The 72,089-nt window shown below is 31.1% G+C and overlaps 1 protein-coding gene across 1 annotated transcript; it reads left to right on the forward strand.

Moving 5' to 3' along the window:
- Positions 1 to 4,941: 4,941 nt before the first annotated feature.
- LOC127715338 (uncharacterized) lies at positions 4,942 to 47,362 on the forward strand. Its single transcript, XM_052221370.1, has 16 exons — positions 4,942 to 5,298; positions 16,917 to 17,250; positions 21,313 to 21,374; positions 33,707 to 33,775; positions 34,883 to 34,962; positions 35,436 to 35,556; positions 36,335 to 36,426; positions 37,699 to 37,825; positions 38,434 to 38,553; positions 39,798 to 40,005; positions 40,555 to 40,619; positions 41,268 to 41,381; positions 43,523 to 43,699; positions 44,770 to 44,879; positions 45,680 to 45,821; positions 47,029 to 47,362. Exons 1-16 carry the CDS (start codon positions 5,250 to 5,252, stop codon positions 47,259 to 47,261), a joined length of 2,103 nt encoding a protein of 700 aa, XP_052077330.1. The 5' UTR covers positions 4,942 to 5,249; the 3' UTR covers positions 47,262 to 47,362.
- Positions 47,363 to 72,089: the final 24,727 nt, after the last annotated feature.

Genomic DNA, 72,089 nt, shown 5'->3' on the forward strand with positions numbered 1-72,089 from the left:
ACTATAAGATTCACACGTTGGAATATCCGATAAATAGTAAAAGAAGAATCTAGCCGAATTTTTTTTGCAACTGTCTTCAATATATACATACTAAATGGACCGCCTTCGAGACTTAATTTGTTATAATTGATCTTCCAAAAATTCAAACGCGAAATATGTGTCTGAAACGTTAATTTCTAAATTGAATGACTAAATATGGTTCTTTCGATGTGCAAAAGCTTCATTTATACTGCATACATCTTGCATAAGTATGCTGGATTTTGAGTGGTTGATTGCCAGAGTATTTTCCGTGTATTTTCTTTTTGCTTCGCAGTCGATATACACGCCATCTTGAAATAATTACTTATCACATAAAGATTCTGATTGGTTGCATTATGATTCGGGTGAGATACAGCAACAGCTATTGGCTTAAATGAGATAAAGAATTACAGACTTTTCTCGTCTCAGGATAAGACATCAAATGTAGGAAAATTAACTATGTGTATTTCAATTCCGATCAATTGTTATTAATTCATGTTCGTTTTTCATGCAAATATTGCACACTGAAATTCAATATTGAAATATCATTTTTTAACACCTGTTTATTTGCTTTGTTAAACTGTATATATATACGATTTGTTTAGCTAAACAATGTTCCTTTACAAAAATGCAGGAATCTGATGTACAGTAGTTGTCGTCTGTTTATGTAGTTCATACGTGTTTCTCGTTTCTCGTTTTTATATAGATTAGACCGTTGGTTTTCCCGTTTGAATGGTTTTACACTAGTACTTTTTGGGGCCCTTTATAGCTTGCTGTTCGGTGTGAGCCAATGCTCCGTGTTGAAGGCCGTGCCTTGACCTATAATGGTTTACTTTTACAAATTGTTACTTGGATGGAGAGTTGTCTCATTGGCACTCATACCACATCTTCCTATATCTATTATCTGTATTTTATAACTTTTGCTTATCTGGGCACACCTCCGAAGAGGCACACCTCGAGAGTCGTGTTTACCGTCTCTTTTACTCTTCACGGAGACGCTTGATCATTTGTGCGTTTAATCAAATGCGACTGTTTGGCTAACGTCTTGATAGCCTAAGAACACTGCTGGAATTTGGTTCGAAATCGAATAGTTTTAAATTGACTATTGATATTCGGTATACTTAAACAGATATAGCATGTTAAGAAATGTGTTTGCGCAAAAATACCAGTCTTCAGAAGGAATTTCCTTCGCATCGAAGCTTATATAGGAAATTTAACCTTCCTCTTGACTGGTATTATGTGGTAACTGTTGGGTCGTGCACTCCACATTGTACAATTTACATCGCAATTGTAGAATAGATTGAGAAAAACAAAAATCGTAAGATGTTTACTTTTTTCAATAATATTTGGTTTTGAAATGAAGACACAGGTTTCTAGGAAACTACTAGTCTAAGAGAAACATTAGAATTCAACATTGAATTACTAAAATTGCAAAATGAATCTTTCCTGTTGTTTTTAACTTGAACTTCTTAACAATAGCCATAGGATCGTTGTTTTAGGAATTATAGACAGTTCATATAAAGGAAATACAAGAATACCACCAAAAAGGACAATCGGATATATTACATGAAAAAGCAGTCGCAGGAAACATACATTTGACGAATAGCTATAAAGGTATCACATTTTGTCATACACAAGGTTTCAACAGATATTTTTGCGGCAATGTAAAATTTCCTTTTAAATGCAGCTGTTACGTGGGGTTTACTTTATTCATTATACTTGAGACTCACTGCTGGCAATAATTCAAAAATGAAGACTATTTTTTGTAAGGCACTTGAAACGTTTTGTTCTATTAGGGGAATATCGTCCATTCAATATGGCCACAATCAGCCATTTTAGTTTATAAACACATTAGCCGTATTTTGTTGTTTTTTTTCTCTGTAGAAGTAAATACTCGGCCATCGTCGATTTTCACACTGGGATAATGTTTCGAAGCATAAAAATCCTTCAGTGACGCAAATAAATAGTGATGTTTACTGTCCTTTAATTTGTTCAATCAGGAACTATCAATCAATTAAAACCAAGATTCACAATTGAGTGTAAAAACGCAACAAGAATTACAAATATTCCCAATTTAATACCTGCTGTTTAAATTCATTTCATTAAACCAATAACGCATACAAGAACTCGGTTCCATTGACCATGTTAACACCACTTTTAATTCTTTTCAATCTGAATACAGACAAGACGCCATTTATTTTATGCAATCTCAATTTTCAGCTTCAGGAAACTGTTATATATTAAACAGTCGTACTTTATTGCGGATTGAAAAACAAATAGAATATTTATTTCGTTTATTGGGAAATAAAGATATTTTATTTTCGAAATAAAATAACTGTTGAACTCATCTCGGGTGAAACTTAATAGAAATCATCAGAAATCATTAGAATTCATTAATTGGACATGAAATTGAAAAGCCAGTCTTATCGGAATTCATCGGATTTTACTCTGCATTAGATATTATATGCATTGATTCTTAATTGAACAAAATCACATCTTTTGTCTATTTAATTATAAATGTCAAAGCTAATAAGAAAAATGAATTTAGTGAAACAAAACATCAGATAAAAGGTTCTGCGGCATACTTCCGGACTTTAGAAGTGCACCGAAGGAATACCGTGGTGTTCGGTACATATTTTATTCCATCCTTAAAATGACAGATTTTAATGAACATTTTCATATGATATATTAAGTACATTTCTTGACGCAATTGTTGGAATTGAAAAAAAAAAACATATCGTGTTATAACTATAAAATAATCAACTAGCAAGTATTAAAGAGTATTTTAAAAGTGTTATGTAATTTACAAGATGTAAGACGAGAGAAAAAGATTTCCACACGTTATATTTATTCTTAAGCAAACTTCTTGTTGCTAATGATCGCAATAGTTACAATGTTAAAGGCAGTCGACGTGAACTGAAGAAAGTTTGCGGATATTAAGATTGTAAGTATATATATAATATTTATTCCGTTTGAATAAATTGATATGTATTACGGTAATCATTTTTAAAATGTCGATGGGGGGTAATGATGGTAAGAAATAAGTGATTGTACTATTCGTTCCATTTTGAAGATATGTACAACACCTTGAAGATTTATTTAAGAAATGAATGCTTCTTTTTGTAATTTTATTGGGGTAAAAGTGTTGACCGAAGCACATTTTGTATGAAGCGCGGAAAAATACAAGTGTTATCATGCTTTGATAATGACACTTTTTATTTGGCGATAAAAATTACAAACAGTTACTGCAGAAAATTCAATGGTTTCTTGTATAGATGTGGTAAAACTTGTAATGGAAGGGTTGTTTGAAATGTGGATAAATTTTAATATTACAAATATAAAAAGTACAGAGGCTGCTTCCCGGACCAAAATAATCCACATGACTCTGCAAAAAGAGTTAAAAATGACATGTTTGAAGATAAACGTGAAAATCTGTTGAATTCTGAGGTTATCGTCGGAATCCTTAGGTAATCCTAGTCTGGTTTTGTTAGTTTTTTTTTTATAATCTAAAAATTTTAAGCGTTAAACTTTCGGATTTTTTCAAACTTTTAGGATTTTCAATATTAGGTGTCGAGAATTATTGACGAAAAATACATTTTTAGAGTGTATCAATCTAAATTTGGTGACTTTTTGAATTTCATCGATGGGTTGTTATTGATAGTTGAGCATAGTATTTTTACATTGCTTTTTACTGTATCGATACGTCAGCTGAGTTTATTGTTGCTGTTGTTAACTCACGATGTTACAGTCTACAGTCTGCTTTATAGACAAATCTACTTCCTATACTTTATGTCCTTTTTGGTTTGATCAGCTCTTCAACGCTTATAAACCTTTTGGTTTTTCCAATATTTTAACTTCAAGCATCACTTGAGAAACATTTATTGTCGAAATGCGCATCTGTTACAGTACGGTTGGTACCTTTAATGTTATTTCTAAAACAATTATTGTGACTACGAACCAACCAGTTTTTTTCATTTCTTCTAAATATTCCGTGTTAATCTGAGGAGCAGCAAATACCATTTTAATGTATTTGGATTGATAAAGACTTGGATTATCCCCTCAACCTCCCACATTCGAGGTTAATACGCTACCCTGATTATACCATTAATATGGCTTCTTTAAGTTTGAGGAAGTAGGATTCTACGACATCATTTTTTTTAAAGTTATATTTTACACCAAGCTTTTAAAGCAATCCTATTTATAATGTAAGCAAGTTACAAAACTGCTTTGTTAATTTTTCTTTAAAGCTATAATTACACATACTGGTAAGGATGCGATAATAGTTCCGTATATCTCGGGAATAGACATCCACCAATTATGGCTTTTAAAAGAAATTCAAAGAAATTCAAGAATGTATCAAAACTTTTAACAAAATCATTACTGACGAAAATCTCAGCATGGGCCGTCTTATGAGTTTGTCATGCTATTATCTAGTTAAATACTTAATGTATCTATATTCAATAGTTAAGTAGGCTTACAATGATTTTTGCACCAGCATTCTATTTCAGGATTGCATCAATAACATTTGTATGCCTCAATAAGAACATCATTTTACAAATCATTTCTATATTAAACAGATTAAATCAATGTCGATGACTTTTCAAGTATTTTTCAGATGAATTAAAAACTTTTACATTAAACTTTTAAAATTGATTGTGTTTTTTTTTCTACCCGCTATTGTGATTATCTATTAAGGCAGAATTTACCAATATTCGTTCCTTAATTGAGGCCGTCATGCGTTGGTTCTTAACGTTCAATATGTTTACTTTTAGACAAAAGTATGTTTGCGAAAGAGCCTCTAACATTATCATCTATGAAACAGAGAATAGCAGATTGACTGGGAAATATCATCAAAAATAATAATCATTGTCTTTTTGTTACAGGTATATTTGAACAGAAGGTTCTTAGAAACCAATCGATACTTAAGAGCACAGATTTACTAAATCACTACACGTTGTTTTAATTGGAATGTTTAACCCAGGCATCAATAGGGACGTCATGTGCGTTATGACGTTGTAATAACTAGTATTTTGTCCTGAGTTGTCCGTGTACTATGTTGATTAACTGCGCACGGAACATTCTATTAAGAAATCTCTGAAGAAATTATTTAAGGAAAGATTTTTTCTAATACGATGAAGATCTTATAGCGGTAAAATGCAATAGTATAAAAATTCAGAAATGTTGACTTTGTTTATTGTGAACTGCCTTGTAAAAATTACAGCACTGAGAAGATGACGACCGTTACTCTGTGGAAAATTCTGCTTTTCTGTTATATCATAGGTAAGTCAAAATGTTTTTTAATTCTTATCAATTAAATAAATGAAAAAATGTTTTACATAATTTGAAGTTATTTTCATTTCTACATTTGCACGTCCCTTTAGAAGAAGGCTTATAGGTGACCTATAGTTGTTAATTTCTGTGTCATTTGTTCTCTTGTGGAGTGTTTCATTGGCGATCATACCACATCTTCTTATTTTTATATTATATGTAAACGTGTGCGTGTTTATGTAATGTTTTAAATTCCTTTCGTATTTTAGAAAAAAAATCTCACCATAGATACATTTGTACCAGGCTTAAAATTTTGTCTACAAAAGAAATCTCTTTGAACCTGTTTGGATTATCATTTAGAATTCAAAACAATTCAAACAAAAGATTGAAAATCGAGTCTTACAAGCTAGTAAGCATACATTTTTGTTGAACATAGTTTTCTCTTTTCTTTCATCTACCCATAAGTCATAGTTCAAAATTTGTTAGATAGATAAAACAAACTATATGTTTATATCGATGATATAATATTCCAAAAGAAGAAAGATTTTGTACTTTAATGTAATGATGATTGCGTTGGTAATGAGGTTCATTATTTATTTATATGTCATAATGACGATGTAACAGGATAAAGACACACAAAGTACTATATTGTAAACCCTAGAGAAGACAAGACGAAAGGTCTCCTGTTTTTGTGTAATGTAAAAGTCTTGAATAATTTTGCAATTTTCACACTAAACGTTTATGAAATTTCTGTAATTATAAATATATTATCGACTTGCATTATTCAACCGGTGTTTGTAAATCCAACTATTAATTTACGTAATAATCTCTCCTCGTATATATATGATAAGGTCAAAGGTTACAGTACTTTACATAACATATTGACTGATTGTGTTGATTGCATCTTGTCTATCTTGTTCACCATTGCAATATATAATTGCTTGTATTTTTTGTCTTCCTCTTGTTACAGTGACTGTCATGAGTGTTTGAATAAGGCCAAAAATGAAATTTAAATTGTTTGATGTTGCCTTCCTACCCACCTAAAAAACTGCCTACCAGAAAAATTTTATGACACACATCGTTTCAATTTTTTTTTTAAAGATTTTTTCCTGCTCTAACGTCTTTTTTTAGTCTGAAACATGTAACTTATGTTATTTGCCAAAACAAATCCTTGCATATATATCTACCCAAACCTACAATGCATGGGTAGGCAACATCAAACAAGGATTTTTTTAAGAGTGGCCTAAAATTCTAAAGTTTTTGTTGGTTTTGGTGGGTTTTTTTTTTTTTTCTTTTTCTTCTCACTTTCAGAAGTTTACAAAAAGATTGAATGAGCAAATTATGAGATAAAACTAGTCGGATATTTATTTTCCTGAACATTTTAAGTAAATCAGGGAAATGAATGCACACAAATTCGAAATCCCCATTCGCTCCAGATTGACATCCAAGGGGAGTTTGTCTACATACCCTTCATTTCGTCCACCAACAAAAATGCTTCGTAGTAGCTTTGGAACCTATCTTGTTTATAATTAAATCGTTAAAAATGTAAAAATATTAGTTCCAAAATATCTTCGGAAGGCCACATAGATTGGACAGTAAGTTGAAATAGAAAAACAAAGGATAAGGGGTTTCCATGATCAATATACAAATTCAGTGTACATGCACAGCAAAAAACACACAAAAAACAAAGGAACAGCACTTTCATTGCTGTTCTTTATCTCAAAGTCACAGCGAGGCCTTCAACACGGAGCAAAAAAAAAAAACAAAAAAAACTTTCACCTCACTGCAAGTTTAAGACGGCCCTAGCACCAATTTGAGCGGAATTCTTTACAAAATGATTCGGATGGACTTTGTAAGATGTATCACTGCCCAATGAAAAGCGTGTCTGATTTTAATGATTTCCACAAACAAATATTTAATCATGGCTGTGTTCATCCGTTCCGTTTTTTTTTTTTTGTTTATTTTTTATGTACGCCCTTGAGTTACCCTTGACGGTCCTTCCGTCCGTCCGTCCCATTTTTTCGTTTCTGCACTCTAATTTAAGTTTGCCTCCTGCAAATTTTATGAAACTCATACACAGTGCTAGGAATCAAAACTTACAAACAGAGCTCGAATTTGGGCAGTGAGTCACTTACCGTTCTAGAGTTTTGTCCCTTCATAACTTGGAAAATTGCATTTTGTTTTTAGTTTCCGCACTCTAACTAAAGTTATCCTCATCCAAATTTTGTGAAACTCATACACAATGCTAAGAACCAAAACTCGCAGACAGAGTTTCAATTTGAGCGGTGACTCATTTACGGTTTTAGAGTTATGCTCCTTTATAACTTGGAAAATTGCAATTATTTTCGTTTCCGCGCTCTTACTAAAGTTTTCCTCATCCAAATTTTACAAAACTCATACATAATGCTAAAAACCAAAACTGACAGATAGAGTTCGAATTTGGGCAGTGAGTCACTTACCATTTTAAAGTTATGCCCTTTATAACTTTGAAAATTGCATTTTTTTTTTCGTTTCTGCACTCTAACTTAAGTTTTCCTCATCAAAATTGTATGAAACTCATTCAAAATATTAAGAATAAAATTGAGAATGGAAATGGGGAATGTGTCAAAGAGACAACAACCCGACCATAGAACAGACAACAGCAGAAGGTCACCAACACTTCGAATTCGAGTTGTAAGTCATTTACCTCTCTAAAGTTTTGCCCCTTTTTAATTTGGAAAATTGCCAAGCTTGATTGGGTGCATTCGTGTCCTCAGACACATTCATCTTTTATTAATCTTAATTTGATGCATGTTAATGAACCCTTTTTGTTTTCGTTGGAACATTTTTGTATTATTGTAGAAATTGTTTAACTCAGGAAGCTTCCGTTTTGTTTATAAATCTAATATGGTATTTAGGATTTTTCACTTCATTTGTTTTATTTATTAATTTTTTATTCATCTAATTTTTATCACAGAATGACGGAAACATGGAGGACTATCGTTAATTATTAAAATTTAGTACGTTTTCACTCGAAATCATTGTTCAATACTTTAAATACGCGCTATTCTTAAATGCCCTGACAGTCATTTCAAAGAATACACATGAAGTTACAATAATCTTTTAACAAGAAAATTAACTTGATTTATGATATTGTTTCTACGTTTATGAGTATTTTATCTTGTCATAAAACTCCCGAGGCATCTTCTGGAATTTCCATGAAACACATTGCTAAATTTTACAATTTGGAATGTTGTTAGACTCAAGACTCGGGTTTTGGGTTGGAAACACAATTCCTCAAATTAATTTTTCACATAAAAGTTTAACTCGGAACTGGCAACTCGTATTCTAGATGTGAGGCGACATTGTTACAAATGAAATCAAATGAGGAGAGTTCAAATATTTCGTATTTCTAAAATCGTATTTTGTTGTCGTGCAAATAATGACAGCATTCGAAGACAGACCACACACGTTACGTATGTAATTTAATGATAACTTCCACAAATGTATATTTATAGATATCTTTGCAAAATATGAAAATCTAAAAATAGTTCATAGAATTTAGAATGGAAACGGGGAATGTGTCAAAGAAACAACAGCGCGACCAAAGAGCAGAAAACAACCCAAGGCCACCAATGGGTCTTCAACGCAGCGAGAAAATCCCGCACCGGAGGCGGGCTTCAGCTGGCCCCTTAACAATAATGTATACTGGTTCAGCGAAATAAATTTCTTTCTTGATTCTGTCGTCACATGTGAACTTTACAGCTTATCTCTGCAGACAAGTTGAAGAATACAATATAAATGCTGTTCGTTTGATGTTTGCTTATTTTTGGTATATGTTTGGGATCGTCATATCCCGCACGTTGCAGGTGCGTTCGACTCCAATCTTAATCGACTAGGATTGCCAATTTCCCCGCTGAAGGTCGGTGGCTCCTGCCAAGTCCTGACAGGGGAAGTTATACCAGATGTCCATTGCGAGAAAGTAACACGATCTCTGACTCTTTGAGGGAGTTGTAGGTGATTTGTTGTGAGTCAATATGTCACATTTGTCTTCTGTCACCAGTAGCAGTCCATTAGCAATTTCCCCGTCCTCTACCCAATTCGACACATTTACACCTGACTAACTTATTGGTTAATTTGTTCAAAGTCTTGAATATGCATGCAAATATTTGTAACTTGAAATTGAAGTTAGCAAACAACAATGAACCATTTTCACACTTATGACTTATACCGTATACTTTCATAGACTTTTGTTGCATTTTCTGTAGTTAAATAGCCATGAAAAAAAAATGTTTCTAATTATATGCTCTTCATAACTATGCTAGCAACAAATATTGTAGTCGTCATTCAAGTTTTTATTTTTGTAGGGATGGATAAGTTTGCATATGCCAAACTATATATTCCCAATGTCTCCTCCCCTTACCTTCCATTAAACTTTAAAAAAATCCCAGGACCTTATATGAAAACGACTCCCGTTTTTTGTAGATAACTTAAACAAATTGTTTAGATAGCCTGTACTTCTGGTTAACCATATTAGACAACTACATCAAATTTCTGTCATAAAGATTGTACTTGACATTTGTACTCATTTTTATCCAGCAGCAATGACATTATCGTCTCTATATCAGGATCTAGGTTATACAAGTAGAATTAATTCTGTTCTTTGTACGATATTTTCCAGTGTAAGTTTTTATTCTGTGATTCTGCAGCTAAAGGAATTACACCAAAAGGCTTGCGTTTCAGTTAATCTGTCCTTCTAATTGAATATTATCATAATAAATGAAATCTAAAATCTAATTTACAAGTTAACAGCGACATGTTTTTAATACTTATACATTGTGTGCAAAATATGTGTGAAATCTACATATCTAAATTCTCATAACTTAAAATGCAGGCAATTTTCTGATAGAATAGTAATTTCAGAACCACCCTAGAAGTTGAAATTGCCTCATGTTACGAAACCAAGCTTCATATTCATATTAAATTAAGTCCTTATAAGATAAGATGTGATTCGGATGATAATTCTCAATGTCTTCCAAAATTTTACAAAGTTTGAAAAAGTTCTCTTATACGGAAGTATTTGTTTCATTTAAGAAACGATGTTTTCAAAAGAGAATTGGCATTTGTATGTAAACCAACTGTACTACTTTTAACACTTACTTAATTTTCTTTTATTCATATAATAACTTGATATATTGTCTTCGCATCAAGGATGAACAGAATTTAGCAGCATTTTTCATTTTTCATCTTCCCCTCCATAGATAATGTTCATTCAAATACTGTTACCCATCTTATTTTCGCTTGCGATTTACTTTCCCGACTTTTGCAAGTAAAAAATTACGCGAACATGTAAAACTTGGATCTTTTCTTATATAAATACGCCAAGATAACAAGAAAATCACGTAAATAAATCGACACGGAGTCGTCTAAAAGGGACTAAACGCGAAATAAAGTATCCGCGAAAATAAGTTGGTTTACAGTATCAATTCAAATTTTGGTAAATGTACTATTTTAAACTTGATATAACTTATAGCTGTTTTCTAATAACTCTCTTGCTATGAACAAACTATCAATCACTGCTCATCATGGTTTCGGTTTGTGTCTTGATGTGTGCCGATTATCAAATTTTCTGCATATTGTTGCTAAAAACTATCAGTTGCGAGTCACAATAAAAAAAATTGTCGAGTGAGCGGAGCGAACGAGTTAAAAAAGGCTGCATATTTTACAATATCAATGTGGTGAAAATCTGACAATCGATTTATAGGATTGTATTTGTGTGTTTTTTCATAATAGAAACTAAGTTTTTCCTTGTAACACCAGCAAGCTGGAAGATTACTTCAGGCGAAACTTATCAACGTCAGTTCAAACGTTATAACGTGAACTCGTGATAAATCCTAGTAAAAGTTATTAAGGCCGGGTCTTGCGGTCATAAACTTATCGAGAACCAGTATCGTACTCATACTCAGAAATCAACCAATCAACATACTGGATTTGTTGTTTCGAGCACACATTTTGTACTCCAAGTTCTGAGTAAAGTTTTATGACCGGAAGGCCGGGTAAACATATTCGACGTCTCAAGACCGTGATATGCAATTTTAAGGTGTACAGAACACATAAGAGAGGCACCTATTTAACAATCAGCCGAACATTTTAATCATATAGTATTAAAATAAAGAAACTGAGCTTCTCAATGATCAAAATTTATGTTTGTCAAACTGCTATATTTCCAATGAAATTATTCCTGTAAATTCTGTGGTTCAAATTTCTTGAAATTTTTATATTTTGTCTATAGGTCAATGTAAATATTTTGTCAAAATTATATGAAAATTAAACGAACCAAATCTGTTCTATTCAAGGTATCGGGTACCCCATAAGACAAGCTGGGCAGCTAGAGTGATATAGGCGAAAAAAGACTGATAAGTTATCAAATTTATTTGAACCTCATTTTGCAAACATATTTTCAAACATTGAACCAACTTTAATATCTCTGATATATATTTATAATATATTTTATTGACCATATAATTTATTTACGTGTTTCTATATTTTATCATTTCAATATTGCATTGTCCCCAAGAGTAGCTTAGGTCTAAACATATAGATTTGTGTGTCCAACTGTACATGCAACTACATAGAAATCGTCCATTTGTTTGTACGAAAAATTCAAATATGTTGTCATGCCCGGTCTGATCGGAGACGCTATACCCACATGTGAAGCAGGATCGGTTCACCCTTTCGGAGCACATGAGATCAACAACGGCTTTTGGTGGAGTTAGTGTTGTTCAGTCTTAGTTTTTTATGTAGTATTTGGTAGAATATTGTTTATCTTTTCGTCTTTTTTCGATTTTGACATGATTTTGTTGGCCTCTCTTCGACTTATGGGATTTGACCCCCCCCCCCCCCCCCCGCCCACTCATTGGTATCTTTCGCCTATCTTTTTTTAATTATCTATTTTTTCTTAGATCGCTTTGAAATCGGTATCATAAATGTTACCGCCAATAGTACAAATAAAAATCAGTTATTGGATGTTTGATTTCTGAAATTGTCCTTATTATAGTTGGGTTGGTACTCTTCAAATGTTTACAAGTACAATTGTTTGAATTTTAACCTTTGTATTTTATTCTGATAAACAAGTCGTATAAACTCTATTTGTTCATGATCATCTACCATTAATCATAAAACAATTACCATGATTACATTTAAGATAATATAATTACAATCTTTATTGCTCTAAGCTGTTTCTAACAGTTCCCTGAAGACAATTTAAATTGTTGTAACCTTCAACCTCTAATGGTTTCTTCTACGAAATATTAAGATGTTAAAGTAACCTAATTTGACGGATAGTGCTCGGATGTATAAAGCTATTTACAAATTAAGCAGCAAATGTGCTATTTTTAACCTCAGTGGAATTTATTTAAACTGATTTTTATTTGTACTATTGGCGGAAAATTGAAGTCAATTGCATTTATCTATTGACACGCGATTCATGGTTAATTTGTATTTAAACAATAATTCGTTTTGTTATTATCTGCTGCAATTTCATTTTAGACCAGACTTCGTATCCCCAGAGAGAAATCAGATATGACCTATGATTTCTGCTTTAGGAAGAAAAATATTCTTTTGCCATCTTGGGCCATTTATCATCTTGTAATATTTGTACACTCTTTAACCCAAGTTTAATTTATTTTAGGATATATATGATTCAAAGTGATCTTATTAGAAACTTTGGCAAATTTGTGCCAACAAATCTCGTAAGAATCTATCTACTCGTACTCATTCATTAAAATACAAAATATAATGTGAATGAACTTAGAAATGAAGAAAAAGGAATCGTATGAAATGATTTCTATGCGCATGGTAGTAGTTTCTGGAAAATACTTAGTTGAGTACGTTTGAGATCAAAAGTTTGGTAAGCCAAACATATGATATTTGTGTTAAAAGCATTTAAACCATAAGGTCCAAAAACATAATTTATGAACTTGAAATTAACAAACAACAAAAACGAAATCGTTTGCGGAAATACGAAATTCCTATTTTATTACAAAACTGTTAACTGAAATACCAAATTCATCAGGAAATAAGTGCGTCGCATGCAAAAACTACTTTGATGATGTCTATGTACATGCATGTTGTTCCTGCATTTGTACAACATAGCTGCGTGAATTGAGGTGGAATATGATTATTGAGAATTTTTCGCTACAACTGTATTGCGAACTAAGTGAATATGATGATGAGGATATTTATCAAATTTTACTTGGACGAATTCCATTAAATGTCATTGCCGAACATTCGGAGTTTGAGAAGTTTTGCCACGTCCATGTTGTTCAATGCATAGCAACATATGTACGTTATGTCAGGTTAGGCAATACATGATATGTCATCATTCAAGATTGCATAAGGACTTTATGCCGAGTGACTAAAGTGTATATTTGTCTATATATGTAAAAAAAAAAAATTTTGTTCCTATTTCGTTTATTCATTTTGTTGTGTGATATTTAATTAATTTTGTGTATTCATTATATCTCAATCATGAGGAAATAAAGACATGAATGAATATAAATGAATGGTAGCAGCCATAGACGTTTTTCACTCTTTTTTTAAATTTTTTATTGCCTTCTTTTTATCATTTATACATATTTGGTATTGGAAAACATGTACGGAGCCTGTAATTCATTCTTTGTCGTTGGTTAGTATTTGTCATATTTGGTGTTTGTTTATTGTTAAGTCATAAGTCATGCCGTTGTTTTTTCTTTTGAATTGTTTCACATTTTGTTATGTCGGTGCATTATATAGCTTGTTATGCGGTATGGGGTTTGCTCATTTTTAAGACGCTACGGTAAACTATAGTTGCTAACATCTATCCATTTGTTCTCTGTTGGATAGTTGTCTGATTGGCAATCAACCCACACCTTATTTTATATACGTAGTATTGGCATGGAATAGCGTATTGCACTTATTATAAAACATATGATGTCCTCCTCGACAGAAAATCGGGGACATACACGTTTATCTGTCCATTTCTTTGCCTTTCGATCCACATATAGGGTATTTGTGTTTTAGGCCGACTTTATTATTGATTTGAAGAACTTTTTTTTGTTAAACAATTGTATATATATGTAAAATATTCATTCAAATTTAATTTTTGGTTTAATTTTACACCAAAACAGTTATTGAACTTTGTGTCAGTCTTGAGAAATTTCCCATATAGTGTCTATGGTGTGTCTGTCCTACTTCTATTAGAGCTAAAAAGAAAAAAATCTTGAAAGTAGAATTTTTTAATCTCGATTTCTAACTCAACAAATAATTAGAAATAATTCAAACCGAAGTCATCTATTTGTCTTTCGTGCACACAAATATATAAAAAAGAGAGGCGAAAAATACCAAAGGGATAATCGAATTCATAGGTTGAAAATGGACTGACACTACCATGGCTAAACTCTTTTTCAAGAAATAACCATGACATAAAAGAAACTTCAAACAACATACAAAGACTATTATAAATAATAAAAAAAATAGACAAAACACGTTTACGATTATCAAGAGGGCACTTTCACTTCATTTACTTGAGGTAACCAACTACAACCGGATCTATATTCCTATATAGACTGTCCTCAATATCAAGAAAACGTTTTACAAGATAAGTTTTACAGCACTGCTTAATATGAAAGAAATCTAATAAGTTCTCTTTGCTTTGATTGACTGAAATTTAATGTCATTTTTTGGTTGCAAAGCCTTTAGAATAAAACCTCTTTCTTTGAGCCTATAAATTATATTGATAGTATAATATCTTCTAAGAAAAAGAAACCATAAGTTAGCAATAAATCACATTTGGTCTAATTCACTTTGTATAAGCGTCAACATCAATTATAAACAATGCTGCTCGCCCATTAAGCAAGTTTCAGTCCAATTGCTCGTTCTAAGACAGAAACCGTCTACAAATTGTATTAGAAACGTCAACGACGGTGGAGCACAATTAAATTAGCCTGATCTTATTAGAACTAATCAAATAAGACTAAACCAACTCATTTCATCTTCGATACTTTACAAATTATAGAATATGTTAAAATACAAATTGTTCCGGACGTCATTTTGTCTAGCTTTGTATCCTTTAGAGAACGATTATATAAGAAAAACATAAGTTAAACCAAAAAGAAGAGAAATATTTATATTTCAATATATTTTGGTCTGACAAAAATCTTACGATTATAACTCTACACGCATACTGTACGATAGATAATCAGAATTAGTCACGCAATAGTTAGATGAAAACTCCTTCTAACTTATTAGACTTGTTGTAACCAAATTTTGTAGAAACCACCGAAGGAGTTTTATATTGGTATTTTTTGTGCAGATTCACAGCTAGGAAGATAGAAATATAATCACGCAGGACATTTATCAAAGTTGAAGTAATTCTACGGTTCTCTATTCTCAAAACTCGCAGTTTTCAATAGGTGAACATGAATCGGGTTTCAAAATCAATTTCGTCTTTCTTTTATTATGTCTGGAAAAGAAAAATAGTATTTGTTAATTACTTTTGTAGGCAGTCCATACGACTGAGCTCTGAATAATGTGGAAAAAAAAGAATAGAGGAGTACCGAAGCGTCAATGTTAAAAAACATGAGATAATATAATATTGAAAAATATTTAGTAATGCACGATATTCACAACGCAAAAAAATGATACAAACTGGAAGAGATAATGTTACAAGGTCATACGGACAATTATGTAATGTTAACTGGAGAAGACATTACAAAGCTGTAAAACTTGTGTTTCATACGCTCGTAAAGTTTATCAACAATTAAATATGTTTAAACTGAAATAACAGCACATACCACGGATATTGAACGTTAAACCTTATCCAATACGAACTCCTACTCCATCAGAGTCATAACAGTTGATCTGAAAAAGAAATAAAACAGTTCCATGTAAACAATTTGAAAATATGATGTGTTGCCAACATCCATACCAGATTTATTAAATTTGTATATGTCTTTCCCGATTATCTACAAATGGAAACTTAACATCAACATTTTTTTTAGAATTAATGAAGATAAATCCATGACTATTTCCAGGTTTATGTTCGATGAAAAAAAATAACTGAAATTTCTACAAATCTGAAAAAAAGTCACAATTGTATCAGATAAATAATGACTCTTTTTCAAAAGATGAACATTAATCGACGGGTTTGATAAACTTAAAAAAAAAGATCATTAATACTTCTCGGGTAATTAGCACTTCTAAGTATTGTTGTGCAATATAGTTTCATTTGGTACAAACTCCACCGATGACACATGAGTGTGCTTCTTGTTCATCTGCCACATCGTAGTTACGTTACTTGAATATTCCTTTCAAATATATAAAAGGGATATTCAAAGTCACAAGTCGAAAACAAACTGGTAATCCCCCGGCAAAACGAAAAACGACCAAAAGACAAACGAGAATATACAAAACACAACATAGAAACTGAGCATAAGTCATAAAGACCAAGCAACACGAACCCCACCTAAAACCGGGGGAGAGGGATCTCAGGTGCTCCGGAAGGATGAGCAGATCTTGCACAAAAAGAAAATTGGTATATTTCAAATTGTCCTTCAAATAGTTTACAGGAGATTCCCCATAATTCATTAATATATATATATATACATTTTCAGGATGTGTCAAATTAGACGTTTGTCTTTTTCCGGAGTTTCTACAAAGTGGAAGAATAGACAGTGAGCTGCAACCTTGGATAACTAGATCCTGGTGGATTAACATAAGAGATAATCCTAGGATGAAGGAACAACATGAGATATATGTTAATGGATCTGATATGCGAGTTGTTTATAAAAAGGACGAAATTAATTGCGTACGTAAAAATCGAAGATTTACACCGTTCTCTAAATCAGACCAAAAAGAAGAGTGTTCCATGACTAAAAAACACCATGAAAGAAAATGTTTGTCGCCAGAAAATAATAAATTCAGAATAGCACAGTTTGATGACGGAGGGTAATTTCTTTTATAAATTTGTCATTCGCAATTATGGTATTTAGTTTTAATGAGTTTAATTTCATTAGGTTATACGTTGTAATTTCACTTTAACAATTAAGAATGCAGATAATAAGTTAAATGGAACGAAATATGTTTTCAATAGACTTGTAACGAAAGCCGGCAGCCAAAACAAACCAAGAAAAAACAAGAAGGGTAAAACAAAACAAAATTGACAGACGATTAAAACTTTACGGCCAACAATATACTTTCCAAACACTAAATTTATCAAAAAATTGATGAATGTATCAATGAAGAGTAAATGAACAATCACGTTTCACACATTCAACTGTTCAACAACGATTTTTCCCCATTTGAAAAACTGCTCATGGAATGAAAACGACGTAACTGCACTTATTTGGCCTTTTAACTCTTTCGATTCGATGGTCTCTGACGAGTCGTTTGTATACGAAACGCGCATCTGGCGAACAGCATGTTAAGCCTGGTATATATGATCAGTTTATTTAAAGCCGCCGAAGGAGTATACGGATATATGAAGCAATGAAAATTATCTAAACAAAAGTATAAAATAAAATAAATTTTCTGGATACATTTGTCATATAATCCTTAATCCATGCACAATTTTAAGTCAAATATATATAATAAGAAAGGGTCATTGGGATCGTTTAAAACATATCGAGAACTAGAACCAACGAGTCTTACGATAAATAACTATTAATACATAAATGATATCTATAATGACATTAACAGTACTAATTTTACTGTACTAGATACCCATTTCGACAATTACTGTTTCTTCAGTGATGCTCGAGGCCAAATATTTGAATGTTAAAAAAATGAAAAAAAAAACCAAAAGTGAAGCCAAACATAGACAAAGAATTCAGAGCTTTGCCTGAGGGAGATACATTACTTAATTAAAAATGTTTTCCAATATAAATGAGAAGATGTGGTATCAGTGCCAATGAGACAACTCTCCATCCAAGTCACAATGTAAAACAGTTAACAATTATATAGGTCAAAGTACGGCCTTCAACGCGGGATAATAAAGAATTCGCCACCAGCGGAGTTCAAACTCACAACCTCAGAGATGATAGGCTGATCACTATAGATGATTTGTGTGCCGTGCCACCATGACGGGAGGAGGAGAGGATAACAAGGTTTTGGAAACGACCAATGCTATATATCTGTGGTTAATGTGACACAGATAATCCGTTATGGTCAACAACCCAATCAATATGGCAACCTTAAATGTTTCGAAGATATATCTTCCACAATTCCTCGGTTCAACAGATTTCTTGCAAGCAGCAATTCTGCATAGATAAAATCCCGATAGAGAAGACAAGCTTTGGAATATTGTATCAACTGAGATATATATTCAATATTCTATCCAATTATTATCATTTCTAAATCGTGATGTACAATTGTAATTCTGTTATAAACATTATGTAAACTTTTAATTCTGTTATTGAGCTTGTAATACTGATAGATAGAATATTTTTTCGTTAATCATAATAAGTAAATTACAATTGAATTTGATATAAAACTAATTTTACTTTAAAATCAATCTTCTTTTCAGAAAAGTAAATATAATACTCTTATGTGTCAGTGATTCATTTATCAACTTTACTTTATATTACTGAAATACCTATTACTTTAATACCATTTAGATACAAGGCATTCTAAAGTTGCGTTTTCTTCTTTTGTGTACGTCGTAATAGAAGTTCTTTTTGAACGCACAGCCTTTCACCGGAATAACAGAACAAATCTCTTGACACATTCCGAACTCAATCAGATTTCCACGGCAACATTTTACTACTCATGTAAATGCATTTTTGTGATTTGTACTGGTAATATTTTGGTATCCTGTGGATAAAAGCGAATCAGAATTTCAAGAACTTGGAGAACATATTAAAGAATAATTGTGAAATGAATACCCCAGGAAATTAATTTTATTGATGTAATTTAGCACACACTAATTGAACTGGGATCAGCCATTCATCCATAACATACTCTTAATTATTCCTGTAACAGTATATTTAATTACATAGGATTGAAAATGATGGATCAAGAGTTTTCTTAAACAATTCAGGAAATGAAATAAGCCTAAATTGTAATTTTCATTTTGCTAAGATATTGAGTATCTGCTCACATAAGCTAAATGTTTTCTAAATGAACAAAATATTTTAAGGCCTAACTTACAACCTAATGACATTTTTCAAACAGATTTCGAATTCTAATTAACTGCCAAAATTTTCTTCAACTCAATCTTTTGGGAAATCACGTTTTCCTCAAAAAGTTACTATCCGATATACGGATCAATCAAATAAAACTATTTTAAAAGTACAGTAACTGTTCAACATAAAATTTCAGATCACTTTAGATGTAAAAATTCTAATAAAGACATTGCAACGCAAAATCTAAATCTCTTGTACATTTTAATCGCTTTATTGCATATACTTTGTGAGATAGAAAGACAAAGCAACAGATACGTTTATTTCATAAGAATACAGTGATGTTCCACAGATTTTCGTCTATTACGGCCAATTGTATTTTTGTGAAACGTACAACGGCATCATATATATCACAAATATCAAGGACACAACTCCTCTATTAAAAAGAAAAAATTGGAAATCATATTTTGATTGATACAAAGAATTAAACACAAATATACAGGATAACCTCATTATGAGCATTATTAAGGTTTATGACCCCTTCTGTGGCCTGTGAATTATGAACTTTTCAAATTGCAATAGCATCAAAACAGAAAATATAATAAATAATAAAGATGGGTCATTTTGTATATATACCGAGGGGAAACTTCGGGCAAAGCATAATTATTGATAGTTTCATTGCATTTAATAGAAAAGGGGAATTTGGTGAAAATAAAATCAAGAATTTCGTAGAAAATCCACAGACTTTAATACAGAGATTTTTGTTATAAAATTTGAATCATAGCTTACTCACTTGTTTTTCTATGATCAGCTAGCGTTTATTGTTTACAGAAAGTCCTAAACAACCTTTAAATTCCACAACACCTCGTGCTGAGTCACTAAAGTCAAGCGCACCCTAGAAAGTGTACTTGAATTGGTTCAAATTTTTATTTATTTTAACCAATAACTAAATTTATAAACTTGTTTTAAGGAAATCATTGCTAGCACCGCATGCAATAATCCTCTATCTATCAAGTACCGAATTGCCAAATATGAGAGTACAAGTGGAAAGGCTGTGGATTTTCTATAAAATTTCCATATGTTTAGCATTGAAGCAACACAAGGGTACATAATCCTTAAGTGCTCCTGATATTTATACAATTTTACTTATACCAATAATAAACTGTACTATCGTGATATTACTAGGCTGACAAACTTTTGCAATTACTTGACATTTGGCTGTCATTTTGAACTATGGTTATTTTCATCTTCAATACATTCTGCAATACATTGTGTACATGATAAGCAAAATAAGGATCTACATTTTTGTTAAGGGGCCAGCTGAAGCCTGCTTCCGGGTGCGGGATTTTCTCGCTGGGTTGAAGACCCATTGGTGGCCTTGGGCTGTTCTGTTCTTTGGACTGGTTATTGTCTCTTTGACACATTCCCCATTTCCATTCTCAATTTTATCTAAAATCTTAACTAATGTAATGAAATATAATCTGTATTTCATCCAAAGATCTAGAAACAATACTGACAGAAACAATAGTGAATAGTATATGTATGTGAACATCACAAAGGCTGGATCTCAGTTTCATCGGTAAGGAAAAACTGCAGCAAAATGCTTCATCACAGCTGTGACAATCACGTCAAGATAATGCAGTTGACTCTTGGTAAAAGTTGTAATTTCTCTACATAATGAACTCTCAATGATGAACATATCCGTTATTCTGTAACGTTGTACCTCTTTGCGTCTTTAAAGAAGCACAATACATTTACATAACTACCATGGTATGTTAATTTGAAATAATTAAGAACTGGTGCAAAAAAACAGGAAGAAATATAAAGCTTCAAGTACTAAACACACACAAAATTATTCCAATTTATGAAGTTGTGTTCAACTATTTTACAGAATTGTTTACGTCTGTATGAGTTTTACCCTACGGAGTAACAACGTTATACAGGTGACACAAGGTAATTATGATAAAGCAATAGTTTATTTTCCAATTCCGTAGTTGACCCTGACGTGTAATTATAGATCCATTTGTATGAATTGTTTCCCTTAGGAGGGACTGAAATTTTCATTGCCAATGAAGAGCAAATTGAAGATGAAATTTCATCTCTGCTTAATATGTTCTGTCTGTAAGTTTTTAAAATCTTTTAATTTCATAGACTATTCATACATGAAAATACTGTAATGCATTTGTTATGACATTAAAATCCTTTTGCAAATGAACTATTCGAATGAAACCTTACTCTCAACCTAAATATCATTTATATTCGTGCGTTGCATTTTTTATTACAACGATAGGATTAGGCCATATTCAGAGCAACATGGTTTAAATTTTGCAGACATTTGAGTTCACGGACGTTTATTTAAACATTTTTTCCATAAAATTATTTATTGCATTTTTGAAATTGCATAGAGTGGGTTTATACGATTTATACGATATCAAAATCAAAATTTACTGTTTTTAAACAGATTTTTATTTGCAGATTATATAATGTATTTTTTTTTCATATAATGACCTTTGAAATTAAAAGCTGTATATTTATGAACTTTAACATAAGTTTAGTTAGCAAAAGATAAAAATTGAAAGGACAATGATAGTAACTGTATCAGCTAAATGCGAAATATCACATTTTATTAAATTCATACAGATGGAATCAATTTCCTCAATAAATATCTATATCAATGATATTTTCAAGTTAACCAAAGAAAGGTACTATATTTTCCTACATTTAAAAAGTCACTACGTTGCCCTCTACTCAGTGTAATTTTTTTCAAATTGTTTAAAAATTGATATATATCTCATTAGACATGTTAAAATATTCAATAAAACATAATCTGCCAAATATAATAATATTCATGCTTACCCTTCCGGAGCACATGAGATTACTTTCGATCTTTTTTTTTTTTTTTTTTTTGGATCGTCTTTCTCAATTTTTATTTTACAATCTAGTGTTCTGTAGACTGTTGTTTGTTTTTTCGTCGTTTTTTTGCAATGTTGTTGTCAGTTTCTCTTCCTCTTAGTAGAAATTTGACTGTTTCTTTTTGAATATTGGTAACGCAATGATACGTTTTCTGCATCACAATGTAAAAATGGTAGATGGTACGTCCGCAATATCGAGATTTTGTTTGCCCTTATTTTAACATTATCTAATGAGAAGCAACATTATGGATTTCACCCCATGGATATTTTCAAGTTAACCAAATATAGGACCTTTTTTCTCAATATTAACCTGTCACTACGTTGCCCTCTAATCAGGATAATTCAAAAATCTGTTGAAAATAAGATGTTCACATGTAGAATTTTCAATAAGCCTCGAACTGCCAAAAATTAAACCCTGCAGATGGACCGTTAGTCACGAAGGTATCACCATCCCTGTATCTCAGGACTACGATACTGGCATGAAAATACGGATATTGTTTTCATGACATTTGCAATGATAAAACTTAGGAAACCGTTTTTAATTCAAGAATCCTTCTTTCTTATGCAGATAGTTGACACTGTTTGGCTATCCTTTTTGTAATTTTCAGTTATATAAGCTCTTCAAAGTTAATACTATGTTTTGGATTTACAAATTTATAATGGACTCCAGCATCAATGAATTGGTCGAAACGCATATTAGCATCGTTTACGAATATTAGCATCGTTTAATGTTATTAACTTGAGGTTTGATAGAATTTAAGCAATAACCTTTAACTATAAGTATGCTATTTGATCAAAAATGTTCATATCATCATGTTGATATGGTCATAATGATGCTGATCAATATTTAATCTTTGCTATCTGTTCATTCTTGTGTTACATTTCATTTGTCTACTGGCTCTATCTTTACATTTTCAGCAGACCATGTCCATGATCCCCTATGTTTCTTAATTCATGTTATTTAAGTACTGGTGGGTTGCTTTACTTATATTGTATTTTGTTATAAATTTATAATTCCGCCTCTTGCTTAATACATATATATTTACGGTCTGCTTGAATTACGAATCGACAGTTGATGTATCCATTTACTGTGAAATAAGTTTTTTTTTTTGTTTTCTACGCATATATTCGTTAATACGTAACGTTTGGGTACCTCTTTAGCTTACTTTTATCATCATTTAAAGTGTATCTATGCTGTTGTTTTGTATGTTATTTTTTAATGAAGTTAAACTTTCTTTTATATTTTTTTATTTACTGTTAACGTTACAATTATAAATTAAGGCAACAGTAGTTTAGCGAAGTTCAAATCTCATAGCTTGATTCAGAGAATCAAGAAAAACAAAAAATGAGAGAATCGCACAAACTCCAAAAGGAGCGAGACCGGGTGCGTCAGCAGGGAAAGCGTCTCCAATTTTACAAAATATTTCATATACCTCGGTTATGTCATGTTCTGGAATACATTTTGTTTAATTTGTGTAGATACTATTTTGTAAATAACGACAATTGACGCTGATAATTTGTTTCAAAGTGTTGATATTTCGAACAAATTATAAAATGAGACGCCATTATGTAAGTATGAACAGTGTTGAACATTAGAATGATTGTTTCTTGCTTTGGATGTGGCAAATATTTTATGCATATTAGGACCAGAACAAACAAACAAAATAATATATTATAATAATAAGTAGATTCTGTACCTTGGGTTGCAGGAGATAAAGGGCGGGGAATTTGGAATACCACGTTGGATAGGGATAGTGATGTTGCCTTACAACAAGCTACCTAATAACACCTTAAAGAATTGTTGCAGGGGTTTCGTTTGACTAAAGAGATCGTGACACTCATCCTTTGACTTTGAAAACTAGGTTCATCAACGGAAGTTGGAAGATTTTCATTAACCTATACCATAAAAAACATTATTAAAATGTGTGATTCAAATGTTAAGAATAACGTCGTCCATTATCAATTGACATTAAGATACAGGTTACAAATTATTGACAGTTTCCTGATAAGTTTTATATATAGAATAAAGTATTATCCGTTTTTATTATATTTGGACGTTGTCATCTATTTTGGTCTTTTTCTTAGTACTCCTTATAATGTCACTCAATATTTGATCTAATAACCTGCTGCCTTATTTTTTCTCAAGTATGTATATATCAGTAGAAATTATTCTTAGAAGTGTGATATGGTGACTAATTAATATCAATAGGAATCAGAACCCTCATATACAACACTTGTAATTGATACAGGAAATGGCTCAATGAAACTTGTAGGTATTATCTCTACGGTTTGGACTTCAATTACATTGTACGTAAATTTTCAAACTGACATAGATAACTATGTTTTATCCATATGTGATCTGGTCCCGCATAATTTAGTCATTACATTCCGCTGATCTGCGATGGGCAAGTAGGAGAGATCGATTACGTGGAAGGATTGAATTATTCGGGTTCGATCTAGTCCGTCTGTTTAATTTAAAAAAAAATTTTTTCATCATCGACAGTTTAGTTTCCCAATAAATTAATATGAGTTTTATTTGATATGTCGATAATGGCATTTAACCTGACACATAACAATGGTATTGCACAATTTTATAATTGCTTAAACATATTCTATCATAAGGGTTACATTAGTAGTATAAAATATCAAAACCAGTTTAAATAGCCGTCATCATTTCAAAATTTGTAAGTTAAATTTTGAAGTCTTGCATTTCAAAAGCAATATATATACGTATATTGAATTAATCATCTCCGCAAAAAGAATGAAATTAGATTTCGTCTCGACCGTTGGAGACTCATCTATCTAGTCATTAAATTGTAAAATTAAACTTTTCGAAGAACAAGCTGAGTTCATGACAAAAGAGAAAAGAAACTAAATACCAAATAATTGACCAATATGTTTCTGATAGCTGTCTTCACATAGACTATTGAAATTGCGAGACCGTTTGTATTCTAAGCATTCGTTTCCGTTTTAAGTGATAAAAATATAATAAAAAAAAACGTTTGCATGTAAAATATCTTACGTTAAAGTATAGAATGAAAGACAAACTAACGTGTAAAATACTTATGAAAGTACAATTATTTTATATGGATGTTCGTATTGACCTGGATGACTTTTCTAGGTGTCATTGGTTTGGTACGCGTGTTGATTTTATCTTTACAAATTACTGTTGAGGAAAGTGCAAGAAGGCGATGCCCCGACGAGAGCACACTATAATGGTTACTCACACATTTCTACATTCAGACAAAAAAATCTTTAAAACTGTTGTTGAAAACCAAATTATTTATATATAGCTAAAATCAATTATAAAATCATATGCTTAAACTGAAACAATACTACATACAATGAATCAAAATCAAGAAATACAAATACCATTCATAGTCGGAAATGTGGATTAACCAAAGTGACAGTAGGAAGTCTTAAATCGAAACAGATTGTTCACAGTATTGCATATATTTCTGACTTTTAATATTTCCTCTATCTTCGCTGAGAAAACAGTTCATACATCGCAAGTTAATCTCAATTTTGACTCCTTCTACACGAAACTTATAACTAATTTATATCAGAAATTAAGATTTCTCTGCTGAAATTCGTGATTTGGAACTAATTATCTGACAAAGTATTTAAATATACATTAAGTAGTGCTAAAGTTGCTAAGTAGGTTAATTGAATTGTGAAACACAATTGAAGGCAATCGTACTAGTGTGTTATGCTTATAAATATTTCTCTTTAAACTATAGAAACAAGGTTATATTTTCATTGGCGTGCTATAATTATTTTACAGGAAGTATAGTTTGCCTTATCACGCTTAATTTACTCATTCTGTAAGATTTCATTGGAAGTTATTTCATTGGTTCGTTCGTTAAGGCCAATACATTACATTTAGATAATAACAAAGTAGTTACAAATCTGATATTATACTGAAATCTCTATTTTGCTTACTATTTTCGTATCTTATGAAAGTTGAAATATATGATTTTTAATCGCTTGGAATATGCTACAATATGTAACAGTGTCGTCATCTTGTCTATGTTCTGGTGATTTTCACAGTTTTTACTCCGATACTTTACCTAGACTTTATGATTGATCGACATACTAATTGACTGGTGGTCTTATAAAATCCAGTGGCAAATATTCAGTGCGATAACATGTTTGTGTCAAGTTCCAATATATACCACTTTTAGTACAGTACTAAAACAACACGCTGAGTCGAGTTTTTAAGCAAGACTACAGCAAGATATATCACCCTGCCTCGACACTATGTTCTGATTAAGAAGTGCTATCGGGTTTAATTCTAAATGATATGTGGAAAAGCAGTAAATACTAGTTTTGCAAGTCCTTTAAAGCATAACAGTAACGATTGACTGGTAACTCGACCGATGTTATCTTTGGAAAACCAGGACCACACAGTGCTAGTTATATAGAACAACCGTCATGAAATATTCCAAATCAAATATCAAATATACAACACGTTAAGAAGCATCAACACTTAAAGTTTCCTTGCATGCAAATTTCATCTTTACTTATGTCTAAGTCGGAAAATTAGTGCTATATGTATGGGTGCCCTGTAATTTATATTCCTTCAAAAACAATTAATACTGTAGGATTATAAACCCTACGAACTTATTTTAAGTTTAAGTACAACATCATTTATTTCAGTATTTTTCTATTTGTAATGTTCGACCAAACTCAATGCCCACCAACCACGACTCCGTCACTGTTTTATCTTTCTGCAAAACCACGAAAGTTAATAATTGTCCTTTAGCGAAAATTGTGAATGTTTCCAATGTTTATATTGTTTGCAAATGATATCATACATTTTATTAAGTAAATATGGTTCATGCTACAATCCAATTAGATGATGTTGAGTCTTATAGGGCTCCGTGTGAGGTGTTAACATTGTTATTAGGTTGTATTCAATGAAACAGTAAAAAATCAAAACATTTTTCATAGTTTGTTTAGTTAATTAAAAAGAACATTTATGTGTACGAATGATTGTTTCATTTAAATATCTTTATTAAATGTAAATAGCTAACTCTTTTCAATTGATAGATAATCCGATATAATGATTTCTTTTGCATCTGACTTTTAACTTAAATTTCAGACAGATATATCTATGTTTTTAAGCATCAATAAAGACTTCTGTATGATTATTGTTTTATTGTTCCCACTTGCTGACTTATTATTGATGTGAAAACATTAGATACACCCTTGAGAATCAAATTAAAACGTATGAGTAGCAATATAGAATGTAGTAGGATCGTAACATGGACTAATAATGCACATCAGAGATATTAAAACATCTTTAGAAGCCTTGTTGACCTTCAAATGGATTTTCACCATGTATTGAATTCAGCTACAAAGAAAGGGCATGTCTAATTTTCAAACCCAATAAACACAAATCTACAGTGTCAATACTTTATTATAGGACAGAGTGACTATGGATAACTTTCAAATATTATTTATTTTCGCTTCTATTATAGTTTATATACCTTACTCGTAATTTATATTTCTCAAATAGATCGACGAAATAGAAAAGCAAAGGATATGGGGTATCCATCCATGACAAAAAATCAGTACATGCACAGCACAAAACACACTAAAAGAAAAGGAACAGCGCTTTTATTGCTGTTCTTCATCTCTAAATCACAGTTAGGCCTCCAACACGGAGCAAAAAAAAAATTCACCTCACTGCAAGTTTAAAACCGCCCCATCGTTTATTTCAATTTCACATGTTAACCTTTTTACTGTTTGTTTGTTTGTTTGTTTTTTGCTGTTAGTTAGATACAGATACATAAAGACTTATTTACTTATATTACGAAATAATTTAATCGTTAAATACCCCTTAAGCTTTATCGAAAGACATTGTAGTGCAATCACAAACTTTGTTCACTTGTAAGCATACAATGTTATCTTAACTATATATTGTTTTATTTTTCCACTCAAAACCTATGGAAAGCCGTACAGTGACTTAGGCAGTTGCTTACTTCTACGTAATTTGGACTCTAATGGATAGTTGTCTCATTGACAATCATATCATATCTCCCTTTTTCATATAATGAGGATTTTTCAGACGACAAATTTTGCATATTAAGTTTAATATCATATCATATCTTAGTGTCATGAAATCCTTAATAGGCAATTAACAATTTTATATGTATAGAATTTTAAATTTGGTAAGATACGTGGTGTTATGATAGTGTTATTTTCCTCTAGAATTATGAATTTGGTAAGATACGTGGTACCTTATATGTAACGATAAGGTATTGTCCTCCAGAATTATGTAGTAAAGAATTGATAAGAAGTAGTGGATTCGTATATCGTTTCCAAATCCACTACTTCTTATCAATTCTCTAGCTTAACCCATTTCTAGTAAAACGACTGTCTGTTTTATGTTTTGACAATGAATCAACGGAATTTCATAAAAATAATTTCGCATTTTGTCTTTTTTATTCTATAATAGCTGGAAATGATTATATTCACACGGTTCACGTCTATATCTAAGTTAACATCAGTTTAATATAACTTAAATGGGTTGTTAGCTCCCCTTTTTATTACCAGATTTCATACTTGTATATTTATATTTCATTTAATGTTTTATCATTACAAAGTATTTAAATTATATAGATTTTGGTCTTTATGATTTATTCAAAAAGACATATATAAATATACCTTTTTTTGAATAGTTAAAAAATTCTAATTACCAAAATTTAGAAACCTTTGAAATTTACATATATAGTATTTAGCAATCTGTGATTGTGTACAGCTGATTAAAGATTGCCTACACTTAAACCGTACTAAGTCAAATATATATATTTAACGTAGTTGCCATAATACTACTTTCATGATGCTCCAGTTAATGATGCTTTCCGAAATAAATAAAATAATTGCTTAAGGTCTTTTTTTGAACAATTATACATGAATTTTGTTGAAACTGTTTTAACGTTATTACATTTGGCATCCATCGTAAACCAGTCAATAAACTATTATTATCTGTGGTACGCATTCTGAATCTCCATTTTTTCATTATAATTTTTTTCTCGACAAAAATATTGTTTTAATCTTACAGGTATTACATACTTCATTTTCATTTAAAGGCGATAATTTTGTTTCTGGTTTTACGGTCAAAGAAGTAGTTTTACGGTCGTAGCTTATATATCACACTTTATTCAAACTAGAGTCCGTTCAATGTTGACGTGATGTATATTTGGACCATTTATAGTCAAACAAAGAAAAATTATTGATAGTACGATATCATTATAAGACTAAAACCATAATTAAGCATTTGCTATGATGAAAAGGAAAAGTTCTTGTACGTTAAAATGGACAAGTGTAATGGGCATATGGATGTTTATTTCATCAAGGAATTGTACTAATATATACAATTCCTTGATTCTCTAGCGTTTAGAACTAGTGTATAATAGCCACAATCGTATAAAGACTCACATCGGTTCATTACAACGATGTTGAAAATCGACCAATGTTCAAACCTGACATCGTGAATAAACTCTTTTTTAAGATATTTCTATACTGCTATATAACTATACTCAAGAAAGTTCAAATGTAGAACATAATCTTACTTAAAAAAATAACGCCCAAAATAAAACAATTTAAATAAACTTGAAAAGAACATGAATAAATCCAGACATAGTATATATACTTTATTAGATAACAAAAGCGAATTATCTCTAAGACAGAAATACAGTTTATTGACATGTATTGACAGCTGTGCGCTTTAAGATTGTTATTTAGATATTGATATATGTCAGCACTCGTGGTATAGTGGTATCATGCAAAGATTGAAGACTCTACTGATTATGAAGAAAATACGCGCGAGTTCGAACCCTTCATATGCAACTCGTTTTTGAGAGGATAAAAAATCGTAAGTTAACAGTTTAAAGTTATAAAATAAGTTATCGTAAGTTAACGAAGTGGTCAGTGGATTCTTGAAAAATAATCTACTGTAAGAACAATAGACTGACGTCAGAGAAATGGGTTAAAAATTTGGTAAGATACGTGGTACTTTATATGTAACGATAGTGTTATTGTCCTCCTGAATTATAAATTTGGTAAGATACGTGGTACCTTATATGTAACGATAATGTTATTGTCCTCCAGAATTATAAATTTGGTAAGATACGTGGTACTTTATATGTAACGATAGTGTTATTGACCTCCAGAATTATAAATTTGGTAAGATACGTGGTATTTCATATGTAACGATAGTTTTATTGTCCACCAGAATTATAAAACATAGAAAAAAATCTATTTTATTTGGAATTGTTGCGGCGCTCTTTGTAGTTTAGTAAAAAAACAGGCTTGTATTTTCTGTCATGGTTTCCTTGATAGAGGGTTGCTGCTCACAAGGAAACTATTAAACCAAGAGTTCCAAGTGGTGAAATTGAAATCATCCCTTTGAGTTGGTTGACTGTTATGGAATAACCGTTTCACAGATGATGTTCCTATTGTCGTAAATACAATCCCGTCTCCCTTTTTTCCTCCGAATGTGACCTACCGAATTAGACTTATTACCGGGTTTGTACCAACACGACCAACACGACGGGTGCCACATGTGGAGCAGGATCTGCATACCTTTCTGGAGCACCTGAGATCACCCCCAGTTTTTGGTGGGGTTTCGTGTTGCTCAGTCTTTGGTTTTCTATATTGTGTTTTGTGTACTGTTGTTTGTCTGTTTGTCTTTTTCTTTTTAGCCATGGCGTTGTCAAATTATTTTTGACTTTTGAGTTTGAATGTCCCTTTGGTATCTTTCGCCTCTCTTTTACCTTGATAGCATTATACCTATAGAGACTTTCGTACAGACCTCGAGACATGCAATCTTCAGTTTCTGAAATCGGATAGGTGATCGTTGACCCAATTTAGTTATTTTTTCTTTTAAAGATAAACAACTATATAGGAGCAAGTGTTGAATATTTGTAAGCAATAGACATCTTTTCTACAGACTATAGACCATACTTTCTTTTTTCCCTTTTCTACGTATACAAATGTTTATGTAAGAACCTGGATTAAGGGAGCCAACTATTTACATCGGTTATGTGTTTGTAATTGTCAGTTTCATCAATGCCTTTTTAGCATTCTTATAAAACAAAATTAAATTAAATCTATGAAAATGGTTGACAAAAGAGTACCAGTGATTTTGAAGAGTTATGTCTTAAGCAAGATCAACTTCCTTAAGTTCATAAAAATAAATTGTGCATTTACCTGAAATATGCAAATGTTTCTACCACGAAATTTTTAAATGTTTACTTTTCGGCTCCGAGCTTCAACATTACTCTCGGGAAAAAATTGTGTAAAGAAGTGGACGACAACGAGAACACGAATAAGACCTTATTTTTATTCAAACAGAAAACTGTCAAAGACTGTTTGCTAACATTTTTACACCTTTGTACATGTAGACATTATCTGTTTGGTATGAGTCTTTTAAAGTTAATTTTCCTTGTTAACCAAGCGATTCTATACGCTCTGAAAACTAGTACACAGTTGACTTTCTTGCAAATAAAATATAAAATGAGATATTATCATTTGATTTGAAGCGTCACATATAGTTTATTGATATATGAAAGCTTCATCAACACCATTGTAATTAAATAAAATCTAGCAAAACTGGCTCTTTATTTAATATAAACAAATAAACATAGGCATGGGGTAAACGCCAAATGACAGATCAATCAAGCAATACTAAAGAATGAACAAACGAAAATACCAAAAGATACTAGAGGTCAACATAGGGATGATAAACAACTTTTCAAGACTTTTTGACGATTATGAGATTCTTATGATATATAGAATGTTGTCTAATATTGCAGACCGTATCTTGACCTGTCGATTTTTTGGGTTTTTTTTATGTTGTTTTGTTCCTTTCTTTTTGACGTGTATTTCCCACTTCTTCTCATTCATAAGACCATCAAAAGGACGTTCGTGTTTGAGTGTCATAGCTGTTCCTATAACTCTTAAAACAATATCGCCCATCCTCTTAATTAAAGTTATGGTGTTTGGAATCATGCACTATTATACAATTTACTTTGCTTTTAGATCTTAAGAAGATTATGAATTAGCCTTTGAAATGTCCCAAATAATCTATTGCTTTAATGGTCCCGGATGTAAATATCTCAAAGATGAATACTACAATGGCGATATAATTTGACAAAAAATCATTATCAATATGTCTATAGTCAACGTCATGTTCAGAAATAGTTAATTATTCGAAAATAAAAGAAAATAATTAGGTTATAATTGTTGTTTCCAAACATTGTCATCTGTAAATTTCATTGACACAACTTTAAAATAACTGTAAACTGTTGTTTTGCTCAATTTTGTATCGGTTATTGTTTATGAATTGTAATTCGAGTTATTTTATAGCTATTATGTCTCATAAATAGACAATTTAAATGTTTGCATGATTCCATCTTTAGTATTAAACAAGAACCTAGTATTTTATAAGCACATGCTTAAATACCGTAAAAAATATAAATCTTATTTGTGACAATGTTAATAATTCTTTAAATTCAATAATAAATGATTAAAATCAAGCGCGCCATTTAAGAACAAATGTTTTAGAAAAAAGTGATCCTCTAAAAGCCAATAACATTTGCTTAATATCAGCACGATTTGTGTTTAATTTTATTAATTGACATTTTCACATTTGGGTGATTTTACGAACTGGAAGTGCGTAAATTAAATTCTAAAACCATTTCAAAAGAATGTTCACCATCCTCCAAAAAAAGTCTATTTGAAAATTAATTCTCTGTTTTTTCACAACAAGAGATAATACACACAGATCTGTTTTTCTTGCAGCCCAAAGGAAGTTACTGTTTCAATGTTGATTAATAAAGAAGTATCATAATAAAGAATAGAAAGAGATGACGCAAATTATTTTTTTTTCTCAAACGAAGGCCAACTGTTTGTCGTATTCACTAAAATGTACAAGTTTTAATAGCGCTGTATTTTTTGTTTTTGTTTTTTTTTTTCATTTTAATTATTGGTTATTTTAAGAAGATATAAATGACGAAATTAATTTTTCCTTAACAATAATAGGAGGAAACAAAAGAAATAAAGATTGTATTGCTAAGATCACCGGAAGATTGCAAAAGAGTATGATATATGATTACCTAGTGATCAACATCTAGTATAAGATAGAACTCTCTCGAGAACATCTCCAAATACCGAATTATTGTCGGAGCAGATGTATTATTGCTTCAGCAAATATTCTCAAAGAAATCTAAATGGACGCAAATTTCTTCTTAGACGTTACCGTTCAACACGTGTCAATTATCTCTAACTAAAAGATGTATGACACTCTGAAGACAAATAAAATATTTTATATATGACATTTATTTTATTTTATGTTTTTTATAGGAGCTTGGAGAAGCACCAATGCACCAGATTTATGTGAGAATATGTATGTTGATGACTGGCCGTGGATAGGTAGGTGCAGCATTATCTTAAGAAGTTTAATAGGTGCATCTGGTATCTGGTGCAATATTTGTCATTGTTCAATCACATCTTCTATAGATTTTAAGCATTACTTAATTATTTATTTGATTAACTAATTACACATACGAATTCCCATGTTGACAGTTTTTTTTTATCTATTATAGATAGTGAGAAACTTTAAACAGGATCATAAGATAATATTTACAAATCAGTTAACATGACCAAAAATCATCAGTTGACCCTTTCAAGAAGATATGATCACTAAATGATAGTGTTTTACCGTTCAACACGTGTTAATTGTCTCTAAACACAATATGTATGATGCACTTAAAACAAATACCATATTTCTAATATGACACCTATTTATTTTTTGTGTTTTTAAAGAAGCTTGTATTAGGACTTATGCACCAGATTTATATTTATCTTGTGTTTTATGACCAATTTTAGTATTATTACCTAATAAGTATTATATATCGACTTAAACTGTGAAAAATCGAAAATGATCAGGAAAACAAATCTACAAATCAGTCAAATCAGTCAAATGATTGAAACCGTCAATTGATTCCTTATGGGAGTTGTTGACCCATATTCACATTTCAATAGTTTCAGTGGTACATATTCATGTTATCTAACGACATTGACACATATTCATGTCATTTGGTTATTCAGCAACGTTAATATTCAGGTTTTGTTTATATTTCGATTTTCGATCGTCGAATAAAATATAATTTTTGTTCAAAATACAATTTAACCACATATTTACTGAAACAAAGGACAGTTATTATCGTACTCCATATTCCCCAAAAATGTACCTAATGACAATTATTTACCAAAACCAAACGTTTTACTAAAATTATACTCGCAAAAGCACATGACGTTTTACACAGGGAATATCAATTGTTGGGGGGAGGGGTTGTACGTATCAGTTTTAGTCTTTTTCAGAATGCACGAAGCGTTTTTTTTTCAGTAAGTTTAGCTGTTTTAGTAAAAATTCATATAGAAAACCCCGACTAAATGATAATATGTATCTATAACAAGTAATGTAACAGAGTGTATTTTCATTTTCACACTTTATTTTATAATAAGCTTAATTTTCAGCTAGTTGGAATCCGGAGCCAACAGTTTGTCCTGTAGCTGGTGGGTTTACTTTCCGGACGAAAAGTAGACTGACTAATCAGGTAATCATATGTTGTTTTTTTTAGAAGAAGACGGTGTTTAAAGCAAAAGCGTAAAGGAACATTTTGTTTGGTGGTAAAATTTCTAATACTGGAAAAAAAATAGTGATTCAAGCAGATTGATATTTATAAGACATATGCACATTGGTTCTAGTTTAACTTCATTTGTAGACTTCAAGTATATTAGAAAGTCATTTGAAGAAATCGCTCTTCATTCCCATAATTTCTTTCATGGTCATAGTATTCACTTCTACAGTTCAATTAAAAGGAACATGCAACAACATTTACGCTACGCAAAGTATCTACGCGTTCTATAACTATTTCCCTGATTTCTGATGAAGTCTTTCAAACATTTGTTGAAATAAACGCATGTTTCTTTTATACATTTAATGCACACAAAAAAAAGCAAAAAAAAGCGAATAATTAACATATTGATCTATTGAAAGGCGTTTGCTGATATCATTCTTTGTTTATAGGATGTTTGTAAAGATGATTGGCGAAGGTCAAAATTAGAAATTGAATGTCTTAAAGGTGATGGTATGGATTTTTTTGCTCCAAAGGGGAGTAACTGCAATCCGTTTTTATCCCAGGGAGAATGTAAGTTATTTTTTGTCTTTTATGATTTTTTTCTTCAGTTTTCAGGATTTACAATACCCCTACAGACATCACCTGACTTTTGTTTTTCTGAGTTTATCATTGAATGATATGAACAAGGCTACTTATTGTTTTATATTATTAAATCAATGTGAAGTAAACAAGAATATACAAACTTACCATTAGTATGCATGCATGTCTACACATAAAGTAAATACAAATAACAACTGCTAGCTACATGTGGCTCACTTAAAGTATAATTAAAAGTTAAAAAAAAATCGAGAAATATTCTATGTACAGTGGGGATCAGAATATAAGTTATACCAAATTTTCAACCCTTTTTATTTAATTTGATCGAAATTTGGTTAAGACTGTTAGGTGCTTTATTTTCAAATTATGACAATCATATCAAGTATGAAGATTAAATGACGAATTTACTCAACAACCAAGACGTTTTAGAAGTTAAAGTATAAGGGTTTACTGCAATATCGAGAAAACGTTTTAAATACAGAAAGATAGATGATGAAAGTAAGAATTTACTAACAAGGTAGTTACTACATCAAACGAAACAACGATGATACATACACTTTTAAACCAGAAAAGAAATTTTGAACAACAAAAACACTATTTCAACCTTGAATGAAATCCGTAATAGGTATTTAGGAAGGGTAAACAGATCTTGCTGTGTTACATAAATCGAAAAGAATGATATCAAATATATTCAAAATCATGATGAAATAAGCCATTTTCATACAAATTGGTTTTTATTTTTCGATCGTAGGGAAGCGTCTGTATTGTCTAGGAGGATGGACTTATGGAAATCATTCTTTTATGATCGCAGCTGGAGATGATTATAATCATCACTTTTGTATTGTAAGTGTATACTTTTATTCCAAATCCATGTATTATATTGGAAAATATGAATGATAAGATAACCAACGCAAAAAAGTAGAATAGAAAGTCAGTTTTCATGAATATACCAGAACGAAAGCACCTTCAATGAAAAAAGACAGATAAATGAACAAAAGGCTTTAAACATATTAGGCCTGATAACCGAAAAATGGAAACTTAAAGATCAGACATTTTTTACTAATATTAACAAAGGCACCAATAGTTTACCGATTTTCAAATCTCATAATTCGATTAAGAAAAAAAATCAAGGTAACAAACAAAAACTGAGGGCACCGCACGAACTCCAACAGGGGCGAGACCGGGTTTGTCAAATTAAACGGAATAAATAGCGGTTTTGTCTTTCATATTTGTGATTTAACTTAATATACACATCTTTAGATGCAATAGTCTTTGACACCATGTTCTGCTTACGCGTATTTTACAATTACGTCCATACCTGCTGCTCAAATTACTCAAACGTGGGTATGATGACGGCCCTAATGCAGAAACGACGCCGTACTTCTATAATTTAAAATGAGAATTTATGAATTTTGGAGTGAAAAGTCGGGGAAGACAAAAATGCATAGTCGTTTAACTTTTGCTTCTGAACCAACCCATTCATTTTAGCGGCATGTGTATGAGTAAGAAATACTGTCAATGATTCATAATGCCATTCCAAGACTGATGAATACGATATCTTGGTATATCATTTTAACACAGACATATTAAACAGATCCAGATCCATTTTTGGCAATCTAAGATACAGGTTTTGCCATTGTCGTAACATTAACCACAAAACATGTGTGAATACTCAATACGGCTTAAAAGAAATATCAACCAATAAAGCAATTTTCTGATATAACGATGCATGATGGGTGAATAGGTGCAGATTAAAATGTGGTTTCGTGCATGTGGTGTTTGTTTGATTTCAATTATCTTCATTCCAATATTCATCTGTTTTACATGTACTTCGGAGATTAAAATTGACAATATATTGCCCTGAGATAACACCTGTTGTAGTTATTGGCCAAAGTAAATATATTACTTTACATGTTAAATTGTCTTCGGATAAATAAATAAACCGTATAAGTCATTTGAAATAAAGATACAAGTGAATATAATTAAACTTTGGCTTATTTTTGTGATTAATTATATTCATTTCAAATTGTATAATATAAATATCCTCCATTTTGTTATGTTTTTAAACAGTTGATATCAATATCTTTACATTTGTGGCATAATGTGTTTTTTCAGAGGTTTCCTGCAAAGCCATATAAAGAATTTGTAGCGTTGCTATACTTTAGTCCAATATGTCCAATACATGAAGATGGTCAGCCCTCAACAGGGATTGATTATTATGAGTTACATTTAAACAGAACAGGTGAAGGTCTTTAAAAATGATCTATTATCAATAAATATTTATTTCCATTCTCTATTCAAATATTTAATTCAGTGAGCAAGACATTTCTAAACACACCAAAATCATAAAGTGTTTTTCTTTTTGTCTGAGAAATAATAAAAAAAACATAACTCATATATATTAACTAATCTATGAATATGAAGATGGGGAAATAGTTTTTTGCCGATGTTCAAATCTCATATATCGATTGAATATTAATATGAAGGAAACAAAACAAAACGGAAGGAATTGCTTAACTACAAAAGTAAAAAGTACACTAAACACTTAGTAGTTTACCAACGTTCTAAACTCGCAAATCCATTTGAAGTATACCACACAAGGAAAAAGATATAAAAATAAAAGTAACACAAAAGTCAAAAATTGCACTTCAATCAACTGTACATAAGTACATATGCAAGAAAAATTAAAGTAACGGCTTATTTTTATTAAATATCTGTATGTGTAGCACGTTCTAGATGTGCCTGTGGCTTTCACTAATTATCTAAAGTAAGCCATTCCATTTCATAAAAAATATTTGTAAAGAATAAAAGTTAACGACATAGAATAACTCAAATGAGTTCCATATGTAGATCGAGACGAATGTGAAGACGAGAATGAAAAGTTTTGCCAAAACCATGCCCAGAAAGGAATGTGTGAAAAATCAAATAACAGATATCTACCGCACTGCAGAAAAACGTGTGGTCTCTGTAGTAAGTAATGTTTTAGATTAGTATAATTTTTAGTGATATATTGAAGCAAAAAAAAAAACACACATCAAAGATACCAGGATTATTTATTAGACTCATCAGTGACGCTCGATTCAAAAAAGGTAATAAACTAAGTTGAAGAGCATTAAGGCCAAAAGTTCAGAAAGGTTTTGCCAAATACAGCTAAAGATTTCTATTCCTGGGGTACACAACCCATAGTCAATTCAAAGTTTTGTAAAAGTTAATTTATAAATACCTTATCAATGATTATTCATGTCAACACAGAAATGCTAACAACTGGGCTGGGGATACCCTCTGAAAGGAAACCTCTACCAGCTTTGTATCGACCAGTGGTTTTAAAAAACTCATCGCTTTGTACGCCAGACGCGCGTTTCGTCTACAAAAGACCTATATGTATCATTAACACTCGAATCAAAAAGGTTAAAGGCCAAATAGAGCTAAGATTAATATCGCTGTAATGAAATATCTCGTCCGTTGAATATCGTTTGCTTGTGTGGGTTAAATTACTATTAATATTGAGAATAAGATTGCACTTACATGACATTATTTTTTTGTACTAAAACATATTAGAATAACGTTAAATATTACATCAGTATTGAATCAAAGAGAAAATGGGATTAATTTATATGTTTTTGTATCAAAATGAAATCTAACTCTAAAGTAGACATGTCAGGATTTCAGGTGTTTGCACTTTTATTTTTTAACAGTTATATATGTTATGAAATCCAGCACGCAGCTCTTAAATTGCGTAATAAACTTTGTGTATATACTATGTATTAAGTTCGCACGATACTATATGATATGGGCTTAAGTCATTGTTGAAGGCCGTCGTTGGTCTCTGGTGGATTTCAACCATTTGCAATCATACAACATCTGCTATTTTTCTATGATGTTAAAAAAGAGGAACGAAAGATACCAGAGGGACAGTCAAACTCATAGATCAAAACAAACTGACAACGCCATGGCCAAAAATAAAAAGACAAACAGACAAATAATAGTACAGATGACACAACATAGAAAACTATAATAAAAAGTATCACTGTTTTCTATTAGCATTGACATGTAAGAAGGCGTTTTTTGCATAATAACCAAAACTTTTTTTTTAAGTATCATCATCTTTATTTTAAACATGTCAATTCAAATTCACTACTCTAACGTAATATTTTGTCCGAAGAAGATAAAAAAAATTCTAGCCATCCGAATATTTGAATCATTACTATTTGCAGATAACAAAGAAAATTTCTGGACAGAGGTCTCATTCAGTGAGCTCGTCCGAGGAAAGTGGTTGTTGTTTGAAAACAATAAGGAAGAAAAAGTGGTAATAAATCGAACTCATATTTATTTCTCAAACCTGGGCCATTTTGTATGCTTAGAACGAGTATCTCTTCCTGCGCAGTACTTATATAAATTAGTGTCCAACTTTAATAATGGATGGTAAGTTTTTGATATTGCTTTTGTGATCTTGAAAGATATTATTGCGTTCATATATTTTTTGAGATTCTTGAAGAAAAATACGAGATTGATATTTGCAATTTTCAGTAAAAGAAAGCCGAACGATACCAACGCTATGTCAATATGAAAAAGACCAAAAAGACAAACAAAAGTATACAAAACCCTATCAAATACCGGGGTAATGCTGCATACAATTAATGGTGTATGTTTATTACAAATTGCTTTTAATGCTGTTTTATATATTATTTTACTTTTGTTTTACTTTAGGAATTCCATGTTAAACATGCGACGTTGCCAAACATTATCTGAACGGAGTTTCAAAAAGGGTTGTCCTGCCTTTCGACTTCATTTCACTGGACAAAATCATGCTATATTTTTTTTCAATTTGAGAATTATGTGTAAATACTTTTAATACAGGCTGCAGTGAAGGCTCATTTGTACTTCTTATTTATTCACTTCATGATCAAACATTATTCTTATATTATATTTTTACAGAAAAGAGTAAAATGATTTATTCTAATTTTATTTAAGCTCTACGAGGTACACTTGCATTGAATTGAAACGTCCACATAACAATATTCTCCAGTTCCGATTAGGTTGGTATATTTCATTATTAAAATCAATTATAAGAATAATTGATGATGCAGCTTAATCCCTATGTGAACAGTTTGTAATTCTTTGCACAATGTCTGATGAAAAAATGAGTTAAAGATACCAGACATATAATGTGATATGCTAAAATCACGTTTCGTCTACATCAGCTGAAAATATTTTTAATCATATGTGAATAATTTATATTTTTTCATATCCTATATCAATATGAAGGGTTTAAAATTTCTGTTTAATGAACTTCCACATAATTTACATTTTTTCAAGAGGTCTAATTTGTCGTACTTTTTCCGCATTGCACATGTCTTACAAATCAGAGAACATTTAATTTCATGTTTATGTGGTGTATTCTTACTGCTGAAGCTATGTTTCGGAGATCTCATTTTTTATCACTATGTCTTTCATCTGACAAGTATTCGAGATGTACATTGAAAGCATTTATGATATTTGTTTTATAATAAAGTGTTTTCTACCATTGACATTGTTAAATATGTTTGCCTATATTATCGTGTGAACATTTAACAAACAATGTTGAGAAAGGTTTATGACTGTATATTTTATAATGCACTACTACACAAACATGAAATATTTACATTTATTTTCACACTAATGGTCATTTGTACAAATATTTAAAGGTCGCAGTTTCCGAGAGGATAAAAATCATATTGAGATGTGCAATTTCAAAAAGGACACGTATTCAGATAGAATCGAAAGCAGATATAGGAGTCCACAAAGGAGAAATCTGTTACGTAAGTATTATATATGACCTGCACAAAACGGTCCGTGAGATAAAAGAAATAAAAAAAATCGAATACACTGTTTTAAATTAATTCTATCTTTAAAAACATGGTACATACAAAAATAATTAAAAGACATACAACAAACTTAGATATCAGAATATCAGGTTAAGAAATTAGTGTACAACACCACCAAATAGGCTCAGTTGACTGGGAGCATATTCTTATTTATGCCTACAGAAAATTGTTTTGCAGAATGTTAATTTGCCTGCGCACAAAGTGATTTGAGACTACGGCACATCGGATCGGTCAAGCGATTCATGGTTGTGACAATAAAACGTTTGCAGTGACGATTTCAGTCGCTCTTTCTCATAACTCTGTTAAAGCAGTTTTGGTTTAAGGAACACAACCCTGCAAATGAAGACCGTATGGTGTGAACATGCACGAGTATAGCGTATAAACTCGTATGGTGTGAACATGCACGAGTATAGCGTATAAATCTGAAAAATGTAAACGTTATATGATAAAGCAGAGGGTTTGTTACTGCTTAGAAATGGGAAGTTGATAATTGGATTGTTGAAATCATCATGTTTTTCATAGATTCAAATTAGATGCCGTCCATCTGTCGTTACTACGTTTTCCTCAAATTAACTCTATTAGCTAGAAAATCCACTAGTTATTGTTCAGTGTGGTGTGTTTAAATTTTGTAAAGTTAAGAACTAATCAAGAGTAGATTAAGTTTGAAAAATATCCTTTTTCCAAGATTCTTATTTTTTTTTTTGTGTTTAGATGAAGAATGAGAGAAGACATTATTTAACAAAATTTACGCTCTCCATCACGAATTGGTTAATATTTAAAGTGCCTAAGGATCTTTACATACTGTAGTCGACATGTTTACTTTTCAAACGATAAAGGTTTTATCCTGTTTATCGTTTTGACACTTGAAATTGTATATTATGAGGAACTCCCGCTGTATTACTATCATATTTTTATGTTTTTACAGATACTAATGATATGGTTTTAATTTTTAAAAAAGATTTCATTGTACAAATACCAAGCTAATATGATTTTCAAATTGTAACTATATTATCACCTGAGCAACATCGAATCTAAAAATCTATGTACAGAATTTAGTGTTTGAATGTTTGATCAAGATTTGATTTTGACCTGTGTGATCATCTAATGATCATAAACTTAATCTTTGTAATGTTTCATTAATAAGAATAGCACAATTGTGTAAACTTGTAGAGTTGTGGTTGAAACATGCAATTTGAAAATTTGTCTGTCAGAAAACAACTCAAATTATCTTCACTATTTTATCTAGTCGATATCAACTTATTTTGTGTTATTATTCGCTAAAGCTAAGTAGTATATTAGAATGAAGAGTGTCTACTTTTTTCTCAGAAAGCATAAACTATAATCATTTATCAACCGTTAGAACTATTGTAATATATTAAAAAAGTAATCATAACCAATCATCATTGTTCTGATTATGTAAAGATAATGCATATCTGCTAGTTCGATAGAGCTCAGAAAAAGCGAAGACAAAGTCGAGGTTGACAACGATTTTCTCGTAAGGTAGTAATCTGCTCTATCACCCTCTCAATTGTAATTTTATTAATTTATTAATTATTCAGACTTTTCTGTTTTCATAGTTTTTCTGCCCCACCTAGGGGCATTATGTTTTTCGGTCTGTGAGTCCGTTCGTGCGTCCGTTCGTCCGTCTGTCCCGCTTCAGATTAAAGTTTTTGGTCAAGGTAGTTTTTGATGAAGTTGAAGTTCAATCAACTTGACACTTAGTACACATGATCCCTATGATATGATCATTCTACTTTAATGCCAAATGAGAGTTTTTACCCTAATTTCACGGTCCACTGAACATAGAAAATGATAGTGCGAGTGGGGCATCCGTGTACTATGGACACATTCTTGTTAAAATTCATTTTAGTTTTTTTTTTGTATATACATGAGAGTAACATTGAAAAAAAATCGATTTTAAGGTCGAATGAAATCCTATTATTTAAACATAAAAATACTGGCATTTTAATTAACATGAAGATGAACAAATTGAAATTAACAACTGTAATATTGTGTTTTCGTTGTTTTTGCATACAGAAACAACTGGTTAAAATAACATTTTTTTTTATTATCAGGAGAGGGAGAGCTATGGGAATCACCATGTGGTCTTTCTGGAACCATTCCATTTGAAGCTGTTTTAGGAGGTCACAAATGTACCGGCAATGTTTCAGATTGGAATGCCTTCACATGTACATATAACACACATGTAAAGATAACTACAGACAACTGCATTGGAATGAACAAAGAGAGAAGTGAGTATTTCATCATAATATAATTATCAGATTGTGCAATGAAAGTACGATTTTTTTTATATATTTGTTATACAAACCAGCGATATTACAATGTTCATTATTTCTCCGAAGTAACATCAGAATACACGTTATACTTAAGAAGTAAATTAGGATATGAATCAATGTATTAATGTTTTTTAGTTATTTTTCTTAAACAGATAATCTTAATAACAGCATAGAAATGTATAAAATACGTACATTATTACTCGCATTATGAAATATAGAATAATATTCTGCGGTCTGCCATATAAAACTTCAAAGACCCAAGATACCGAAAGGTTTTGCCTAATACAATTAATATAATCTATTCCTGGGGTAAAAATAAATTCTTAGTATTTCGAAAAATTCAAAGTTTTGTTAACAGTCAATTTATAACTATGATTATATACAAGATGATTCATCATACTATGATTCCTGTCCAGTGTTGGGGTAATTACGATTATCCTTTTTATGTAATATCAAGGAACACACGCTACTGTGATCAGTGCTATTTCGATTGATATCAGCATGACTATGACATTAAACCGATAAAACTATTACCGTGGTTTCATTTATTTTCGTGGGTACCAGTTTACGTATATTGAGAAAAAATGGTATTTTCTTGGATATTTGATTTCGTGACTACGTTGAACATGAACATTCGTGGTTCACGTTTGCTTGCCTAAATTTTATGCAATAAAAAAAAATAGATATCACACAAATAAAAATATATCCACAGTGTATGCATTCAATACAAGTATGGATTCTTGATAGTTGGATATTTTCAAAATACTTCGTTATTTATGTCTAAACTTATATGGCAATGTTTAAAATACCGTTAAAATGACAAAATTACGTGACAGGAATACAGTACAAATAAATGCATGAACACTCAGGACAGAGAAATACATAAATGAATAATATGATAGTACATTTCAACATGTAAACCACAAAATACAACGAACACCTAAAATTAATTTACGATAGTACACAAATACAGCATAATAGAATCATCAGTATTATGATATTTTTGATTAATATTATTATTTCAGAATATAAATGTTTAGCTTTCCTTAATGATGAATTTGATTTGTCAGACAAAATGTCTACTCAAATGATACTGACACATGCAATGGATGAAACAAATGAATTTATCTGCTGGGTAAGAAGTATAGTAAAAATAGATACACATTCACAGTTTAATAAAATTGTAACATTTAAATACAAATAAAAGACATATTGAACTTTCTTACTAAGTGTTTCATCTATATTTGTTTTGATAATATTTAAAAATATTTAAAAGAGAACATGTTATGTTCAATGTTGTGCAAAGCCCAATTACATAACAACGAATGAGAAAGGAATTCGTGTTATTAAACAAATATCTAATATTAATTGGTCGATTTTTATATCTATTAGTTAAAAGTTCACGTTTGGGCTAGCCAATGTGTATTAAGAAATTTCCTAAAAGATTGTTAATCTCCTCGAAAAGAGACACCTTTTTCGTTTTGGTTGTATACCGGATTAGAGAGGTCCAAATGACTAAATTTCTATATCCCTAGTCAACCCTTTGGAGTGTGTTCAAGTGAGTTCGTTTCCGAAGTTTTGGGGATATTTGTGTTTCTAAATCTTAAGATTATTTGTGTCGTCTGTTGTTTTTCATTTGTTTGGCCATGTTTGAAATGATCTTGTTTATCTTTCTTCGACTCGTACGTTTTGTACGTCCTCTTGGTATCTTCATATTTTGTTAGCTTAAATAGATAATTTACAATACAGGAAAGGGATGAAAATACCAAACGTTTCACGCAATAAGCAACACTAGCTCGTTTAAAACTGGTGATGAGAATTTCACATCTACCACTAGTTGTAAGTCGCTCATGAAAAAGCACCATTAATATTTTATGCAATCTTGCAACTTCGATAAAATTAAATTTGTTAACAACATGTTCTGTGTCATTACAGGTGGTAACAACTTTTCCTGGTGATGATTTTGAATATCCGGAGACAAGGATTTATAAAATGCCAAATTTACAATGTTCTTCCTTTGAATTTGTCAATCAACACCTCATCAGGAATAAAAATAACTACTTTCATTTGTTATATGGTAAGGAAGATATATGATTAAAAATTCATATATTTTAAATAGTGTTGAAAATATGTCTAATGTTTGTGAATTGTCTACCAAGACGAAGACTATACACATTGATTTTTTTTCTATGAACACACTTATAATTAATCAATGCCATGTTATTACAAAGGATATCATACTATCCTTCAAGTTCATGACAAAAAATAAATATTGTGGATATTTACATATCCCATTTTGAAAATAAAGTTAGAAATTGGCAAAGGGGTTTGATAATACGCCCATTTTAGGTGTAATACACAATAAATGTAAGTACTCGAAAAACAATTTGTGTTCCCACTGGCTGACCAACAGTCAACATACCGTGTTTGAGGATCAACAGTACGTATTCGTTTTAAAAATGAAATTTATAAAGTTTATCTTAATTCAAGGCCGTGTGATTCACTGAGAATCAAAAACAGACATGTTTGTGTTTCATGCAGTAATGAATCAAGCTCTTTCAAACCGATTTTTCAATTTGCTTTTATGTTGTGATGGTGCACCACTGTCCAAGGGTAGACGAGATTCGAGTGCTTACAAACATGTTTACAACGCTGCATTTTTATGCACCTGTCCTAAGTCAGGAGCCTGTTTTTCACTGGTTGTCGTTTGTTGGTGTGGTTCGCGTTTCTCGTATTTTATATAGATTAGACCGTTGGTTTTCCTGTTTGAATTGTTTAACACTAGTCTTTTTGAGGACCTCTATAGCTTGCTGTTCGGTGTGATCCAAGGCTCCGTGTTGAAGGCCGTACTTTGACCTATGATTGTTAACTTTTTACACATTGTGACTTGGATGGATAGTTGTCTCATTGGCACTCATACCACATCTTCTTATTTATATTAACCCTGAAAAATTCTTTACGTTTAGTTTCACTGATTTATTTAACATAAATCAGGCCAGGTTTTCTAAATTTCACATGTTTGTCACACCTTTTGATAGCTTACTATGGTTAGTTTGTTCATTGGTAATCATACCACCTCATCTTATTTTTTTACATCGTCAGAAATAAAACCTTGAAGACACTTGTCTATAACTCTAATACATCCTGATATAGTTTAACTTAATTGATATGTCAACTGTAATAAATTTTCTGAAACTCCATTGTTGGATCATGATGGATGTATATTTGTAATCACATGACTTGCAAGGAGCTTTATTGTGTACATATTTCTCTTTTTGTTTTAGATAAAAAGTCAAAGGCTACAGTTTGTGAACCTGCAATTAATCCAACCCTATCAAGACCTCAAAATGATGAAAATATAACATATAAAGTCATAGAACAACCTGTTCCATCAACTAAAACTATAAAAAATACAGTAAAACCGCCAACCTTTTCTCGATCTCGTAGTGCTTCATTACACAGTTATAAAATAGATTTACTATGTACTACTGTTTTCATATTCCTATTGGTTCTGTAAAATAATCTTTAACCGTATAAATGCCGTCGAAAACACTCAGTTCATTCAAAGTTAGAGGTTCAAATACTGAAATTACCAAACTCGATGATGTGGATGAAGTTGACAAAAATATATAGTTTTGTTGTACGTTATATCATAAGCTATTATTATTTACCAACACTATAAAGACACATTCCACAGAGAAGAAATAAGATTATCTGAAAAGAGTTAGTAAGACGAAGAAGACATTAAATTAATATGCGTGTTAAGGATATTGGCTGCTCTGTTTCAAAATAGCAAGCTGTTTTAAAGACTGTTTTAAATTGATAGAATATCAATAACGAAACTTAAAAAGCACAAAAAATGAAAGATTCATGTACTGGTTTTTAAGATATAACATGTATAAGCAATTGAACATTTGGCGAGAATGATTCTCTCTAGATTTTTCTTACATTTAATATTGGCAATGGCTTTTTAAATATATCTAAAAAATTATGAAAGGAAAAGAAGGAGTAAGCCGGTAAAATTAGCAATGGTACTACATGGATAAATGTAGAGGATTCCGAATATCTGACAAAAGTTCAAAAACAAGAGTAGCGAACATCATTTAAATTGTTTGTTTGAGAAGATCAAAGTTGTTATATATATTCATGTTATATAATTGACACAAAATTATTTGTTATAATGTGTATAATATGTATATATTAAGTTCATGCATTTCTTATAATGCAAAATTCACTAAGCGACTTCCGTATGACTATATTGTTTACGTTCTAGTAATTTGAACGCAAGTTTTAATGACATCGTGCTTTTCAAACAGGATGACTAATAGACTTAAAAAATGGTATAAATTAAAAGTAGTTTGATGTTTGTTGAATATTCGATTTTTAAGTTTTGTTATGTAGTACTTATTGTATCAAAACATTTTATAATTAGACCAATTTCAGTTCTATGTGTAGATATGTGATGGTTTTGTTATTATCTTTGTGAAATATAATTGCTTGCTTTTTTCGGTGAATTTTAAGTATTAATCATAAAATGACTTGAATGATAGATCGGGTAGGTATCTTGCTGGTCGAAATGTTTTTTTTGTAGAAACCGAAGCCTATCATATAATATCAAACAATGAAACGTGCAAGTATTCACACATTTTATACCAACACACAATGCTAGAAAGAATGTGTATAAAAGGAAGGATATCAGTTATCTTGTTCAGCTCATTTGCAGTTACCTCGCTTTGTATTTGCTTTGTTTGAAATTGAAATTATTTGAAAATGATATACAACTACATTGTTAATCAAACTGTTAATAAAAGTAAGAAGAAGTGGTATGATTGCCAGTGAGACAACTCTCAACAAGAGACCAAATGACCTGTAATTTAACAACTATCGGTTACCCGACGGCCTTCAACAATGAACAAAACACATACCGCACTGCAGCTTTGAAATGGCCCGAAATGAAAAATGTAAAACAAGAAAACAAGAAAACTACTGGCCTGATTTATGTATGAATATTTTAAATGCAAGCTGATATACTATAAGCCAGTGAGTATTTAACGGTGGTATAGAAGGTGGATTAAATGAATAAATCAAGTTCACCTATATATAAATATATATGTTGACCTTGTTAATTATTATTAGCTTTGCTATGGTTACAATTAATTAATGTTAAGGTTTCAATCATCTTTGATTCCCGTTAAGTATGCATTTTATATGTTTTTCTATCAAAATTCTTGCGTATGTTTCAAATATCAATCAGATTCAAATATAAATACTACTTTTCGATATCTTTTTTTTTGATGATGTTTTGAATCGAACGCATAGGTTTGAATGTCGTCATTCCCATTATGAAAATGAATGTGGACGTAAAAGATTATAAGAGAAAAATGTAGGTCATTGTTAGACGGTAGTGACACGAATTGTAAGTAGGGTATGATGCATTTATGACTAATTTATATAAGCAACGAAGTGAATACCATTATGGTTTGTAATTTATACATATTTATTTATTTATCATTATTTATTGAATAACAGTTTCACAAATTTTGTACTGCGAATCACTTTTTCATTTACAAGTAGATATATTGTATCCTATAACATTTTTGCATATGCAAATGCTAATTGAAATGTGTAATATAACTACGTAAGAACTACTTTATAATTGTAGAAGACTTCACCATTTCATTTACCATAAAACAAAAATGCATCGCTCTTCACATGTATTTGATTGTACGTATACACAACTATGTATGACCAGTTGTTTGATTCATATGATATTGTGTTTTTATAATTTGTAATTAACAGATAACGCAATAAAGTTGCTGTGTTTTGTTTTTGATGTTTAATTTGTTTTATATGATAACAAAACAAAAAGTTAGATTGTTGTTTGTTTGGAAATAAAACAATACTCTAAAATTGTCCAACTGCACTTTAGTCAGGAATTTGACAGTTGTTTTCCATTCGTTTGATGTGTTTTAGCTTTTGATTTTGCCATTTGGTAAGGGACTTTCCGTTTTGAATTTTCCTTGGAGCTCAATATTTTCGTTAAATTTACTTTTTGAATTAACTATCTACTCGGGTTTCGTTTTAGCACAGAATCCCTTCACTTTAGTAGACGCAAAACCTTTTAATGATGTCACAATAGTATAATAAGCTTTCCAAAATGATACCATGCTTCATTTTGGAAAGTACTAAAGGACAGACAAATGCATATAAAGCTGATATAAAAGGTTTTCCTTTTTTCATGCGATATAAGGACATCTCAATTTTTGAAATACCTTTGAATTTAGTATTTCCTATTTACCAAAGACGCAGACAAAATCAGTTCTTGACTGATTGAAATGAAATCTTAGAACCAACCGCTGTCTTATACACTTATTCTGAACATTTTAAAACAAGTCATCAAAATTATGTTGATGTGTGCGATGGCAGAGTTTTTTAATTATCAGTTTCTTTTGTCTTCATTTCAAATTAATAGAATTACATAATTAAGAAATAATACAAATATTTTAACTATAACTTTTCACGTTTTGGATACAGTTAATTTCAATATCAAACTAGAATCTATTACGTGTAGATTAAAAATTTCTTATTGAAAACATTACATCTATCAATAGCAATATACATTCTTCCACCTAGTATAGCATTTACATATCTCAATTGGTACGTAGCGCGCATTCGTGTTCATAAAATTCAGTCTTCATAAACAGGGTTCCTAACTAAAAAATCATCAAGGAAAACACACCCAGCAAGGATGCTGTGAATAGCGACTGAAATCGACAGTAAAAACGTTTTACGGCCACCATAACAAATTAGAAAAGTCAAGGAGACCACATATCTTTATTCTGTCTACCATTTGGGTAATATACACAATGAGTTAATAGAAACATTAAAAGCCAATTCATTATCTATTATAGTCCAGTTAATGGTATTAATTGAGCTGTACACAAATAGTATTTTTAAATTAAGTTATACAAAATTTGGACGTCACATTTATTTAAAAGAGCGAAATAAGAAAGACACATCAATAAGGAGATGAGGTTATTTGTAATTAGATAACTACGGGTTCCATATGTTAAATACTGTAGTTTGACCATTCTTCGCGGATGCAGGAACCCAATTATTTTCATTTAATACATTCTTCCATCTGTCGTCCGTCTGTACAGTTTTTGTGAATAAATGTAAATATGCAGATATCATCTATTTGAACCATTTAATTTTGGATTAAACTTGAAGTTATAGTAATATTTTTTATAAACGCAAAATCCCAAAAATGTGACAAGGACACTGATGCAATCGTGTGCAGTACCTGCGAAAATTGATCAATTATATTATTTTTGGAAAAAAAAATTTTTATGCAAAATCAAATTTTTTTTTGAAAGATTCTTTTTTGCTAAGATTTCAATAAAAAACAATATTATGGTATAATATACTACTGCTATGTTTATGAAAAAGGGAGATACGACAGCTGTAAAAACTAAATTCTGTTTTTTTTAAAATCGGTTAACTTCTGTGCTAGGATTGCAACGGCAATTGGTATATGCTTTTCCCAATTAAATCCAAGTGACATGAAATGTTTTTTGGAATATTGGAACAAATTGTTACAAAATTACAAATTTTAAGATACATATCTCTTTTGTGATATAATTGAAGCGAAACTTATATTATTATATAATACCTATTCTAAATTGATTCCCATTGACAAATACCGATTTTAATGAAATTGGAATCAAATGAACTAATGACTTAGTCGTTGTTCAAGAATCTCGTATTTGAGACACATTCTTTTCTCTGGATGGACATTGGGAATCAATTTGGAATAATACAATATACCTTTATAGATTTTTATTGAAATCCTAACACAAAAAGATATTTAAAAAAAATTATGATTTTTTAGCTCACCAGCTTTTCTCATCACTTAGCGCATGTCGTCGTCTGTTATCTTTTAGGGCCAAATTTAACCAAACTTGGCCACAATCATCATTAGGGTATCTAGTTAAAAAAATATTTTGTCCGATGACCCCACCTGCCAACCAAGATGCCGATATGGTAAAAAATAGAACATAGGGGTAAAATGCAAGTTTTGTCTGTTATTTTGAAAACCGTTATAAATAGAAAAAATCTGACAAGAGCAAAAATATTCAGAATGTTGAGCTCTACCAACTGTCCATTTAAGTCAAAATTGTCAGACTTCTTATAAAATTGATTGCCCTTAAATGACAAATTTCACCTTTATCATTTTTGCCTATTATCTTGAAAACTATAATAGGTAGAGAGAAACTATAAACTGCAAAAGTGACCAACAAAACAAGTTCTACAAATAAATCCTATGATTGAAATCGTCAGTCGACTCCTTATTAGAGTAATTGACCATTGATGACGATTTTTACTAATTTTTTGCGTTTTTGTCTTATATCTTAAAAATTATAATAGATAGGTATAAAACTTAAATAAGCAAAAATGATCAGCAAGACAAGATCTATAATTGAGACAATATGGAAAAAATCGTTTGACGACTCCTTATTGGAGTTATTGCTCTTTAATGACGATTTTCACCATTTTTGTTTGTTTTGCGTTTTCCCTTATATGATAAGAATTATAAAAGATAAATAGACACTTTAAACACAAATATTATCAGCAAATCGAGATCTACTAACAAGTCAAATTTTACCGATATAGTAAGTAGACTGTCACTCTTTATAGGAGTGATTGTCCTTAAATGAGGATTGTTTTTACCCTCTTTTGTGTTTTGAGCAAAAACTAAAGAAGATAGAGAGAAACTAAACAGATAAAATTATCAGCAATACAAGATAAACAAAACAGAGATTTTTTCATGATTTCTATTCTCGTCTACAATGTTGGAGAGTGTCCTTTGTTGAATATGCACATATACAAAGGTAAGCGACACAGGCTTTTTAGGGCCTCTAGATTTTTCTCACCAAAATCTTTATTTTATAGCAAATGTGATCGATGGATTGATTGTTGGCTGCTTAATCAAATTTGGCACTGGGAATCAATTTGGAATAGCATAGTATAAATTACATATTCTTGAAAAAAAATACGTTCTTTTATTTCGAATTTAACAAAAATCCGTTTTCGTCATTGGGAATCAATTTGGAATAGGTAGAACGTATGCACCATATCTTTCCTCGATAATGACTCAGACACACGACTTCAAAATAGCATCTATGACAAATGTGATGAATTCAACTTTTCAATTGTCAACTTCCCATTTCTCAAAAGTAGTATACACTTTGCTCTATCGTATGGCGTTTACATATATAGATTAACACGATGTCCATGGTCTATCTTTCGCCTGTTTTTCACACTAAACGGACTTCTTAGAAGGGACGTGATCCCTACACAAAACTGCTCCAAAAGAACTATGAGGAAGAAGGAAGTTTTATGGTAACCTTCACGACATCGTTGATCGATACAATGTGTCGGTGACTCAACTGACTAGCGACATATGTAACAATCTTAGATCTTTAGATACAAGTATAGTTGTCTGATCTGTAATTGTACCGATTGTGTACTATTCCCGATTGTGATATTTGAATGAGTATGAATTTGCATGGCTGGTTATTCATGCATAGCGGGAGACGCTCACCCTGTCGACACATCCGGTATTGCTTCTTTTGGAGTTCATGCAATTCACCTGGTTTATTTTCTTGATTTGTCTCTCCCAAATCGATTTGCGAGATTTTAACATCGATAGACTACTGTTGCCTTAATTTACCTCAGTGCAAGGGGCGCTTTAGTTACTTATTGCAATGCATTGTATTTGGCTATCCAATTTATATCCTCCAAATAACAGTAATACCTTACGAATAGTAATACTATTACAATCTTTCGGCAGGTTAATTGAAACAATTTCTATCAACATTACTTTATTACAAGTTATATGGACACTTTTTGCTCACGCTTTTTTAAATTTCTAGATTTACTTGTATTCCTATAAATTCTCATGCTCTTCCTGTGAATTGTGTTACTTTACAATATTCACGCAGCTTACTAGTACTGTTACCAGTAGATAAGCCAAAAAAAAAAAATACATTCATCTATAAATCTGAATCCATTTTTTCGTTAAATAAACTTTCTTAATTTTCCGACCAATGAAGTACACTTTTATCAACCATTGGAATATCTTATCATGCTTCTTGTCGGGTTAAAAAGGATTTATTTAACCTACATCAACTGCTGTTAACTCAGTGTTTGCATATCTTATTGTTTGTCTGCGTGTTATGTTACATAAAACTGATCAAATTTATCAAATGAACTAATTATAATGTTTTAATATTAAAATTATACAGCAATTTCAACGTTCAAAAAGTCGGCGTTCTATGGTTTACGATTGTTTTTTTTTTTTTTCTCTCTCTTTCTTTTTTTTAAAGCAAACAACTTGGTTTCGTTTTGTTGATTTTTTTTATGTCTCGTGGGGCTAAGTTTATCTAGAGTTTGGACGAGGGTGTAGAAGATATCAAAAAGTATAATAATGTTACACAAGAATGCATGGGTTGGCATGCTACGCATACCCGAATATCGGAAAAGAAGCAGGAAATAGCTGTCAAAGTGGACAAGCACACACACACACGTTACAACTCATAATTGTTTAGATGCTGGCTATATATGAGGTCATTTTGTTTAGTAATATTGGAAAAATATGTGAAGAAGCAGCATATTCAAAAATTTAAAGTATTGTCAAACAGGAATTATAAATTTTCTTACAGATCCGAAATTAGCCCACAAATTAAAATTCATTACTGGCAAGGTGCCGACCGACGAAGTCTGAGGAAAGTGTGACACAAATATCTAATGGACGAATGGACAATATGATTGCAATAAAGAGTGAGGTAGGAATTGCAGGTGTGGCAAGTTTTATTTTCCTGTAAGTATATCTTTGGTCTGTTTTTCATTGTTCATGCATGCAAACAATTATATGCATTAGATTTAGGAGATGATGGAATATTCTTATAAAAAAAAACAATTTTTGACGCTTTTTCATCTGCTTTTATTTTAAAAAATCTATATTATCTTTTGTTACACATCAGGAGTCGGTTTCACAAAAAAACTTACGTCTAAGATTGATCGTAAATCATGAACAATTCAGTATACTTACGATCAATCTTAGTCGTAAGTTTTTTTGTGAAACCGACTCCTGTATACTATGTTTTGTTACAAATATTTATCTTAAGTTTTGAAACAAATATGTATACTATGTTTAGATACAAATCTGTACTCTTTGTTTTGATACAAATATGAATCCTGTGTTTTGATACAAATCTGTTTCCTATGTTTTGTTACACATATGTATCCTATGTTTTAATACAAATGTGTATCCTATGTTTTGTTACAAATATTTTACCCTATGTTTTGAAACAAATCTGTATCATTTTTTTGTTAAAATATATATCCGATGTTAAGATAAATGTTTTTATCATATATTTAGAGTAAATAACTTATAATTTTTACAGTATGATAAAAGCATTAAATTTACGTTATATCCATATTTTTCGAAATGGTTCTTAGCGGGCTGATATAAAAAGTTTGTCAACTGTTTCCGGTTATTATCGCATGCCTTTCCGTACCGTTATCGCATGGCATTTCGACGTCACTCGGCAAATTCCGGAAAATACACCTTAATGGTAGGTTTTCCGTGAAAAACATAACAAAGTTGGATAAAAAAAACAAATATAATGAAACAGGAAAATATATTATAAAAAATGCAAAAACAATAATACGATAAATCTATTTTTTTTCTTCAAAATTTTCATAATTCACTTTACAAAATTATTAGCCAAATTAACAAATGAGTTCTACTTGACAATCACTTAAAAGGATCAATATATTTAACTGCTATTTTTCTCCATTGTTGAAGATTATGATAAAAAGTTCATAAATGTCATTTTTCATATCGGATATATTATCAGCCCTCGGTCAGTATCAGCCCTCGAGCCTTCGGCTCTTGGGCTGATAGTACATCTGATATGAAACATGCCATGTTATAATCTGATAATATGATATGTTTTGATTCAAAAATGTATGTTATGTTTTGTAACACTATATCTTTATTATCATGTTTTGATGCACATGTATAAAAAAGAACTTTATAGATTTCGTGATTCTGTAGTTTTTGTAGGTTTACCTTTATCAGGAATGTCAAATCTTAACATTTGAAAGCCGTGAATGCATAAATATGCAGAAACGTTAGAAGCTATATGAGCAAAAGGAAAACTAAAAGGAATAGCCAAAGGAGTAGGTCCGGTAAGGGCCGATTTTGGCCTCAAATTTCAGGTGCATCTGACGAAAGATTTTGGACACTTTTTAAACTATTAAGTGTCTATTTTGGTTGATTCTATTAGTTTATGTGAAAGATTTAAACTGATTTAGTCATTAAAAACGCTCCGATTCAAGCTTAAATATGAAAAATCTATCAAATATGCCAAAAAATGTCGCTTTTCAGATGGTTTTTGCCAAAAATGAAAATGGCCGCATCCGTGTTCATCCTCAACCTTTACATATGTTATGTGTTATCATCAAATACAACTTACGTTTCAATATTAAGAATGAACACAAATGCGGCCACTTTCATTTAAGACGGAAACCGTCTAAAATTTAACTAAAATGCTAAAATTGTGAAGATTTCAGTAACTTAGCATGACTTAATGACACCGATGAAAGTTTGATAACTAGAGTTTTGTTTTGCAGACTTGGGAATAAAAAGTTGTTATCAAATTGATTTTCTTATCTACTGATCCTTCTAACTCTTATCATTAACCTTGTATTTCGTACTGTATGTGAACATATATGCAAAATGTTTCACCATATAAGTATTGTTATTTTCTATTTTATCATATATTTCAGTGTGGCAAGTAATCAGCGTCGACTATTGTTAAATGACCCCGACGTGTTGCAAGGACAAATGGTACGAATGGAAAATGCAATTGCCAACTTGAGCATAACTGTCGCTCGGCTGCAAGCAGATAAGGATCTATTAAATCAGCAAGTATCCACGCAGACAAAACTTATGACTCAACTTCAGACTGAAAATAAGTGGTTGAACAAAACGATAGAGACGTTTCTTGTTAAAGGTAAGTTACTATTCATGATTATGTTTCTTTACATTGTTTTTTTGCATAGACGATTTTCTACTGATTTCGATTTACACTTTTTTCTCTCGAATAACTTTTATCAGGCATCTTCGAAGTTCCATATCCAATAAAGGGCCATAGTCGTAGAAACTTCCAAGCCATCTGACGCATGTTTTACAGAAAATGAGCAATTTGATAATGAATTTCGTATAAATAAGTTTGTAAATAAACGTGCAAAACATGCAACTTTCAGCCGTCTTTATATCTTTCTTTAATTTTAGTTGTATTAACACTCATTCATTAAAACACTTTTAAATGTGTAATTTACTATTTCCGAAAGACCTAATAATAATTAAAGACATTCAAGTCTTTAAAAAATTCCTTTATCAGCTCCTTCCCGTGAAGACACAACAAATCATAGAATATTTCAGTTTCCAAATAACCTTTTTTTTTCGAATAGTAGGTGTCTATCAAATATATTGTGTTGTTGCAATGCAATTAAAATAATTTAAACCGAAATGTCTGAACTGCAATAATATTCTACAAATTAAGTCATCTAGGTAACGTATTACCTTATCTTCAATGTAACAAGTTACACATGATAGCTGTTGTATATACCTTAGATATAGTAAACGCTGATATAAGAACAAATGAAATCAACTCGCATGGCTACTAATTCTGAAAGCAAAATTTCCCTCTCTGTAAAACATATGAAACAGTTTTGACAATTAAAAACATAAAGTGTCTGTATATATATCGAACATCTTTTACAGATTCAAAACCAGCATTTTTTGCGGTCGTCACGGGAAATCCAAGTGTTGGAAATGACCAAACCTTAAAGTTTGACTCTGTAAAAACAAACAATGGTGGCTTTTACGATCCTATCACAGGAGTTTTTATTGCACCTTCCCCGGGCTTATATCATTTTACATGTGTTACGTATAATATCAACACGGCAGACGATATCCACCTACAAATGAATAAAAACACTGATGTTCTAGTTCGTGGGTACTCATCTGGGTCTTCAGAGGCTGAAAGTCAGGTAATGAACATTGTTGTAAATCTGAAGAAAGGCGACCATATCTACGTTCGGCATAGAGGCACTAGTGGAATCGATCAAGTGCGAGGGGGTTTGTTTTCTACATTCTCTGGATTCAAAATATAATGTTCAAATATTTCAAAACGAATGCGTTTTTATTTTAAGGCCTTGTCGAACCAAAGGGATAGGATTTATTAGGTTGATATTCAAAGCTACGGTATACAAAAAGTCATGGAATAGAATTGAAATTCGAGGGAATCTGTGAAAAGGGAGATAAGATACCAAGGGGGCAATCTATTTTTTGTTCGTCCACCAAGACCTCTGTTCGTTTAGGATGATAATATGCATCCATGGTAATATGTAACTTTTCTGTATTCAAATGAGCTCTTCTTGATTTAAATATAAAAAAAAAATAGGGTTTGTATGGACAGACTCTTAAGGATTTCAGATAATTTGGGTCAATTACAAAATAAATCCCTATAAAATTGGTTTTATTCATCTCTAGAAGACTTCTTCTATTAACTTCATGTTCCGCTATAAAGATGATATCGTCTCACTAAATAATTCAACGTTTGGGGACTATATTGAACGCATCTATCTCGTCGAACTTGAAAAAAAAAGGATACAACAGATTCAGTAAAGACTGCCTCATATGTTGACTTAAATCTAGAAATTCACAATGAGGGTCGGTTTAGAACAAAACATCTCCAAGGGTTTAACGCCAGCAAACATTTTTAACCCCGCCTCATTATGTATGTGCCTGACCCAATTCAGGAACTTGTCATTAAGTGGTTGTCGTTTGTTACTATGTCATATTTTTTCGTTTATTGTTTGGTATTCAAATCAGGCGGTTAGTTTTCTCTTTTTAGTTATTTTACATTTGTCATTTCAGGGCTTGTTATAGCTTACTATGCGGTATGGGTTTTGCTCATTGTTAAGTCCGTACGGTGACCTAGAGCCGTTAACTTCAACGGCAATTTGGTCTCTGGTGGAGAGTTGTCTCATTGGCAATCTTACCATATCTTTTATTTTTATATTAACGACAAAAGAGATGATTTCAGATTTCCAAACTCAAACTTATAGAAAAAGTTTAGCTGCGCATGCATATGGAGTATATATCTACCAGTTGATACAATATTCCAGATCTGCTTGCATTTCCAATTACGATTTCCTTGAAAGAGGGTTGCTGGTTACCAGGAAGCTATCAAACCAAGAGTTCCAAGTAACGAAGTAGAAATCATCACTTCGAAAATATTACATTACGCCTTGGTTGACCGTTTCTCAGATGACGACGGATATGTTCAAATGGTCGTGTCCACAATCACGTCTTCTTTTTCTCGAACTTGATCTACTGAATTAAACTCATCATCCGATTTTACTTACATGAGCAACACGACGGAAGTCGCATATGAAGCCTGAGATCACCATCGGTTTTTGGTGGGGTTTGTGTTGCTTAGTCTTTGGTTGTCTTTTGATCGTTTTCAGACGGACTGTCTAATAACAACTGCCATATTCCTGACTTGGTACAGGACATGGTGGGTTGAACCTGGTTTTATGGCTAGTCAAACATCCCGCTAATATGGCAATGTTAACAATACCGCTAAAATGACAACACTAGGTGACAGGAATACAGTACAAACAAACGCAAGAACACGCAGCACAGAGAAATTCATAAAAAAAATAATATTATGGTACACTGCTACTTTTGCATAGGTACTATTTCTGTACTTAAAATCTGTAGTACTGGAAATTTACCTTTAATATTAAGTACTATTTCTTTACTTTTTAAAATTTTTGTAATATTTAGGTACCTGTATTTTACAGTACTTGATTTGTACTTAAAATTTTGGTACAGAAATAATACCAACAGTAATCGCAATATTCCATGTTTGAAAATGTAACGATGTAACCAAAAATCTGAGGTACTTAAATTACACAGATGACGACGGATATGTTCCAATTACAATCTCGTCCCCTTCCCATGAATGTGACCTACCGAATAAGACATATCAACGGGTTTGTATGGGTACTAATTGTGCACCCCTACTGGCCGATTTGTTTTTGTACTCGTATGAAGCAGAATTCATTCAGAACCTTCCTCAATATTGACACAGATGGACGACTTCACACTAAAATCTATGACAAACGGGCCGATTTCAACTTCCCAATTATCAATTTCCCATTTCTCAGCAGTAACATACCCTCTGTCCCATCGTATGGTGTTTACATATCTCAGTTGATACGTTATGATCGTGCATGTTCTCTCTATAAGGACTTCATATACAGGAGCGTGCTGCTTACGCAGAAACTGCTCAAACAGAGTTATGAGGAGGAAAGATTGAAAATGACACTCCGTAAATTTAATGGACACCAACACGAATTGGTTGATCTATAAGACGTGACTGTGTCTGAACTAACTAACGACATTTTTACCACGTCTTAGATTGTGTTTTACCATCTACGTCGTTTGGTCTGCCGAACGTGACCTATTCCCGAATATGACTGCTTTCCCTAGTGTGAATTCGCGTTGCTATTAGACGTGTCTCGGTATTTATACATCCAACATTCATGTATTTAGATATGATGTTTTCGTTTGTTAGTCTGGTTGGATATTGTGTTGTGTCTTATTGTTTGTGGTTTGAATTCTATTTTTATTTCCTATATGTATGTAAAAGTTAAGATAATTAAGCAGCTAGTTCATTTATATGATTTTTAGTTTAAAGCAACTATATGCACAGGATTTATTTGTTTTTATACAGTTTTGATTTAGAAGAAAAACCGACATCGTTAGAAAATACAAATAATTACACCATTACTAACACAATTCTATATTAACATTCTTGTAATGGTTAGAAAATACATAAAATAACACCATTACAAACGTAATCCCAATTGTATATTCTATTTTTTAGAAATTTACCTGTGACGTCACTTTTTGTGGCGTTGATACATTCGTGTGACGCATAGTTCATAATTCTATTGTGGTGTTCATGAGAGGTGTCCGTTGTTATTCTGTGGTTTACATGTTGTAATGTACTATTATATTATTTATTTATGTATTTCTCTGTCATGAGTGTTCTTGCGTTTATTTGTACTGTATTCCTGTCACGTAATGTTGTCATTCTAGCGGTATTTTTAACATTGCCATATAAGCGAGAGGTTTGGCTAGCCATAAACAAGGTTCAACCCACCATTTTTTCTTAAAATGTCATGTACCAAGTCAGGAATATGGCAGTTGTTATCAAATAGGTCCATTTCTATGTATGTTGGCGTTTGTTTTTGTAGCAGTTCAGTGTTTCTGTTGTTCCGTTGTTTTCCTCTTATAGTTGATATGTTTCCCTCTGTTTTGTTTTGTGACCCGGATTTGTTTCAGTTAAATCGATTTATGACTATTGAACAGCGGTATACTACTATTGCCTTTATTTGTATTTTAATGATAAACACGACGGTGGCCACATGTGGAGCAGGATCTGCTTACCCTTCCAGCGCAACTGAGATCGACACAAATTTTTGGTGGGGTTCGTGTTGCTCAGTCTTTGGTTTTCTATGTTGTATTGTGTACTGTTGTTTGTCTGTTTGTCTTTTTTTTTTTAGCCATGGCGTTGTCAGTTTTTTTTTAAATTATGAGTTTGAATGTCCCTTTGGTATCCTTCGCCTCTCTTTTTCTAAACTAAGGTTTCAACTCCTGCATTCAACGTTTATCTTAGAATAATTTAACTTTTAGGTTTAAGATGGTCAAATAGTTCTTCCGGTAGATCGATACTTATACAACTTTGGCCAACAAATATTTGGCTTTCAGCGTTCCTGTTGAAAGTAAATCTAGCAATGCGCAGATCGGCAACATAGCAGTATTTAAAAGATCTGTTCACCAATCGTCTCTCATTTACGTATTGAAAGAATTTCCACTACAACTAATTTTGCTGTAGTATCTTAGCATTAAATTGTAAACCACCATATTGCAAATATTCAAGTGCCACATTCTATTCTATCCGGAAGTCAACTTTTTAACTGATGACCTTACAATTGTTGCACACAAGCAAAGGTATATATTTATAAAAAAATAATTGCAAATGCAGAGAACAATCAAATTAAGATACGTTGTAACACATTCAATATACTAACCAATAATCTGTAATTATCAATAACACTTCCCTACGAAAGAGGTAGTGAGGATTGCCCCCCTCCCCCTCCAAAAGTTATTCACAATAGGGTCATATTCCAAAAATGAAAACAACATGTTATAAATTTCATGCGTCCAAAGCGCTTTTCTGGATTTACCTCAGGAACGCTCAAAGCCAAATATTTGTAAGCCAAGGATGTATTAAAACAGAAACGATTGAAGAGCTATATAACCGAAAGGACCTAAAAAAAAAAGCCATATCCATCTAAAGTGAACTTTGCCTGGGGGGGGGGGGGGGGGGGTGTGACCTTTAGTTTCTTTATAATTTCAAAATTTATAAACGGACAATTTTAGAAAGGTTTGTTTAAAATCATGTTAGTATCTAAGTACTGACTAAGACTACAGAGCTGTAGATAACCTTGGGGACTGATAGTTCACCAGCAGCAGAATCGACGCAGTGCTGTAAAAAACTGAAAACAACACGTTATAAATTTCATGCGTCCGAAGCGCTTTTTCAATCTTAACTTAAAGTTATAGTTTCACAGACCAATGTATCATCTTCAATGTTTTAACAAGATACCGGTGAGTTTCTCAACAGATCATCAAATTATAAACTTCTTTGGATAACCTAAACCGCAATTTTGACAGATTTATCAAATTTTAAGTATTTTTTCCTAAAGAACATCGTTTTAACAACAATATTCTGTTATGCTTAATGTACTGTCATGCGGATACAAATTAATTCAGTTTGTTTAGCGCGTAATTCGATGGAGAAATTGACGAGATGTCTTCAACAGCAACAGGTAGTGCTAACTAGCAATTTGAGTTAAGAAAATAAATAAAATTGTTCAAAAACATTTTAGGCTTATGATATACACTCTTTAACAGTCAATTTCCTATGATTTGACAAGTTTAAGGAATACGTTCACTAACACATAATTTTGGCCGAAATAATCTGAAATTTTTTCACTGTGATAATGTAGTGAAAATTTTATTAAAATATATGTGAAAATGTCCAAATGTTTCAGTTAAAACATATTTTCACCAATTGCATCATTTCATAAAAACTTGTTTTTTTGCAGAATTCTGTAAAATTTATGACAGTTTTCTGAAAAACTAACGGTGGCGCCACCCTTTGCCAACAAATATTTTTGCTAAAATATTCTTTACATACCATAATATTTACATAAGATATTCTTAAGTTGTCAACTAAAATTTCAATAGGCGAAGAGTGGCGCCACAAAACAATCATGAAAAAAGTGGAAAAAAGTTGACAAATTTGTAGAAAAATGGACGAAACTGAAATCTATTCCTATTTCAGGCTTATATATCTATAAATATGAAGCAGATATACAATTTTTCGTATTATACTTTCAAATATCATACATTTAGCAATATATACCCATTAGATTTACTTTATATATTGAAGTTAATAGAAACACCTTTACAGGGCCGTTGTTCGGGGTTCCTGGCTCTTCTTCTTTTGACACTGGGAATGAAACAAATACCGGGTAAATTTGTCCTATTTCTCTGTTAACCAAAGGTCCGAAAAAGCCTAATCCGTTGACAATTAATGTACATAAAAAGTTTAAAAAAAAAAACGTACAACGTCAAACGTCATACCAGAGATAGTTTACGGGGAAAACGAAGACTCTGATGCCTTTTGCGAATGGGCCAATGCTGTTAGGTACCTTAATGCGCATTAGAATATTGTTACTGAATATGAGTACTCTTTTAACGTCGATTTCCAAAAATTGATGACCGCCTGTCTTATCGATTTACCCATGTTAGTACCGTTAATGCTGTTCTTTATTTTTGAAGAAATATTGATAGTACTTCTTCTGCTTTTTTGCCATCTTCATGTGGTCATTGTGTTGTTTGTCTTTTTTACTTCTGTTTCTACTACCCGAATTTTTTCTTCTGATTAAGCGATTTGAATTTTGACTAGAAATAATAGAAATTCCGATGTGGTCAGGTTAACAACTCAATGCGGGGTTAAACTGGCTTTTTACACACCTCTTCTTTTTATACCGAACATTTGAGTGACAATGGGCAAACAAAGAACATACAATAAAAATCTGCACAAGACGAGCACACAACAATAACGGTATAATAGATAACAGTACAAGAATTATAATAACGTATGTAGTTACTGAAAGTAAGTTCAAAGTTCTTGACCTGCTGAAATGAAATGAGGTCAACATTCTCTATTATCTGTCGGTTATTAATACAATAATACTTGCTTTAAACATTAATTTTCTCTTATTTGTGGAGAAACTACAATACTGCCGAATCTCTTCTGTATTTTAACATTTAAAAAATGATTCTTCAGATATTCAGATATGTCTGTTAAATAACAGTATTTTTAATTCTTGGTTGACTAATATATTTGAGATCTTGACATTACAACTGCCGAATTGACTCAACTGAAATGATCAGTCAATATGTTCATACATTAATAAACAATCAAATTACAACGCCTACATTTTGGGTAAGATTGTGGCTCATATCTGGTAATATTAAAGAGACAGGCGAAAGATACCAATGGGATATTCAAACTCACCAGTCGAAAACAAACTGAAAATTCCATGGCAGACAGAAAAACGATGAAAAGACAAACAGAAGTACATAAAACACATCAAAGAAAACTAAAGACTGAGCAACACGAACCCCACCACATACTGGTAATGATCTCAGGTGTTTCACAAGGATAAGCAGATCCTGGTCCACATGTGGCACCCGTCGGGTAGATCATGCAAGTGCAAACCGGGTGATAAATCTTATTCGGTAGGTTACATTCGAGGAAGAGAGGACGGGATAGTGGTTACAACAATTGGAACATATCTGCAGTCATATGTGAAACAGATATTCCATAACAGTCAACCAACTCGTAAAGAAAATGTGTAAAGCAAAACATACGCTTTTTGAGCATCTGAATGTTAATAATTGATACAATAAAAATCAAAAGTACTACATATATTGGAACCAATCTGAAGGATGACATTTTGGTAGTTATTAGATATAGGTACTATTCAGAATTAAAAAGTAATTGAAAATCTACAAAAAAGTGCTAATGACAGAGGGCTCAACGTCCAAAATCAACCGTATATATGATGACTGTACAATAATCTATAAAGCATCTTTCTGATTGTGTTGAAAGGTAAAACCATGTTTATCAGTCAGATATGCCACCGACTTATAATCTTTGTTTTTGTTGAACTGCAGAAAGAAGATCAAACATGTGTCAAGAACATTTCATTTCTAGTCAATCAAGTGCAAGGGACAAATTTTCAACACTTTCTGGTTTGCACAAATGTAGAGCAATATTGCAGTTCAACATGTTATAAACATATAAATTGTAACAGTGGCAATGATATCAGATAGAATTATCTTTCTTTGACTCTGATGAATATGATAAAAAAAAATATAAATAAAAAATGTTTAAAAATGATTGATTAATCTGAAGCACATTATAATCATATTTGAATCAAAATAATTCAACCTATTTGTTCATTGATCAAAACCTTCTGTCGAAAAAGCATGTAAGAAACCTTAAATATAGTTCACATCAATTCATTTTGTTTTATTAAAACAATGTGACCTAAGACAAGATATATAGAAACCTCTATACATTATATGAGACAGTTTATATAATGTACAATACGATATTGTATGTATGACTTTAACATATTTAATGTGATCAGCTATATTGTCCGTTTATTTTCTTCCTTACCAATGTTGTATTCATACCCTTTTGCATGTATGTTTTTGTTTCTTAAGTTTGATTTTCCATTAGTTTGTTTGCATGATTTTTGTTTTTCTAAAACGTCTCCTTTTAGTACAAGGGGAGATTGTATACAGGACTACCACCAGGGTAGAACTTTCTAAAATATACCAAGTTCAGACAAAGAAAATTAAATTAACTGTTACTGTAAATTAACAAGTTTTACGTTGTTTTAATACTAAAAAAAGAACCATCAGCAGGTCGTTCTGTTTGTTTTATAAAGTGTTGGAAGTTTTTTTTATCTAACTTACAAAAAATAATTTCCTTATATGACAAACATAAAAATGAAAGAAACAAACCTACATTTCTTTTTTAAAAGTGATAGTATTTTATTTATGAACTGAAATATATAAAGTGAATTATACTGATTCAAACATGATTTCCGAAGTTCGATTCTATAATTCATGAAAGATGGATTAAATCCTGAAAAAAGATAGCAGTAGATTGTATCTCTTTTTTTCTTTCAATTATTAAACATATCAATCAAAATCTTTAAAAAAATTGTTCGTGCAAAAATAAAGACAGGATCAATATATTTCCATCTTTTGATGCGTTCTGTATTGTAATGTCTTTCCATTAGTCAACATAATAATGCACGAGTATTTACTTAAAACCATTCAATTCTATTGCTTGGTTATCAAATATACCAATAGTCAAGAATCATGAGTCTTTTTATGATTTATTTATAGAAGTTCGTGTAGTTTTGAGAGCTTAATTAGCCAATTCAAGATCGTATGCACGTATCATTTGTACTTTAAAATGCTACTTTATATAAATAATGCATTTATGTTTATTTGTCTGGAAGTTATTTAATTTACGTGATAATAACGAGTAACTGCTTCTGTAAAACGTGATTAACCTGTAAAGACATGAGATAAAGCCATGATGGGCGTGACTATAGTCTTATGTACTTCTTCAATGAGATTTTAGTTGTTATTTATGACGTAGTTATAACTGTTGAGAAAGTGTATTGCGTCAATGTCATAGCAAATTAAGATTCATCTGCAAAGAAAATATAAATATGTGTAAATCAAAAAATTTCTGAGAATAAATTTATAGTATCAATACTGGTTTTATACATTCAATTTGCAATTATTCTATTATCTGCTCTTCAACTCTATATCTTATTTTTGCCTTTTTAACTTTTTTATTCGAGCATCACCGAGGAGTCTTTTGGAGACAAATTGTGCGTCTGGCGTACAAAATTGTAATCCTGGTATTTATGATGAGTGTTTTTATATATCAAACAGTGAGGTCATTTAAAAAAAGACATTTTTAAAAATCGATAAAGATAACGAATGAAATATGTTCAAATATATGCAAAAAATAAGCAAACAAATAGGAAACTGTCAAGCTTCACAAATCGTAAATCAACGATAATGTTCATGGTAAAATGAAAATTGCGCAAACAAAATCTGCACGGGCACAACATTTAATGCTGGTGATGTGACCTATGATGCCGAGGCAGACAGGAGTTGAAAAGATAAAAAAAAAAAACCTTACCTACTTGGACAATACAAAAAAACAATTTCAATTAAAGAGAGTCTTGTGTTTAACATGCAAGGAAAGAGTAGTGTAAAGATAGAAATAAATGTATTGTACTAAATGCGCATGTCGATAATAAATACCTTTTCAATAATGATCGAAGTCAAAATATTTAAAAAATTAAAAACCAATGTATACACAAAACAATTTCAATTGAAGAGAGTCTTGTGTTTAACAAGCAAGAAAAGAGTAGTGTAAAAATCGAATAAATTTATTGTACCAAATGCGCATGTCGACAATAAATACCTTTTCAATAATGATCGAAGTCAAAATATTTTAAAAATCAAAAACCAATGTATACACAAAACAATTTCAATTAAAGAGAGTCTTGTGTTTAACATGCAAGGAAAGAGTAGTGTAAAGATCGAAATAAATTTATTGTACCAAATGCGCATGTCGATAATAAATACCTTTTCAATAATGGTCGAAGTCAAAATATTTTAAAAATCAAAAACCTATGTATACATAAAACAATTTCAATTGAAGAGAATCTTGTGTTTAACAAGCAAGAAAAGAGTAGTGTAAAAATCGAAATATATTTATTGTACAAAATGCGCATGTCGACAATAAATACCTTTTCAATAATGATCGAAGTCAAAATATTTAAAAAATCAAAAACCTATGTATACATAAAACAATTTCAATTGAAGAGAATCTTGTGTTTAACAAGCAAGAAAAGAGTAGTGTAAATATCGAAATATATTTATTGTACAAAATGCGCATGTCGACAATAAATACCTTTTCAATAATGATCGAAGTCAAAATATTTTAAAAATCAAAAACCTATGTATACATAAAACAATTTCAATTGAAGAGAATCTTGTGTTTAACAAGCAAGAAAAGAGTAGTGTAAAAATCGAAATATATTAATTGTACCAAATGCGCATGTCGACAATAAATACCTTTTCAATAATGATCGAAGTCAAAATATTTTAAAAATCAAAAACCTATGTAAACGTCTAAGAGCTAATGTATTGTCAAAGGAGCCAAAAAATATCGTCTAGGTATGAGAGTATAAGAACTATGCATGAGAGAGAAACACCTTAATTTAAAATTGTTGCATATTATTGCATTATTGTTGTTACAACAATCTTTATTAAAGCAATATTTACATTTTCATGACAGTACCAACATGTGTTCAAGCTAACAAGACATAGAATAGTCAAAGACAATGATTTAGACGTTTTAAAAAACAGCAAATGAGTAGTTTGAATCAAAGAGAGAGAACAGTAATAGAAGAAATTAAAGGGCCAATTTTTATTTAATGACTTATTTATCTTTATATATGGTTTATGAAACAACTCACATGAATCGGATAAAATAATCCAAGAGAATAAAATAAAAAAATATGTATAATTTGTAATTTCTCTAGAGTGCTTGATTATCTATGACAATCTTATCATTTATCAATTTTAAATACACATAAATGCATGTGCTTCTTGATTTTAAGTTCAAAAGGCAAATGTTTTAGGGTTTTTTTTTTAATTCATTTTTGTTGCAGCACACAACCAATTTCTATCATCAAATGAAACATTTTTTAATTAACTCTTCAAATAACAAAATAATATATTAAACATATCAATAGTTCTCTAAAGACTGTGACTAATATCCGAAGATCTGATATTATCAACTTTTCTACGATGATATCAATTGTAAAACATCTGTTTTGCATATAATTCGATATATAATAAATGATAATAGCTGGTAAGTTTCCCATTATTCTTTTAAGACAATAATGCATATCTAGTGGTAATTGCATAAAGTGTATATCATAAAAATTAAGAACTTTATTAACTAGAATGTATACTTCGGTACATGCTTAAATTAGTAGTTATTAGTACTAAGGGAGAATTGCAAAATGTGTATCACTTCATTTGAAACCAAGGACGCATATTAATTGTTAAATTATCGCCTATGATATATTATGACGTCAAAACGTCACACGATTTGCTTTAAACAAAACCTTCATCTTGCAAATCTTTGGTTTACAAATACATAATCTTTAATATATTTGATAACAGCTAATTCAGTGCTTTATATGGATTAAATAAAGTACCTGTGACTTTTTAATTATTATGAAATGACACAATATCAAAATTTCAACAACAGTATATTTAATCTGATATTTATTTTTGAAGCTGTGTAAAAACTATTTTACAGGCATGTAGCTAAATTTGTTAAAGAAAGTATCGACCTGTGACTTAATACAGGCACTCTTATATATATAATATGCGACAAAATATGTATTTTCATTTCCGTTTGAAACTATTTATAACGTTAGAGTATGTTATGTGTTTGTTACTTGAAAAGTGTTTTACAAATAAACATTTCCTATAATTTTTTTCATCAACAAATGTATATTGGAAATTGTTCAAAATAAAAGATGCGTCATATATGAAAATTAGTCTCCTCGTGCTTCATTTTGTGGTTATTCCTGTTTCTTTTTGTTTCGATATATGAGTCAACTTTAAAATAAGATGCAAAATAAATTTTTAAAATCACTTCTAATTTGTACGACACTTTTCCGTAATAATATTTCATTCTTGTGATTAAACGTAAACTTTGAATGTAATGACTTTCCCATGAAGACTTTAAGAAAGCAAAGAACGTTAAATGTTAATTTCTCAACCAACTAAAATAGTATGTAGTTGCTAAAATATCTATATATTCCATTCTCATCCAATGATTATGTAAAATGTTTTCCGTCATATTTCATGTAACGTTTATTTTGTTTTCAAATCCCGACAAGACTACAAGATTGATATTTCAAAATTATGGAGGTCGTACCAGCCTCACCAAAGAATGAAATATGATACATTCCTGCCAAGAATTTTGTGGTCCCATATTCCTCGATGTCAGATTCTAAATAATATCTGCATATTGTATATAAAAGTTATGCATTGCTGTTCTTAAGGGGGTAGGCCTTGGTAAATCCAAAATTTTCACTCATTTAATTTTTCTTAAATTTACAACATTGAAAAGTTAGGGGTCCATGCGTCATCTGCCAAAGTCTTGTTGAAAGTTACCGTTGCATTTTATGTTTAAGGTATACTGAATATGACAAGTTTTGAGATAGCCTTACAAACGATTAAAACAATATTAGGCACATATTATTGTTTTTTTTGCATATGTTTTCATAAGGGATTATGACTGTAAAAATGCGTAGAATAAACATATTTTAAAGTAAACCTGTAATTTCATGTTAATATTTGTAGCTTGAATGTAAATAAATTGTTTAAAACATTGAACGAGTAGAAAATTCGGGCCAGCTGAGAAAACACATTTATTTTTCTACATCGTTTAGTTCCTGCAAAAATAGCTGCAACAATTATTGTTTATAAACCTTGACAATCACAAACTTTATTGAATTTGACTGCTTAAAATTTTCAAATTTTCAAACAATTTGGCTTCCAGACCTAAGAAAAATGATTTTTTGTTTAAACCTGTTTTCCTTTCTATAAAACCTTTTACAGTTTCTCTTTGCGTTATTTTTGTTTGCATAAGTGAGAATTGTATGGTCCCAGTAATAACTTTAGTCAAGTTTATAAGGAAAAGCAGCAAAGTTCAGTATGGGCCGAATACCCTTGGGACGAATTGACATATGGTTCAACATTATGATACATAATGTTAGTTTCTCTCCCCAAGACTATAAATGCCCCTGTCAACAGACGCTCAATTTAATGTTTTGACCGTCTTTTACTATCTAAGTACTATCTGTGTGCGATTGTAGATTATCTGTCAGCATTAGCTTGTACTAGGATTAATTTTCAGATCATATCTTTTAGAATGTTGATGTTTGTATTTGAAAACCAAAGATATACAATTAAGTTTAACCTATTAATTAACTACTAAGCACTGAAAAATTATTACTTTTATGTTCAATACATTTTTATCCAATTCAATTTTTTCCAAACCTTCCACGGTTTTATCTAAATGATGTCAAGATTCATTCCAAAAACTCCTCATTACATATTTGTCTAAAAGCATTTCATGTATGAATCAGTGTTAATTTTCTACCTTTCAGTTTTTTCTTTTTGAATCTTTAAAAAAAAAATGCAATTCCTTAGTTCAATGTCTAGTGGTGTGAACATTGTACAATTTTCTTAGATGCTCCTTCATCATTATCATAACCAAATGTAAAAACATAAATGCGTGATCACTGTTTCAATTACTGCAAGATTAAAACGCACAAATGACTTCCTTTATATACCTTCGTAAGAGTTGTCTCCCATATCCCAGGTCTACCCCCTTGAGTAAATGTATAGTTAAAACGAGACAATCAATGGTCTACTTAAGTAAGGGCTTTCCTCATTGTTGAAGGTAATCTGTAATACATATAGATTTTCAATTGAAAAATACTTTTATATTCGAGTATATTCGTTTTATATTCAAATCATTTCTCTTTATTTCATATTTATTTGTAGGAAAGAAATATCTATCCTGCTTTCTAAAATTGTTTATAATTCTGTAATGTTGGAAAATAGATTTTAACTACTGCAGATTATGCTTTTCTGCGCATGAGTATTATTTTTCTTTAATTCATTTTCATTCCTATAACTTAATCGAGATTAAGATTGAAGCTTGAAATTAAGATTTTTCAGTCAAAAAGCTGAATGTGCTTTTGACATTTATTAAGGAGAAAATTTAAATAAAGTCTTTAGAAGGAGAACAAAAACATTGTAAGATTGAATAAAATACATATATTGTAGCAATTAAGCGGTGTTGATGCAATAGAGATTTGCACTTATATGGTCCGGGTACACAGTCCACGA

Source organism: Mytilus californianus, unplaced genomic scaffold (genome assembly GCF_021869535.1).
Source record: "Mytilus californianus isolate M0D057914Y unplaced genomic scaffold, xbMytCali1.0.p SCAF_9, whole genome shotgun sequence".
NCBI lineage: Eukaryota > Metazoa > Mollusca > Bivalvia > Mytilida > Mytilidae > Mytilus > Mytilus californianus.

Excerpts from the sequence above, each read along its gene's own strand:
- LOC127715338 (XM_052221370.1), top strand. The coding sequence starts at position 5,250 with ATGACGACCGTTACTCTGTGGAAAATTCTGCTTTTCTGTTATATCATA. Across the intron at positions 33,776-34,882 it reads TGATGACTGGCCGTGGATAG|CTAGTTGGAATCCGGAGCCA; the intron begins GTAGGTGCAGCA and ends CTTAATTTTCAG. Across the intron at positions 45,822-47,028 it reads CTACTTTCATTTGTTATATG|ATAAAAAGTCAAAGGCTACA; the intron begins GTAAGGAAGATA and ends TTTTTGTTTTAG.